Here is a 72,089-nt window from a genome sequence, read left to right as displayed (position 1 = left end):
CAACTTTTATTATATTACCTTAGAGAGACAGACTGCTCCAAAGAAAGATTAATTTTGTTTTCTTTTAAACTTCAATTTTTAAAAAATCTAAAGAGGGAGATGAAAATACCTATGTGGCTTTAAAAACATTTAGAAACACTACTAAGGAAAAAGAGAAATTAAAGTTAATGCTTTCTATAGACAACATGTACTTCATGTTGAAGACCCACATATTTTCAGTAATTTGACTTTTCTACTCATTCACAAACATGATTAGTTTGTGGATATATATTATACCTTGAGAATTATATAATTAGTTTAAAATTTTGATAAAAATAATTAATGAACATTTTATTTAAAATGAACATTTTAATATTTAATCAAATGACACTTTTAAATAATTTGTATATCTTTGATGCGAGAACTGTTTTCCATTTGTGTTTGACATACTCATGACAGGAGCACATGCATTCTAGGCACCACTGCAGACCAGTAAACCCTCAGAGTGATCTTACTAAAATCCAGTATCTTCTGATGGATCTGTAGATCATCACTGTCCAGTAGAAATACAATGCAAGACACAAAAGTGAACCACATACGTGAGTTTAAATTTTCTGATAACCACATTGAAACAATAAAAATAAACATATTAATTTTAATCATATGCTTTATTTAAACAATATGTCAAAATGTTATTCTTTTGCTATGTGTTCAATATGTAATTATAAAGACATTTTCCATTTTTTCTTACTAGGTTATGACATCCAGTGTGTATTTTATACTTGCTGGATGTTTTTGTAGAACAGAAAGAGTTTGTCCACTGGTGCTAACAGAGCCAACCCCTAAATACCAATAATTACAGTGGAGAAATATTGGTTATTTTATTGTTGAATGGAGTCACCAGGCAAATGAGAAACAAATGCTCAAAAGCCCAAATTCCCTGATGGTGTGTAGGTTACAGATTATACAGGGCAAAATCACAAGATACTGTGGATGGGTTTCAAGGTCGTGCTGGGAGCGGATTGGTTGGAGATGAGGATGGTAATAAATCATTTCTCAGATCTTGAGGACATTCTGAGGTCTTTTCTGGTGTCCCTCTGTTCAGTCTCATTTGAAAGTAGCCTAGTGATTATTTCATCTTAAGGCTTAGGAGCTGAAACAAAACTTAGGTCAAGAGATATCTTTAGATATTTAGCCTATGGGAGGTCCAGATCCTGGGACCATTGGTCAGGTCTAGGCTACTGTCTTCTGCTGACTGGAGGGGTTACTGATTATGAAGGGTGGAAAATGCTAGGTCTCTGAGGGGTGTATATGTGTGTAAGTGTGTGTGTGAGTGTGTGTGTGTGTGTGTGTGTGTGTGTGTGTGTGTGTAGAGAGAGAGAGAAGATTTCTAGAGCTAGGATTTAAAATTAACTTTAATCAAAGTCATAAGGACCCTCACTTTCAACATCTCTTATTGGACTAACTCTATGAATGCTCAAAGCTACATGTATCTAATGGTTTCCCTATATCAAACAGCATAGCTCTTCTATTTATCCCAAATTTTCAACTGCTACTGGTAAATCACATGATTAAAAATTAATAACTTTAACCCTACACAGGCCTATAAATGTAGAGAAATGGAAACACATAAATACAGGCACGTTAAAGATCTCACTTGCTAGAGTAAACAATAGGTGTCATTTTTGATAAAATTCAATAATAGTATTTTTTATTTTTAATTTATAACATTTAACTTTTGATTGATGCTGCTGTGGTTCTATACTACGATTATCTTCTTTAAGGCAGTAATTTTATTTATTTTAACAATTGTCCTTAAAGTACACTGGGTTTTTGGTATTTTCACAATAAAAATTACTACCATTCTAAAACAAAGTTCAGAACCATGTTTAAGAGATAGACTTTGTAATAGAGAAAATAATAGAGGATATAAATTTCACATTTATTGGGTCATTCTTTAATTAGGAAGCCTTAGCAATCTTAGGTAATAGTTGGAAAAAAGAAAGTGAACAAAATTATTTAGAGTAATTCAACAATCTGTGTATTAAAACTGTTTGGTTGATTCATTTGGTTGTAGCAAGACTACATGTTATATTTAGTGACTTACTGACTTCCTACAGACTACTTGATCCCTAAAAATTTTTTTTGTTATTTTACATTTCTACTGTTTTGGTGATTCTAACTAATCTTTAATATTGTTATTTAGCTTATACGTACGTAGTTGTCCCTAGAGAATGGATTAAGTAGATTTGCCCTGTATTTCACTAAGCTATGTTGTCCAATATTGTGTAATCAAGTCATTCAGTACTTTAGATATTATAGGTTTGAGATTCAATAAAATTAGGTGAATATTATAAATGCCAGTAATTGGTGATAAGGTGTTGCATGCGCGCACGCGTGCACACACACACACACACACACACACACACACACTTCAACAGTAAATGAAAGGTTAGAAAATCTGTGGTCAAGAAATGTATATCTGTGGCAGTAATGAAACTGAATGTCGTGATGTTATAACACTCTTTAGTCAAAGACAATTATTTCTACATGATTAAAATAACTGCTAAATGTATTCACATTATGCAAAAGTAAATAAAGGAAACAATCTATCATAGGTAGTGTGACTTGCCCCTTTCAATTCTCATTATCTAGATCTTTTCTTGGCCACACAAGATACAACACTTATTTTTGTCAGGTAATATCATTTTGTTTATGGTTTATTTTTTTTTTCCTAAAATGTCATTCAACTTAATAAAAGTAACATGCTTTCAATGGTTGAGATGATTGTGCTTTCAATGGTTGAGATGACAGTTTTCTATAAATTTAAACATGAGATTAATTCAAAGTCCTTCAAATGCTGTTTTTAAGATTTTTTTCTGGGTATTTCTGTTACTTTTCATGTCTTTTACTTAGGGGATTTCTATAAATTCACAGTTATTTCTCAAACACTCAAATTCAAATGTACATTTTTTTGATCTCTATCTACTCTTTCACCTTCATGTCTTTATTGTCCCTTGATCTTAATGGGCAGATTCTCATTCCTTGTATGCATATATTTCTTCTTTTGATATCCTGCGCATGGCCATGGGATGACTTTCATTGCCTTCTCCCTGTCTCTTAGTCGACATTCAAGATTTTCTTCAATGTCAATACTACAAGAAATGTTCCCTGATGCCCCACTTGAATTAGATACACACTCTCCTTACAGCTCTCAATGTAATAATCCTTGGTAGCATGAAAAACTCTTCTCTACCAGGCTGTTAGCTCCATGAAGACATGAGTTGTGGTTAAGCTATACATGCAGTCTCGGTGCTGAGACCACATTGCATTCAGTTTTTATTGGAGAAGCCAGTGAATAGGTGTGTGGGTGTTGAATAAATGAAAGTACATGTGGTATGCTTTGTTTGCTTAAACTCCATCTCACCACATTTGTATATAAGATATATTAAGATTAAAATGAAGTGGCAAGAAGAACCATATCATTTGGTCTTAATCAAAACTTTATTCTGACTTAATTATTACAGAAGTGTTTTTCTTTTTCTGAGAAACCTCTGTATATGATTCAAGTGAAGAAAAGAAAGAACAATACATCATTAATATGAGATTCAGCAATTTTCTTTTTTCTGTCATGCTATGGAACTTGGATGAACCTGAGCTCAATTTTGCTATCAGATGTATTAGGGTAAAATATGTTGATTTGCTGTTATTGATCAAGATTGCTTTAGAAGAAACACACCATTTTATTAAGAAGATTTTGGTTAGAGATATGTGCTTCTTTTGTATATGTGTTTATTTTTTCCCAATCTAAAGCCAGAATAGCTGCTTTTGTTTTTTAACGTCATTAGTTTTCTCGCAGTGCCGTTTTTTCTTTAGTAGTTGAAGAAACATTCCAAGAAGCACTAAAACTGTCTCTGTAATCATTGCATTGAGTGATTTTCAGAGCAGCACATTTGTTCAAAAATAACTAATGACGTTGGACTTCTTCCAGGCATCATACACATTTGGAATATTTATTTTTTTTCAGGCAAACAGTATAAACACATCTTTTTTCTTAAAGAAAAGTTGTTTTAGTTCACCTCACGCATGGACTTAATAAACCCTCCACAATAAAGTAGTGTTGATTATTGCTTTGCACAGTTGTAGCAGCCTCATTAGTTTCACTACATAGCTTGAAATGGTTTCATGCCAAATTAAAAATGTAGGTCATTCAAAGGACTAATGGTGCTACTTCAGCATGAAGTGATTTCAAACCTCCTCATATCCAAGTTTTTGATCTTACTCTGCTGCAAACCATTTCTCACAATGGTTCTAATTTTATATGTCATTTTAATGAAATCATATATAATTGAATTGAACATATGTTTTACATGTCCACCAGATTATGAAATTTTTAAGGCGATAATTGTCAGTGCCTGATAAAGTACTAAGAATTTTTTTTTCTTTTAATTTCATGGAAGAATTTTCATAATTTTATGTATTCCCAAAATGTATTACATAGAACACTATTCCTATTGTTTCTTAGTATGTGCTATTTGAAGAGGATACAAATGACCAAGTAAATTTGGAAAAGTATTAAACTCTTTCATATGGATTTCAATACCACAGGACAATCTAAAAGTCTGATACATGCACTGACAAATCCCACAAATGCATCAAATACAATTAAAATATTTCAAGCTTTTCATGCCTCAGTATATTAACCTTTTCATCACTATTTAGCATCATTGATTACTCATGGTATTTTTAAAAATTCAGGTTTGTTATCTAAATATTGAAGATTAGTAGTTGTATATTTCAAATGTCAAAATGTATAAAAATGTATAAAGTAAAAAGTTTACTATGCTAATCCATACTCTGGCCTTTCCCCAAATTCAGCTATTCGCTGTCATTAAATACTGTCTCTTTACATATTGACAGACATGTGTACATGTATATATGTGTATACATATTTTTTCTTTTTAACATGAAGATTAACATGTCACAATATTTAATATCTTCATTTTTAAGTTTTCAGGATATATTTAAGTTCTTTTCATGTTAGTGCATCGATAGAATTTTTGCTCTTACAAAGACATTTGTGTTCAGTATGTTAATACTATGAAATTGCAGCAACTTTGTCCATACATTGTTTCACACACGTGTAGTGTATATTGAGTTGATTTTCCCAAAGTAGTATCGCTGAGTACAAACATATTGCATTTGTAATTTTAATAGATATTACTATTTATTTATCAGGGCTACTATTATCAAATTACTATTTATCAGGGTTATGCTAAACATTAGTAAGAGAATTCTTGTTTTTACACAGACTGGCCAAGATAAAATATATTTTAAAAATACATTTTTCAATCTTTTCTCAGATTTAGATGCCTCTTCCTAATTGTATATTTATTTTTTATGTGCTGATGTGTACTGGTATTAATACTTAACATAGGATTTTTGAACTGAAAGCTTTAAGCAGTTTCTTCGTAGTTTTATTTTGTTATACAATTTTGACTACATGTTGGTATTAATGTTATTGTTATATTTGCTTCACAAAATTTAGATATTTAAATTCAAATTTAAATACTGAAATGATTTTAAATAGTATTAAAAATCTTTCTTATTTGTTAGCTCTGCTTTTGTAGATATTTATTTGTTCTATTTCCTTTTTTTAGGATACTTTCTCTTAAGGTAACTTGTGAGATGAATGTTTTAATCACTTATTTTGATTAACAAAAGCATTTTTAACTATAAATTTTTCTACCAACATTGATTTACCTGCATATATAAGTTTCCAAATAAAATATTTCTTTTAACATTGTTTACTACATAACTGAAATCTTTTATTTACATTTTATTTGTGCCAAGAGTTTTTGGAAATTAATTTTTTAGTTTCCTGGTGGCAGAATCTTTTCGTTTTCTGATATTATTACTAATTTCTAGTAATTTATTAAGGTCAGAAGATGCAGATTATACATGTTGCCCTTTTATACTATTGAGGATGGATTGTGTTTGGAATATATGTTCTCAGTTCTGTATAGTCATTGGCATTAAAAAAATTTTTTTAACTATTTAGAATGCAGGGGGGTGTATATATGTGTGTACATATGTGTATGTGTATGTGTGTGATTATTAAGGGTTAACATTTTTTGTTCTGGGAAATTCTTTTATAATTATATTTATATTAATATGTTCATCTTATATTATATTAGACAATATTTATTACATGCCCATTATGAATAACAAGTAATGCAACATCATCTTTGCAAATAGTGTTACCCACTACTTACAGGAAAGAATACTTACCAATTTTAGCACCAATCCAGAGCCCTCCTTTGAGTTCTGAGATATGTATATCTTTTTGGAAATTCCAAATGAATTTATATTAAACATATTCAAAACCGACCTCATAATCTTCTCTTTTGCTTACAGACATTTCCCCCCCCCCCCCAGATCTATTGAATACACCTCACCATTTCTGTCCAAATCTGGAAGGCAAAGATCTTAGACATCATTGTTTTCTTACTCTACTTTCCATATTTAATCCATCATTCTGATTATCCAACAAAGGAGTTTTTTTACCACTATTTTTACCACTTTTTTGCCACTCAATTTTTACCACTATTATTCTGGGACAATTTCATGACATTTGTTATTATCATCTCTGTAGTTATCTTCAAACTGGTTTATACGCGTAAGTTCTGGGTCTGTTCTGGGTCTCTTCCAATATTTCCTTAGCACTCACTATAATTTTTTTAATAAATCTTATTTTTAGATCAGTTTTAGATTCATAGAAATATTAATGGGAAGGTACAGGCATGTCCCATACACTCTCTAACCTCACACATGAATAGCTTCCTCCACTATCCACATCCCCCACTATACTAGTATATTAGTTCTAGTTGAATGTGCACTTACACATAATTAGCACTCAAAGTTTGAAGTTGACATTTGTGTCTATTCTTGGTGTTCCCAGGGTATTTTATGAAATGCAAATATTTTATTTCATAGTCCTCCAAACAACTTCCTTTCTTAGTTAAAGGTACATTTTTTTGATTGGCTTATAAGGCTTTGCACACCTGATTTTACATAATTGTCCTATCTGGGGGATTTATTTTGCACCAGAAGTACAGGTATTATTTAAGTTTTTCATACATTGTTATCTTCTCTGTTGATACAGGATGTTTTTATTGCCTTTCCCTTTCTTTCTAGCTAACTCCTGCACATTTATCAGATCTCATTTCAATAGTCACTTCCTGAAGAAAGACTGTAGACTTTCCATATTAGGTCAGAGCCTTCTATTCAAATCTCATACTATAAAATACCATTCATTGAATGGTATACAACTGCTATTTTAAGTATTTATGTTACTATATTAATATCTGTATACTTAACAAGACATAGACTCTGACTTCTCAAGGTAATCTTAAGTCATATCATTATAAAGGATTGTATGAGTATACATTGAATGAATGAGATATGGCAGTTCCCAAGTGAATTTGATCATAAAACTGTTTTTGAGGAGGAATGTCTTGAAAGACTAATATTCTTACATACATTGAGAAATGTTGTAAAGAATAACAAAGTAGAATGAAATTTTAAGTATCAATTTTAGTTCTTCATTGTACAGATGACAGACCTGATGCCCAGATGATGGTGACTCAGTCAAATCCACACAACTGGATAGAAGACCTGAAATTAGAATGAGGAATTCTTCACTCCTAGTCCGTCTTTCTTTCTTTTCTTTCTTTCTTTCTTCTTCCTTCCTTCCTTCCTTCCTTCCTTCCTTCCTTCCTTCCTTCCTTCCTTCCTTCTCTCTCTCTCTCTCTCTCTCTCTCTCTCTCTCTTTCTTTCTTTCTTTCTTTCTTTCTTTCTTTCTTTCCTTCTTTATTTATTACGGTGCTGCATAATTTTAAAAGCTGCCATTTTGTTTATGTTTATGATTAATTTTTTCATACATATTGAAACTGTTTTATGAATAACTGGAAGTAGATGAGACCTACTTGATCATAATTTTTAAAAAATTATGAAAGATAGCTGAGTACCAAATGTTTAGGGTATTGAAGAAATTGGCATTTAAATGCACATCACATGGAAATTCAAATGAATTCTGTGCAGGGGGTGAGAGACACAGGAAAGGAACACTTTTTTCTCTCTTTCTGAAGATTTGCATTCTATTCTAATCACTACTACAGCCTCGTAGAAGGGGTAAAAAAACCACTTATTTTTATTAAAATTATTAGGGTGACACTGGTTAATATAATCAAATATTTCAAGTGTATAATTCAACAATATGTCATGTATATGATATATATATGACACACACACACACACACACACACACACATGATTGTGAGTTCACCACCCAAAGTTAGATTTTCTTCTGTTACCAAATATTTAACTCCTTTTACTCCTATTGACTTCCCCCATCCCCCTTCCCCTCTGCTAACCACTAATCCACTGTCTGTCTCCAGGAGTCTGTCATGTTTATTTTGTTGCTTTCGGTTTTATATCCCATGTATGAGTAAAATAAAATGGTTTTTCAATTTTTTTTTATCTGACTTATTTCGCTTAGAATGATTATCTCAAGATCCATTCATGTTGTCACAAATAACAGTATTTCATCATTTCTTTAAGACTGAGTAATGTTCCATTGTATTTATGTACCACATCTTCTTTATCCACTCATCTATCATAGAACACTTTGGTTGCTTCCATGCCCTGGCCACCAAGAATAATGCTGCTATAAACATTGGGGTGCATATATCTTTGTGGATAAATGTTTTCAGGTTTTTAAGAAAAATATCTAGAAGAGATATTGCTGGGTCATATGATAATTCTATTCTTAATTTTTTGAGGAAGTTCCACACTGTTTTCCATAGTGGCTGAATCAATTTACATTCCCACCAACAGTGTATGAAGATTCTTTTTCCAACAACTTCTCCAACACTTGTTATTACTTGTCCTGTTGATGATAGCCATTCTAATAAGTGTGAGATACTATCTCATTGTGGCTTTGATTTGCATTTCCCTGATAGCTAGTGAAGTTGAGCCTCTTTTCATGTATTTATCAGCTGTTTTTATGTCTTCTTGGGAGAAGTATCTGTTCAGGTCCTCTGCCCATTTTTTAATTGGATTTTAAAAAAATTGTTGAGTTGTATATGTTATGTATTTTGAATATTTTTCTCATTTATTTTTATATTTCACCATGATGAATTAGTCTTGGTTTGTAGAGCTTTTCACAATATCTTCAAAATACGTCAGAAAATATACTTGAGATTCCCACATAGTTCAGGGGATATTTTATACCATATAATGACAATCAAGATGAAATAATTTTTTTTCCTTAGGGGTATAGTAATTTCAGGTTCATAAAGTCAAATATGTTTAATGAAATACAGAAGTCATCTTTTATATCCTGAAAGATGTTCAGTGGCCATATGTTAAAAATCCCTTCTTGAATTGAGTGATTAGCAAAAGATATTTAGATAACTGTGCCATCAGATGCTTCACTTGGTGTGCTGAACTGTCATGAATTCTAGAAACTAACTTGTTTCATCAATTTTTTTTGATTCATGCAAAGTTCATTATAGGTTTGGGAACAGATGGCTACCTGTAATATTCAAAGATACCTGATCCTCAGGCTACCATCGCTTTCAAATCCTATAATTTTCTTTTAATTAAGCAGAGGAAGAATAATTATGTAAAATAAATGTTCTTTATCTTTAATTAAGTAGACATTATGTGACAAGCACTACTTTTTATTAAGTTTTTGCTAGTGATATTTTAATCTTTGTATGAATATAGACATTGTCTCCAGTTGATATTCATCATAAAATAACAGGTAAAGATCTTTTCTACTAGATATGCTGTATGGTCCATATTCACCAAGAATTTTCAGATTATGTTAGTTACTTTAGAGCTAGGTCTTGAAAGTATGAGTGTGTTGTGTAATTTTTTCTTTTAAATTCAACTAATAATGTCATTGGTATAAAGAAATGGTATAATATTTATTATTATTTGGGCCTGATGACAGGAATGATGAAATAAGCCAATTAACTTAATTTTATTTCTAATGCAATGCTGCATAACTGAAAATATTTCATATGTATGGTATAATTGCTTGAAAGGAGAAAACAACTTTGAGTTACCTGCTGTCTGGGGTTGGTATGATTTCCCTCAAAAAGATATACAATTTTCCTTATGCATGTACTTGCATTAAATCAATTTCAAAGTATACCTCTGTTAGCAAAGGTGGTTTGAGCAGTATTCTCTTAGTCTTAATTTATACTGAATCTAAACCTTTTTTGTAAATTGGTTGAGTAATTTACATTTACTTAATCATGTGTTACTTAAAATAGTGCTATTTATATATGTGTCACTAAGATTCATCAGTGATAAAAATAAGTTATCCAAAAAGGAACAAACATGTGTTTTTTGTTCGTTTGTTTTTTATTCAGCTGATGTTGATGTAGACTGAAACATATAAAGAACCATATCTTCAGTATAGAGCAGTTAGCAAATTGTGCTTTTGGTACCCTATTTTTTTTCTCAATACATAAATCTAATTCGCAGAGGTTAGGGCAATATGAAGAAATATATATATAGTTTGTTTGCTTGTTTGTTTGGTTTTTACACCTACAGCACCTGGTCTTCCTAGGCATTCACAAATATCAATCCTACTCTTCTAATTTATGCAATGTGTCTCCATTAAAATTATAACTTGTTTTTAAGGAACATGAAATTAACTAGAATAATAAGATGGATACATGTGTAATGTTGGGAATAGGGTACATGCTTGTCAGTTCTCTGCCTGAATTTTGTTAAATCTGTTCTAAAGTCTACAAACTTCAAGATATATATGACATTCTTCTTTTCATGACTGATGTTCAGCTTCTGTAACTTTCATTTTAGTTTCCAAAAATGGCAGAATAAAATACCTATTATATTACTACTCATATTTGTCAATGGAAACATTTGAAATCACTTCCTCCTTGAACACAGTTTAACAGATCTTTGCTTTTTGACTAGAATGTCAATAATTTTAAGAGTTTGTCTATGGCCTTGCCACTCTGAACAGGCCCAATCCCATCAAGACCAGGTGCTGTAGGCGCAGAAATAAATAAATAAATAGATAGATAGATAGATAGATAGATAGATAGATAGATAAAAAGAAAAGAAAAGTAAGGGATTGTAAGGTAACAAGGTCCTTGCAATCTGTGAGGTCAACCAAGGGTTGCCTTGCCTAAAAAAAAAAAAATTATGTTTTCCACCTTAGACATCTGCACAAATGAATGTCTCTAAAATGTTCTCTATAAAGTTGAGAATTGCCAAATGCAACTCATTGGAGAGGACATCCTTTTCATTTCAGATCTTTGCAAAATTCTATTTATGTGCAACAGCTGAAAGTGCAGATGTCCATTTCATTGAACACATTAGAGAAAGTGCACCTGCCTTACCATAGGCACTGCTTCTTTGAGAATAATAGCATTCTGCATATCTAACATAAAATATGCACAGAACTCTCAGAGATAAGTCTTGGTATTATAGATGATGGAAACTCTGACATTCGGAAGAGCTTGAATTTAGTCACAGCTCTGCCATGTATTAACTATTTTCTGCACTTTTTTTTCCCCTACATGAGTGTAATTTCCTAATATTCAAAATAGAGGTAATGTTCTCTGGGTTGCCTTCCTCCTGGGCACCTGCTGTCCTGTTCTTTGGAAGCAAAGTCAAGGCAAGTAATCCTTATTGGCTGTATGAGGTAAAAAACTAATGATGGTGAGTGGTTTAATTTCAAATACATTTTTATCTAGAGATCCTAAATTAACTATTTTTTTCTCAATACATAAATCTAATTCGCAGAGGTTAGGGCAATATGAAGAAATATATATATATCTATATCTATATATCTATATATATATATAGTACTCATATACCTTTGAAAGACAGCAACCTGTAGAAGTTTCATATGGAGACTCTGGAGCTAAGCTGCTTGAAAGAGAGCCCTGGTATGTTACTCAACATCTTTGTAATTTAAGGAGATAATTAGCCACTTGTGCCTCAGTTTTTTCATCTGTAAAACAAGTATAATAATGTCACCTACTTTATGGGGTTATTACAGATGATTAAATGAGTATTAAACTGTTTGATGTATGGTAAGCACTCTATTATAATAATTATTATTACTTAGCTATACATTTATAAATTTGTAAAGCTCTTTACTCAGCAGTTTGGAGTGGTGTGGTTCTTTGAGATATGGCTAGTCTGTTTAGAAATAGACTATAGTGAGAAAAATGTGGACAAGGATAGAAGTCTAAAATAATATGTCTAAAGAAATGATGTCTTACTACATTCAATTATCAATTTATTATGCCATGAACACACTTAAACTCACATGAGAATTACAAAGCTTATTCATTTCTTTATTCATTCTTTTATTCAAATTTGTTTGAAAGAAGGAGATGCAATATATTATACTAGTCAAAGAAATTAGGTTTGTTATTCCAACTCTACTGGTTATGGCATCTTGGTCAAATACCTAAACTTTTCTGAGTCTCAATCTTCACATTTGAAAAAGGAGTCTATCGTGGGGATTTAATGAAACAGCTGATTTTTCTTAGAAAGGTTTTTTGGACATAAGCCTTATTTTAAAAAATCATAATGAAGAGGAGAAGGAAAACAGTATTATTAATTATTAGTATTATTGTTATTAATTTAACAGAAATTGGGGTTAAAGAGTTTATTTTCTTAAATATTTTAAACATTGAATCAGAAGTGTCCCTGGTACATCGTGGCTGCTTAATACAAACTGAGTGAAGAACTGAATGAATGAAAGAGATCCTTGTGATACTGCAGAATGAAAGAACATAAGAACATGATTTATCTCTGCAAGTGGATGAGGCTTTTTCGAATCTGCCCTTGTTTTCTGATGGCATTTTGACTATACGTTAAAAAATCAGTTAAGCAGAATATTGTAAACTCACCTATCGAAAGTTTAAATATTTTGATTTAACAAATGAAATATTTTGCCCCATTAAAAAGACTACCATACTTTCTGATGCAATGTGTGCAATTATTAGAATTGTCAGAACTCAAATATGAAATGCTCATTGATACTGATACACTAAACTTTCCACTTACTCATTCTATAGTTGTAACAATGGTATTATCTTTAAAATAGATGAACACAAATTTTGAACCATCGTTTTTTGATATTTTAACTCTTAATTTTGTAGCTAAATCATCTAACTACGTTGTCCAAATCATTTTATTGTTGTAATCATTTTGTTAAATATCTGTAACAACTTGATGCTAATTTCTTTCAATGTGAAGATTTTCGTTTCTTTTTTACACTTTCTTTCCATTGGAGAATATATGAAAATATGTAAAACGTAATGTACAGGTTAATTATGTACAACCATGCAACTCTAACTCAACACAACCAAAAGAATTATACTAACCCTACCATATCTGCCTTAGTGTAAGTGGGTTCATCATAAGTTTCATATCTTATCAAGTCACTTAGCTTTCTATTTCTTCAAGAGAGTATTGTGAAAAGCTTGTATAAGAATATCTAAAGAGGTGAAAGGGTAATGGTGAACTTTAAAAGAAAGATCCTCGGTCAATTGAGTGAGAAAAACAACCTAACAAACAACATAAATAACAAAGAAGAAACAACAAAAAATACCTTGAATTCTCCCTCATACCAAATACAAAATTTATTTGAGCAGAATCATTTTCTTAAAGGTGACACATGAAACAAAAAAACTTCTAGAGTAGATTTCCATGATTTAGGATAGTAAAAGAGGTCTTATACATGACACAAAAAGTGCTAATCATCAGAAAAGGTTGATAAATTAGACTTTATTAAAATTAAGAATTTCTGTTTATCAACTAAATACTACTAAGAGAGAAAAAGGCAAACTCTAAGTAAGAAGATAGTTGCACAAGTATTCATATCCTGAATATAAAAAGGAAAGTTCAAACTAATTATAAAATAACAATTTTAAAAATGGGGGAAACAAGATTTAAAATGGGGGAAACAATAGTATTACTTGAAAATTTCAAAAATTCCAAAATGAAGTAATAACACCTCTAGCTGAACATAGTTCACAGAGAAAGATTATGTATTTCACAGCAAGGAAAGGATTTTCAGACACATTATGTAAAGAATGTCAACTGTTCAGCTGACTATTCTCTAAGTAAGTTCATATAATCAAAGTGGAGTTCACGATTCTGCTCAGCAAGGGAGAGAGAATTATTTAGATAAGACTGTATCACTCTGTGGGGAATGGTGGCTACTGCTTCTGTTTGGAGTGAAAAATTTTACAGCAATAAAACAAATTTAATGGACTAGTTCACTCTCTTTCAATCATGCTGTTAAAGTTTACTATTGAAATACTTGCTCTAGGGAATTACCATTCATACAGTTTATTTGCAGCTTCTGTCCAGGACAAGAGCAGGACTTTTTTTTTTTTTCCCTCAGAAAGATGAAATTACCACAGCACAGTGTGTCTCAAATAACACAAGCAATTGTACTTTTAAAAATGTTTTAATACTTTCTACCACAAATAACAGTTTTAAAACAGATTTATTTATTTAATCCACCCTGGAATTAAAGGGATCCTGAAGGTAAATAGTGAAGCTATATAAGGAACAAATTGCATAGAAATGGCTAGCATCACAGAAATATCCCTCGTTTACTGCTTTTTATGGCTCTCATCTATTCATTGAAAATCAAAAAACCAAATCAATTATTCTTTATTTTCCTATTTATTGGTGTTCTATAACTAACAGAACTTTCAACCAATGGCTTTCAACTTTCAAATCATTATTCTGTTTCCAAATTCACAAACAAGGAGTCACTGACTGTTATTGACATAGGTTTTAATAAACCTAGAACTTCTGAGTTGATTCACATGAGGAGTAATTCCTTTATGTTCTTACCTCTTTTATGTCTTTCATCTTTCCTTTTGTTCCCTTTTCTATGAATTCTTCTCCTGTTGTTAAGGTGTTACCACTGCAACTAAAACTTATCGTTGAAACTGACATGACCCCAATAGAAAATGGTCGAAATCCTTTAGCTGGCACTTCAAAAATTGGGATATAAATGTGGTTAATAAGTGCATTAAAAGACATCTGAATCATGTAGTTTTTAATATTAAACTTTATTAATTTTATCTACAATGTGCACATGAAGTTTTTTTTTCTTTTTAATGAGAAACAGATTAGATATTATTGACATAATAATGTTAGCCACCTTTTTATTGATGCTTACCTCTGGGCTGGTATAGCGAAAGCCAGGTGGAAAAAATTACCTATAGTGGCCAGACCTTTCGTAGACAAGGGATAAAAACTGGATTTTCTCCTCTATATACAGGAAAAAGTGGCAGCTGCTCCCTCTTCCTCCTGAAAAGAGAGATACAAGGTTTACTTCTTGGTAATGAAATGGAAAGGATTCTGGTTTTTCGCATCAACCTTTTGAAATAAAACTGCATCTCTTTAAAAGTCAAATGGTCTGGTATATCTAGATTTTTGAGGAACCTCCATATTGTTTTCCTTCATGGCTGTACCAATTTGCAGTGTATGAGGGTTCCTTTTTCTTTATATACTCTCTAACATTTGTTATTACTTGTCTTTTTGATTATAGCTATTCTAAGATGTAACTGTTATTTGTCTGGAATTGATTTTATTATGTGATGTGTCCCAAATGTCAATATTATTTTTTATATGAGGGTATTCAGTTAATCTGGCTTACTTGAGGAATGGCTGGTGATGGTTGTGTAGTTGCGTAAATCTACTAATAACTACTGAATTGTACAAATTTGAACAGATAAAATTTTATGGGTTTGTATTATATCTAAATATGCTGTTATTTAAAAAATTAATTAGTGTGCATAATATGATCTTTCACATTTTTGATTCATAAACATCTTTATTTAGAAAAGGACAATCAATTTTTATTGGATTATTTTTTTTTGTTATTAAGTTGTATGAATTTCTTATATATTTTGGCTATCAAACCTTGTTTCAGATACATAACTTGAGAATATATGCTCCTATTCAGTAGATTGTGTTTTTGTTTTGTTTCAGTCAGAATGGTTATTATCAAAAAGTCAACAAACAACATGCATCAGCCAAGACATGCAGAAAAAAGAACATTTGTACACCATTAATGGTACTGTAAATTGGTGTAGCCACTACGGAAAATAGTGTAGAGATGACTCAAAAACCTAAAAACCATTGACTCACCAATTCCACTTCTGGATATTTATCTGAAGAAAACAAAAAACATTAATTTGAAAAGATCTATGCACTCCTGTGTTAACTGCAGCATTATTTACGATAGCCAGGATATGGAAACAACCCAGATGTTCATTAGTAGATGAATGGATCAAGAAGATGTGGTATATATGTATATGATGGAATATTATGCAACAATAAAAAGAAGAGAATCTTACCATTTGTGACAACATGGATGAATCTAGACAGTATTATGCTAAGTTAAATATATCAGACAGAGAAAGACAAATGCCATATGATTCACTTACATGTGAAATCTAAAAATATAAATTAACAATCAAAACAAAACAAAAACAGGTTCATAGAAACAGAGACCAAAGAGTTGCTTGCCAGCAGGGGGGAGGAGAGAGGGATGGAGAAAAAGGTGAAGGGGAATATAGTCAATAATACTGTGATAAGGTTGAACAGTGACCGATGATTACTAGAATTAGTAAGATGATCACATTATAAGGTATAAAAATGTCGAATCACTAGATTGTGCACCTGAAACTAATATAACTATTATAATACTGTATACTAAATATACTTACATTTAAAAGAAGTATGGTCATGTGGATGGATATATACTGAAATTGATTTTCTATAGTAAATATTCAATAATTTTATACTCAGAAAAATATTACTTTACATGCTATAGTCATATTTATATAATCTGAGAAAATATGAATATATACATTAAAATAACTGAAAAAAGATATGCAAAGACATTTTAAGGTTAATATTTATGCAAATAGAAAAGTATGCAAACTATAAACATATAGATCAATTAATTTTTGCAAAATGAGATCACCTATGTAACTATTATTTTTTTATTTTTTAAAAAATTATTTATTCATTTTTTATGGTAACATTGGTTAATGAAATCCAATAAGTTTCATCTGTACACTTTAACAGTAAGGCATATATATTTACACTGTGTGTTCACCTCCCATAGTTAGATTTCTTTCCAACCACATACTTCACCCCCTTTACCATGACTATCTCCTCCCTCTTCCCCTACCTCCTACCTTCTGGTAACCACTAGTCTATACTCCATGTCTATGAGCCTCTGTTTGTCCTGTTCATTTGTTGCTTTTAGGTTTATATCCCACATATAAGTGATATCATGTGTTTTTCAATTTTTTCTGTCTGGATTATTTTGCTTAGGATTATCTGGAGGTCCATTTGTGTTGTCGCAAATGGTAATATTTCATCTCTTCTTATGTCTGTGTAATATTCCATTGTATATATGTACGACAACTTTTTTAGCCAATCATTTATCATAGGACACTTCAGCTGCTTCCATGTCCTGGCCACTGTGAACAACCCAGACGCTGCTATGAACATTGGTGTGCAAATATCTTTTCTGATATGGGTTTTCAAGTCTTTGAGATAGATAGCCAGAAGAAGGATTGCTGGATCATATGGTAGATCAATTCTTAGTTTTTTGAGGAACCTCCATATTGTTTTCCTTCATGGCTGTACCAATTTGCAGTGTATGAGGGTTCCTTTTTCTCCACATCCTCTCTGATATTTGTTATTACTTGTCTTTTTGATTATAGCTATTGTAATATGTAACTGTTATTTGTCTGGAATTGATTTTATTATGTGATGTAGCCCAAATGTTAACATTAATTTTTATATGTGGGTATTCCGTTAACCTGGCTGACTTGAGGAATGATTGGTTATTGGGTGATTTGGGATACTTCTTCTCTCAAACTCTCCTGTTCCAAGAGATGTCTGCAAAGAGTGGTCCAGATGTTAAATTCAGTTTTTCGGACTTGAAATGTAGATGCTGGATGGGTAATGTGTGTAATCAGAGATGGCAGCAGTCTACAAAGTATTTGGTGATTGTGAAGTTTTCTGACAGCACTGGAGAAGTCTTTTGTGCCCTGGTCAAAGAAATTACCAAGTATTTGTGAGACCAGTTCAAGAATGCCAAACCTGAGAATATAATCCTGGAAGGTGATCTGAGTGGATTGTTTTGATGTGTTCCCTGGCCCTCTGGGTTAATTGAGGCATCCTGCAGTAGCTTCTGTATCCAGTTGTGTTCTTTCAAGAGTCACCAGTCTTTATATAATCCTCGTGTGGTGTTCGGTCATACTCGCTAGTCCATTTATTGAAAATACTGCACTTTTTCCATGGAATTATGTAGAGCCTTAGTTTTAAATCAAATGATCATCATGTAAGTGGTTCTGTTTCTGGCATCTATTATGTTCCATTGGTCCATTTGTTCGATGTACCAAATCACGCTGTCTCAAATTATACCTCCAAGCTGGGATACCTCGAGGTAAAAGTTCTTTTTTTTTTCTTCTTCAGGTTGGACTTAATCTGGATATTCTAGGTTATTTGTATTACATACCCATTTTAGAATCAACTTCGATTTTCACAAAACATCTTTGGGATTTCATTGGCTAAATACATCATTTTGTGTTGAATATTATTTTCTTTAGGACTTTAAATGTGTTATTTAAATGTTTTCTGATTTATTAGTTTCATATTAAGAAGCTCTGTCCAATGTGGAATTCACTTAATATTTATTGTGGGTGAATCTTTTTCATCATTTTGGGAATATTTCCAATTCTTGTCTCTTTTAGTATTGATTCTCTGACTCAACTCTTTCTGAAACCAAAGTTATCCATGTATCACACCATTTTACTATGATGTTTATTCTTTGTTCAGTACTTCGGCTTGTATGTTTTCTACTGATCTGACGATCTGATTTTCTACTGACATTTTACTTCTTTGTCTTGAAGTATTAAATTTATTTATCGACTGTTTAATTTGGGTTTTGAATTTATAAGTCTACATCAGCCATTTGATTCTTTTAAAGAATTTTATTCTCTGGTGAAATTTTCTGTCTTTTTGAAATTTTTTCCTGCACCTTTACCTCTATTTTTTTGAACATGTTGATATTAGTAATTTAAAGGAGTTTATATCTGTTGTCTATTTGTCTTGTGTTTCTGTTATATATACATGCCTATAGATATGTCTGGACATTTTTACCTGAATCCTAGACATTTGGTATGATATTTTTAAATCCTCCATTTTTGAGAATTTCCTGTATTACATTTTAGGTAGACACATTAGGGACCAATCATGTTAATCTAACTAGGAATTTAAGATTGAGTTGAACTTTCCATAAAATTCTGTCAACATTTTGTTTGCTTCAGATTCTGGGGCGTAACCCTATGGTAATTTTTTTAAAGCACAATGGAATTATCGAATACTCTGATCTGCTCATTGTAATATTTATGCAATTTTTTAACTTTCTAAACCATATGGCCTCCATTAAAGGGAAAAATGATAGTGTGTCAGGCTCAGTTTTTCACTTTTAGCTTGTAAGTAGTTAGTATCTAGCCCTTTAAGTTTCTAAATTTTTCTTTCCAATCCCATGAGACTACCAGCAGCTCTCTATCTTCAGCAGTATCCCTGTGAACTAACAAAGCCTGGATTCAAAGTCTCTTGCCCTGTACCTAGAATATTGTGATTATTGACTGTAAATTGACATCTCTATATTTTCCCTTCCTGAGGACTCTTAGATCTCCTAGTGAGGTTGCTTCAGCATCATTTTGACATTGACCAAAAAAAAAAAGTTTGTGTCTGTATTCCATTTATTTGTCTAGTGTTCAGGTGTTTTCTCTAGAAATATTGGTCTTCAAACTATTTTCATACTGTTTAAAATACTGTATCATCTTCATAAACAAGAGTAACACTAAGATATTTTTAATTGTTTTTTTTTAAAGTGAGCAGAAACTAACCTCTTATCATATTTCAAATATGTTATATAATCATTATTTAATTTTGTGTATAAAAATAAATTGAAAGTATCTGGGGGATAAGGATTATATTATGTGAAGCATTTGTTCTTGATTTTCTTCAAACCCCTGAATGTGGAAGAGAATTGCATGAGAGTTAAAATGTATCAGTTAGTATTCACTAATTTGGTGAACAATAATTGAACATTTCCAAAGATTAGACAAATAGTTATGTGCCCTGGAACTTATGGAGCTTATTCATCCAATGCAAGACAACTTTATATTGTAATTACCTCATGTAATATTACATTAAGTATATCACATTATACAAATATATGGTATAGAGTAAAAATCTGAAAAAAAAATTAACTGGGTTAGCGACGGCTGATTTAATGTATCTTTATATGAATATGTATTTTATTTATATTACAATTATGTATTTGTCCTTCAACTGATGGTTTGGGTTGCTATTATTATGTTCCACATGTACAACTGTGATAAAATACACAATGACCAGCTGCCCTTTCTGTTCCGAAAATCTTGTGAGCCATTTGACAAATTATTATTTTAGACTCTGCCAATAGAGCCTCTCTCTGTCTCCAGAAGTGCTGCTTCTTACCCTAGCAGGCACACCGTGTTTTCCTTCAGTCATGCTGCTGTTGATTGCTTTATTCCATTCCAGTCTGAAGCTGTTTTTCTCTGCCAGTGACATTTATGCCACATTGCTTTATATTATGCTCTGTGCATTCCTGAAGAATTAATCCTGCCTCCCTTTTATATAATTCTCCTTTTTTTTTTAGGTCATTCTACTTTCTTAAATTTAACATTCAGGTAAGATTATTTAGAGAATGAAAAATCCAGTATGGGTGAATTATGATGAGCCCTGTTTCTCCCTCCTCAGTGACTTACTGGAGACTGACTATTTTTCCGTCCTCAAATATAGTTTGTGTGAGAAGAAAATAAAACCCTTCCTCAGAATATATGAAGAGATGGATTGAGTCACAAACTCAGGTACAGATAAAATAAGTATTTTCAAGTAAATAGTTATATATGCTTTTTTATCATCTAAGTAAAATATTTACAACTCTGATTCACAAGTCATAACCTTAACTTTGAAGAAATGTCAAAGTAACTATATTTTGGATTTATGTGCACTTTATCTACTCAACAAATAGTCACAAAACATTTTCCCATTGAAGGGTTATCAAGTTTACCCATCCAATTGATCAAATTCTCATTATGATAGATTAAATTATAGCACACAAAAACAAAAATATTTATTGACTCAGTACTCTGAAAAAGATGATACTAGAATTTACCCAGATTTATTTAGCATAGGGGATACAGAGAAGAAAAGAATATGGCATATTTTGGGCATTAGAAGGTCAAGAAAAGTAGTTTTTCAATACATAATCTCTATTAGTCAATTTCTATGGATAGTGGTTTAGCTCTCTCATACCTATCATGTTCTTCAAATACTGGCTTCCTGCTTTAGATGTTGACCTGAGAAATTACCTAATTACTCCATTTTTTTTTCTTAATGCCCTTTGTCCTTGTTTTTGTTTTTGCTTTTTTAAATCTTTTTTTCCCTCCTCTATCTCCTTTACCATATTCAGTGTTCTTTAAAGAGGGAGGGACTTATGATAGTTTTATATTTAATTCTTTGAAGACTCTAGAAACTGTTTCCATAGCTGCAGGATCACTATACATTCTCACTAATGATACAAGGGTTCCAATTTGTCCAGCTACCCACTTCTGGGAATATATCCAAAAGAATTGAAATTAGGATCTAGAAGAGATATGTGCACTCCCATGTTTATTGCAGCATTTTAAACAATAGTCAAGATATGGAAGCAACTAAAGGTTTCATCAACAAATGACTGGATAAAGGAAATGTGGTGTGTGTATATATGTATATAATGAAATACTTCTCATCTTTAAAAAGGAAGGAAATTTGGCCATTTGTATATGGATGAACCTTGATGACATCGTGCTAAGTGAAATAAGTCATATAAGAAAGACAAATACCCTATGATCTCACATATAGGTTTCAAGAGCACAACTCTATAATACATCATATGTATATCGTACTAGTGTTCACCACCTAAAGTCAAACCTCTTTCCATTACTATATATTTGACCCCCTTTACTCTCAAGTTTAGTGTATCATTTGATCATATGATGTATGTAGTGATTGCCAAATAATCAAAGTTCATATTTTTAATGATTTTTCTAATTATTTTCCCCTCTGTTATTCTTCGTGCTCATTAATTGAAACATATTTTTCTTATATATATTATTATTATTATTATTTATGCCTACAGCACCTGGTCTTCAAGGTGGTCTCCCATCCAAGTACTAACCAGGCCCGACCCTGCTTAGCTTCTGAGATCAGACATCGAGCTTGTTCAGTGTGGCATGGCTGTATACCATGGATCATGGCTCCACTGGAGGCGAGCCCAGGACCTTCTGCGTGTAAAGCAGATGTGCTAACTGCTACATTATGGAACCACGTCCTGAAACACATTTTTTTGGATGCTTTATTTCTTTTGCATGAAAACTTAAAATACTTAAGGGCGAAGTGTCCAAGTCAGAACTATTTTTAAATACAAAATAGTACCTGAAATAGATAGGCAAATAGCAGCTTTAATAAATCCTTCTTAGGTGGAAAGCATTTCTGGTTCTTCTTTTTTTTTTTTTTTTTTTAAGTGTTATTACTGTTGTCTAAACATTTTTACAGATATCTTTAGAACATTTTCAGAGAGGCAATAGTAACAGATAAGACTACACAGGGAGTCTAGGAGTCTAGTTTCATTCAATAATATTTGCATAATTAAACTTGATAGAGCAGCAAAGGAAGCAAACACATTTTACTTGAAGTGAAGACTTGTGCTGTTGTAGAATTCTAATAAGTAAAGCTCGTATTTGCTGGCCCATAGAGAATAAAAAAATTATGCTCTGTGAATGTCCAACCAAGCTAAACATCTCTAGAAAAATAACTTTTCTGTCATATCCCATTATATGAGTGAATAGTCACACAGGTAAGAGAGCAAAAAGCTCACATATTTTAGAATTTTATACTCAAGATCTCTTTCCTCACACACACAGACACACAAAATGAAAATCTAAGGTGAATAATTGAAAAATTTAGGGAACTGTTGAGCATATTTGTCATTGCTATATTTACTGCTCACTTTTTCTCACATTTTTACGTTTCCTCAGTTACCTATTCAATGAAGTAATGAAGTAGGACTACTTCAATTTATATCATTACAGCTATCTTATATTTAGATTTGTTCATTTCCTAGTATAAGCACAATGATGATCTATTTTGCATATGGAGTCTGAATTATTTAGAGAACATTAGTGATTTTCATTTTTCTTTGAACTTGGGAAATCATTTTCTGTCCTGTTATGGAAAGACAGATCGTGTTGATGAAATACTACTTAACATTTCTGGGCTATTCAAAGCACCTAATTTTCTAGGGGGGGAAAAAAAGCATTGCAAGTATTTTAAAGTTAGAAATACTTTAGATTCAAATGAAATGTTTTAATTTCTGTTAAGACGTCTTTTTTGTGCTTTGTTGAGGGGAAGGGGTATAAAGAAGCTGAGAGGGACTTTGACTGCCTTTTAAGATAGCAGATATAGAACTCTTTTATATTACAGCTACCATGTTGTAAACGTCTTCTTCCAGTGTTCATGTATCTACATAATATATACAACCATCCCAAAAAGTAATTTTAGTATTCATGGTATGATTGACAAATGATTAAATTGTTTTCAACATTTTATATATGATTGAGAGCTCTAAAAAGCCACTTTTTAAACTGACAAGCATATATGGCCAGGTAAAGAAACATGTACATAAAGACCATTTGAGCATGTTTCTTTTTACTCAAGGAAAGGAAATTTAGAGAATTCCTGTTTAGTTCATTGGACTCAATCAACATCTACCAGATGCATCGCTTTATCTTCTCTTTCTTATTGTCTGGTTTACTCTTTTCTTCGATGACTTAGTTTTCCCTTCCCTCCAGTTTAGTTTATGGAAGTATTTGTCTTTTGTGTGTCTGTATGAAGATAGAGAACATACTTTCCTCTGTCTCTTTTTTCTTATACCTTACCCTCTGTGTTATTTTCTATCAGGGATCGAAAGTGTGTCCTTCTGAAATATCACTAGCAACTATGAAATTAGTATGGGAAGAGAGAAAAATGTTCATTGAATCTTGAAAGCTTTATTCCAGAGTTTTTACATGTTATTTATACTCACATCTCATTAACTATTAGAGTGAAATGTGTTCTACTTTGTGACTGGAAGGAGGAGAAGCAGAAATGCTATAGATCAGTACTAAAGACTACTACAAGCAATTAATTTAACCTTGTAATAGTCTACAATTTATCTTTAATGAGAACACTAAGTGAAATTGTTCAATTTTAACAAATTTGTAATTAAAAATACTAAGCCATGATTTAGTTTACTACTAAAAGTAACTCATATTGTATCTTATATAGTATCTGCTAATTGTCACAATAATTTGACTACAGGTGACAGAAACAAAATGTGCATAGACCATATTATCTGAGAGTTGGGAAGGCATTTCAGGATGGATTACCTATCTTGTCTCTTACTTTGAAACTGGTGTTGGGCAAGAATAATATATGTTGATATAATTATTCTTTATTCCTCATGAATTATTTTCACTGGCAGATGTGGGCTCAGAAATGTAAATTATTTTTGCCTCTTGATGTCAAAGTCAAAGTTGGATTTCTCATTTTTCAAGCAATAATTGGGCTATAGTTAACCTGTACTGAGTATGGTAAGCAGAATTCCAAATAAGAGTTGAAGCATATTTATGTTTTCCTGTGTTTGCATAATTCAGGTGTTAGCAATAAACTCAGAAAGAGTTTATATAGAATTTGGGCTCTACTTCTTTGGCCCTCTTCTTTCTGAGTTAACTCCTTAATTTCCAGCAGATGTGGTTATGGTTTTCCTGGGTCTTGTCCTTTGATTCTTTAAGCCATAAATGTATTTATTAGTGTTTTAATCATCTGTATGGTTCAATATGGGTCATTATATAGGGTCAGAGCCGTAAAAATAAGTTGTTCAATCAATATTGTTCCCATGTTTCAATTCTGACTTCCCTCTGCTGTCTATGTACTTTTCTAAACTCTCTGATGCCTCTGGTGTATATATTTGCTATCTACATGAGTTTTGGTACAATAGGAGCTATACAGCCATACCTGAAACATAATTCTTAAATACTAACTTTTAGGATTACTCTCAAAGAACATTTGAAGAGTAATAGAAGTTAATATATCCGAGTCTCCTGATACAATAGAAGTTAATATATCTGAGTCTCCTGATACATTCTACAAAAACTTACAGTTTAACAATAAAAAACAAAATATGAGAGAGTGAGCTGTTGTGAAGAGTAAGGGGCACAGGCAAAGTAAAGAAATTGTTCCGGGAGAGGAGTGGCCTGGCCTGAGACATGAGAGGCTAAACAACCAGAATAACATCCATTCATGGGGGCAGCCCAATTACCATCTAAAGGGAAAAATTGATTGTCATAGCATATTGTAATTTAAACAGAATTGAGTGTATTTAAGTGCAAGATGTGCAAACGACCAACAGACATATCAAAAGATGCTCAATTTCACTAGCTATTAGGGAAATGCCAATCAAAACCATGAGGAGATATTACTACACTCCTGTTGGGATTATTATAAGCTATTACCAACAAGATAAATAATAACAAATGTTAAAGAGGTTGTGGGGAAAAGAAACCCTTATACGCTGCTGGTGGGAATGTAAATTAGTACAGCCACTATGGAAAACAGTATGGATCTCCCTCAAAGATTAAGAATATAATTACCATATGACACAGTAATCCTTCTTCTGGGTATCTACCCCCATAATTTGAAAACATTTATCTGTAAAGATATATATATATATATATCTCCTAATGTTCACTGCAGCATTATTCACAGTGCCCAAGACATGGAAACAAGTGCACTTTGATAGATAATTGGATAAAGAAGGTGTGGTGAATATATATGACAGAATATTACTCAGCCATAACAAAAGATGAAATACTAACATTTGCAACAACATGCATTGATCTTGAGATTATCATGCTAAACGAGATAAGTCAGACAGAAAAAGTTAAGGATCATATGATTTCACTCATATGTGGGATATAAAATTGAAAGCAATGAACGAATAGGACAAACAAACAAAACTCATAGATACAGACAACAGTTTAGTGATTACCAGAGGGAAATGGGAGAAAGGGGGAGGTAAGTAAGGGAAAGAGGGTCAAATATATGGTGATGGAAGATTTAACTTTGGTGTTAAACATGCAATGCAATATACAGATGATGTATTATCAAATTGTACACTTGAAACCTCTATAATTTTATTAACCAATGTCACCCCAATACATTTAATTTAAATATATTTAGACACAACAAAAATCGGAATCAAAGCAAAGAGAGGAAGTTGTCCTAATGGCAAAAGATATAGTAGCAGAAGTGAGAGATCTATTACATGAGGATGAAATGAAGTGATGTAATAATATACATGTTAAAAATCATTGGAGCCCTATTTCTCACTTTCTCAGTAGTAACAAACCCAAAAAACAGGATCATGAGGCAATGAATTCTCAAATTACTTTCAAGTAATTCAATAGAAAGTTATTTGTATTTATTTTATTTCCACAGTTTATAAATATTTTTAAATCTAAAATATATATTTAAAAATAATTTAAAATACATTGCTGTACTGTTTTAGATCTGACATGAAAAGAGCCCAGAACGTATCACTCCCATCATAAAAATAAGAAAAAACTTAAACAGAAAATCATTGATGTTTCATGGACCCATCAGAGAACTGAGTTTGCAGGGCAAACCACCACCTAGAAATCTCAAAAATCCTGAGAGTCACAGCACAGGTAGACTATTTAGAACAGAAACTACTGGTAGGAATACTTGCATGTAAATGTGATGAATTGTTGGAAGCTGAGTGTACAATATCTGAGCAACTCCTGAAGCTTCAGTTTTATAGAGAAACATCATAATTTTGTAGATTTACCTCTCAGTACCCTGACACATTCTCATGATAAAAATTCAAGACTCTCCCCTTGCTTTGGAAAAAGGAAAGAAAGAATAATCATTTTGAAATACGCCTTGAACATTCTATATAACAAAGTCCTACTCTCAATGGGTAAAGACAAATGTCTTTGAAAAATGTCTGATTCTAATTCTGTGTAGTAAATAAGCAAGATGAACCTATAGTGCCAGAACGTAAGGTAAGCTAAAAAAACGATTTACTATTATGAATGTATGTCAAAGCGGTAAAGAAGCCAACTGAAAAGGCTCTCAATGGCCAAAGATAGAACAATTTAGCAGGAAAATACTAAAGTAGTAGTGTACTCGAATGTATAAAATAAATATCCATGTGTTTATATTAATATGATAAATGTTTAAATTAATATATAGAGTAGGAGAAACACATTTATCATGCAAAATATTCCAAATAATTTATGTAGATATTTGCCTTCAAGGACATGGAGAATAACCTTCCGCTCCTAAAATGAGGCTGCGTCTAGTGATTTCCTTCTCAAAATTACAGTATGGAGAAGGAGTTATGGGTGGATCAGAGTGACTTTACAGCAGAGAAATCTGAAATCAGATGATCAAGGTCAACATCAGCAGTAATAAATCACGTTGATAGCATGTACTCTTGATAGATGTAATAAAAATGGTACTTTATCTCTTTCATCTCCTTCCCTACAATCTTAGTCTAATCATAACTAAATTATCAGACAAATTCCAATAAAGCCGCATTCCACAAAGCACTTGATCAATGTTTCTCAAAATTGTCAAGGTAATCAAAACCAATGAAAGTCTAAGAAACATAAACTCCAAAAGATGCTTAGAGATAGGACTACTAATTGTAATTTTGCATTCTAGATGGAGTCCTAGAATAGAAAAAAAAAAAATGATGCTAAGTAAAAAACCTAAGGATCTAAATAAAGTATCGATTTTAGTTTATATTAATTATTAACATTGGCTCCTTGATTGTAACAGAGAAACCATTAATGAAAAAAGTTAATAATAGGAGAAACTGTTGGATGTAGAGATTCTCTGTACCATTGTCAAAACTTTTGTTAATCTAATTCTATTCTAAAAAAAAAAGTTGGTTCAAAATATGTTGATGAAATTATTTTACAATGATGAAAATATTTTACTTATAAAACAATAATTTCACCAAGAAATTAATAATCCTATTAAGCAACTCTTAGGACAAACTGAAAAATCAAAATTTGGGAATTTCTAAAGCATGCTAATAATGAAGATACTGAATATTTAATGTTTGTGGATTTCAATTAAAGCTCTGACCATAGGAATAGGAAAAATTTTAATACTTTTGTCTTAAAGTATAAGTTTACAAAGAGGATTTTATGAACTTGACCTCAAAGGCAAGGAAAGTAAAAGCTAAAATAAATGAATGGGACTACATCAAACTAAAAAGCTTCTGCTTAGCAAAAGAAATTGTCAACAAAGTAAAGGGACAACCATCCAAATGGGAAAATATATTTGCAAGCAATGCCTCTGATAAGGGCCTAATATCCAAAATAAACAAAGAACTCATATGACTCAATAACAACAACAAAAAAAAACCAAACAATCCAATCAAAAAATGGGCAGAGGACCTGAACAGACACTTCTCACTAGAGGACATATAAATTCCCAACAGATATATGAAAAGATGCTCAACATCACTAGCTATTAGGAAATGCAAATCTAAACCACAGTGAGATCTATCTCACACCTAGCAGAATAGCTGTAATCAACAGGACAAGTAATAAATTTTAGAGAGGATATGGAGAAAAATGAACCCTCATACACTACTGGTAGGACTGCAAATTGCTACAGCTACTATGGAAAACCATATGAAGGTTCCTCAAAAAAATAAGAATGATCTACCACATGATCCAGCAATCCCTCTCCTGGGTATTTACCCCTAAGACTTGAAAACCCATATCTGAAAAGATATTTGCATACTGATGTTCATAGCAGCATTATTCACGGTGGCCAAGACATGAAAGCAACCTAAGTGTCCTATTATAGATGGTTGGATAAAGAAGCTGTGGTACATATATACAATGAAATGTTATTCAGTCATAAGAAGAGATGAAATACTGCCATTTGCGACAATATAATGGACCTCCAGATAATCATGCTAAGCAAAATAATTCAGACAGAAATAGTAGAAAACCATATGATATCACTTATATGTGGGATATAAACCTGAAAGTAACAAAAATAGAACAGGACAAACAAACAGAGAGTCATGAACATGTACCATAGACTAGTGATTACCAGAGGGAAGTGGGTGGAGGAGGAAGGGATAGGTAGACAGGGTAAAGGGGGTCTAATATGTGGTGACAGAAAAAAATCTAACTATGGGAGGTGAGCACACAGTGTAAATATATATACGCCTTATTGTTAAAGTGTACAGATGAAACTTATTGGATTTCATTAACCAATGCCAACATTAAAATAAATAAATAAATAAATAAAAATAAAAATATAGTTAAAATAAAATTACAATATATGTCTAAAGATGATAAAACTAAATTCTCGGTATGAAAACATAAAAAATATAACACAAGAAACAAAGAAAGCAGAAAAATTGCAGATAAAACAAAAATTAATTAATGGAAAATAATAAAAACAATTAATTTTAAATGTTTTTTCTGAAAAAGTAATTTATCCAAATATGAAAATTGTGAACCTAATTCATAAAAAAGAAAAAAATTCAAAAAATACCAAATTAGACATGACGAGGAGGAATTAGCTAGTGAGAAATGAGCTCTTTAAAAAAATTTATTGGACAACTCTGTAAAACTCTATATATGTATTTTTAAACAAGCTTGATTAATTGATTCTTTTCATAAAAAAATTTAATTTGCAGAAATTGACTTCCCAAAATATCACCTATTAAGTAATCTTGCCATAAATGAACCTGAATTTTATCAAACCTCTAACCCTAACTCTCCATTTACAGAGAATATAGCCAAAAGTTAAAGGAAAACATGAAGAGATATCTAAAAAAGCACAGTATGTATGTCATTTTACAAAAATTTTTTAGTCTTTTAAAAAATATATATAACTAATAAAATTAGCAATGACCAAAAACAAAACAAAACAAAACAAAACAAATTCAAGAGAATTGTCTGGATGAAGAGACTAGAGACGTAAAGAATTAAAGAATTTAAAAAGTAAATAAATAAATAAGGAGAAAAAAATAAAGGGATCTAACAACCGAATGTAATATTTAAATCTTGATTGGTTCCTGGAGAAATATAATTGTATTAATATTAGATTGATAGATAATGGATGTATTGATAGATAGATGGATGTATAGATAGATGATAGATGATAGCTAGGTAGACAGATGATAGGTAAACAGATTGTGCGTACGTGCATGCATGTGTATAAAATGGATAACTGACAATAACGTGGTCAATTTTTTACTCCTTTCAGCACTTATTTGCATATGGCAAGAATTTAATAAATTATGCTGAAATCATTTGACTATAAGTAAAGCAGATTGTACTTCTTTATTATTTAGTTTGTGATCTTTCAATGGAAGCTGAAAGAAAAGTATATATGATACAATGCTTCTTAAAAAGCAAATTAAAATATTTTTTCAATAATCAACAAAATTTTCATTAAATATTAGTTGCCTTTTAGAAATCTACACATATTGACTTAAAATTATTATCAAAAGTTTAGTTATTTATTTTTAAAAAGACTTATTTAGTACTTCATGAGCTCTGTTTATCCTTAAAAAGATACCACTTTGACATAGAATGTATTTAAAACTATAACAAACTTGGGTTTGATTGTCCAAAAATAACAAATAATGCCTGAACATGTCCGAATTTTCCCCGCATCAAACATATTTATAACAAAGATTTTAAAAAAACTATATTCTTTTCTTTTTTCACTTTGTATATTATTCCTCAATTTAAAATATGAAGGAAAGTCTAATGACACAGCACCACAGAAAAGCCTTTATTAGCCAAGAGTTGTTTAGAAAGATTCCTTCCTCCATGTCAGCAAACTATGGCCCATGGATTAAAGCTGGCAAACCATTTTTTTTTTGTTATGGTTATTACATTTTTAAAATGGATGTACAAAAATAAAAAAAAGATAATATTTTGTGACACGTGAAAATTTTATGAAATTCAATTTCATTGTCCATAAATAAAGTTAAGTAGTTGTGTCAAAGACCACAAAGCTGAAAATATTTACTATCTATCCTGTTAAAGAAATTTTGCCGACCCCTGCACTAGGACACTGTATAGTCCTGTTTGAGCATCAAATCACCAGCAACGACTTGATGTTGATCACAGGCCTCTGCAGACCAGTCTCCCCTTGGTGTCACTAGCTTTGCCATGGCTTGGGGTTATGACCTATTTCACGTGGAAAGAGGATAGTGCAGAGTGAAGGCTTCTCTACTTTCAAAATATATAGGAAACATGAAACATGAAAATGATACTACTTCCAATAACCATGTAAAGGTCCTAATGTGTGCAATTGAACCATGTATTTAAGAAAAAGCCAGATGAAATAATCACTCTGAAAAACTATCAATATTTATTAAACTTATACCAACAAAATATCTCCTAAAAGCGATTCCACTCCTGGGTGTGTGCACAAGATTAATAAATGCATATTTAATAAAGGCATATATAATAAAGTTTATAGAAGCTTTATTTATTAGCTGACAAATGGAATAACCCAAATGCCCATCAATAATAGAATGGATAAAGAAATTGTTTGATATTGATGCAATGTAATACTACAAGGGTATATGGAATAAAAAAAAAAAAAAAAAAGACTGCTACACTCAATACCATAATTAATGAAAAAAGCCAGACAAAATATGTCTGTATGATGCCATTTGTATGAAATGTAGAGCAGACAAAATTAATCTATGGTGCTAGGACACCAAACAGCAGTTACTTATAAGGGAGTATGACTAGGGTTGGTGTTGAAAATGTTCCATATGTTGATATGATTAATGCTTTTACAGAAACATACCATATATTCATCACTATTTCTACCTCTATTTCTGTTGCTATGTACAGATACAGTCATAAATATACATACATATGTAAATATTTGTCAGGATATATACTTGATATTTGTGTATTTTACTGATTGTTGTCTCACAATTTAAAAATGAAGAAAAGTCAAATGTCACAGTACAACTGAGAAGCCTTTGGTAGCCTAGAGTTGTTTGAAAAGATTATATGGAAAAAAAAAAAAACACTAAGCAAAAACACAAACAAACAAACAAACAAAAATTCTTAGTCATTTAGTTTAAGTTTCCCAGAAAACATGTTTCAATATTGATTCATTTTGTTTCACAGCCTTTTACAGATGCAATGGCAAACAGAGTAAGTTTACTCATCAAGCAAATCTGAGAACATGTACTACAAAAAATGAATTTAGATAGTATACTATAGTATAGAATAGTGTGTGTAAAAGATGAGTTGTTGAAGATATGAATGAATTATATGAATTACATAGTTCTTTCATCTCCCAAAACTATGCAATAATTTGACATTGAGACCAGGATATAAATGCAAACATATTTAGGAAAATGGTTTCAGGAAATATTTGAAGATCTATATGAAGCTCTTTTTTGAATTCTCTTTAATTTCAATTTTCTTAGCTTCAAACATATAATATTATAATAAATAAAATAAATATAACGTATCTAGTATGAAACCTGTGCTTGGTGTCCTAGAACTCCTTATGCTCTAATTTAGCTTAATGGAGACTTAGAGCAGCTGAAATACATATTTTCATATACCACAGTAAAGTTTCTGTACTACTCATTATCAAGTTTTGAAGAGGTTTCCTTTACAGTAAAGACAATGAAATGGTGTGGAACCCAGGCTAATTAATGAAATCAACAAAGTAAACTCTAAGAAACCTATACGTTATAAATAGTTCTTTCTGAATTGCTCTTGTGAATTAAGAACAAAAGGATAAAAATAAAACTGTATCAGAAACAATTTTTAACAGGTCTTATTGTCAAAACAAATACTTTGCATAAAATATCATTAAGAAAACATCTTAGGGGATATTATTATAAAATTATTTTAGTGCTTTATTTTTCTTGACTTGGTTTTATTAAGAAAATCAGCTTTTTTCCTCTAAGAGTTCACAAAGAACAAAAACACTGTAGCAATGTTTTTTTCATTTTTCTTTTCTTAAAATCTAGTTTTTCTGCTAGAGGCAAAACTGCTTCTGGAGGAAGGTATTAAATCATGCTTCTAGCTCTGCCCCATTATTTTATACACTTCAGGATGGAACTAGAAATACCTTCAAATAGAAATTTATATGGTAGCATTAAATAACTTCAAACTCAATGTGCTTCTTCAAGGATGAACTAAGTGTTCATAGGCAGCTCGTACTTAATAGTCAAGCAGAAGCACACCGAAAATCTTTAAAGGGTAGGAAAGGACTGAGATTTTCTACAGTTTTCAACACTTAAAAGTTTTAGTGATGACAAAATCATTCTTAATAACTGTTGCTTTTTATGGCCTATCTTTTTCTAGGACTTCCATTGATCAAAATTATTTCGATAGTTAAAACTGAGCAGAAAGATATCAATAATAAACTGTATAGTTGAATGAAAAACAAGACAAAGAGGCCCTGTGCAAACACATAAAATGCAGTATTATATAATATTAAATCTACTGCAGCTAGCCAGTAGCATACATTCAAAATTAAAATTAACAGGCTGATGTTCCGGGCTGGGAAACATTGATTTAGTTCCTACTAATGATCCCCTAATAGAAAGCTTAAATGCGTGATGGGATGCATTTTCATATAACGTTATTTTGCCACAAGCTGACTTTCTTCAGTTTTTATAAGGAATGAAAATGCTTAAAGAGAGTATTTTAGAGGAAATGTAACTTTGTGCAGAGACATCTGAAAAATACCATTACAAACTAGCACGTTCTTTCAGAATGATCTGCATATGTAAAATGGAATCATCTACTGACTACAAACTGAAAAATAAATGACTAAAAGATTATGAATGGATGCTGGAACTTGGTGAATTCTCTAATTCTTTTCTCAGGGTAGAAGTCAGTAGTGCCAGTGAAAGTTCTGAAAGTAAACACTCCTTCCTGTAGGCGGTACAAGAGCAGTTTAGATAACCTCATGCCGGTACATGGAATTTTGAAGCTACTTGGTTGTGCTGACAGGGGAGATCATCATAACAGAGACTTGAGGGCAGGACGTTGACACTGTACCTAAATGGCAGTAAGGACTATTTATAATATACTTTCCTTTAAAGATCATTTTGAGTATCTGGAAATAAAATTTCAACTATATTTCCTTTTGCAGACTTTAACATTAATAGAGTGCTAGCATCTTCGAGAACACAGAATGAGGCCAACCTGGAAAGTTGGTTTTATGGACACTTACCTGAAACTTAATAATAATATCCAACCTTTGGATTATATTCATAGATCGAAATTTTATGTGGCCTTTGTAAGCTCCTATAAGATTAAATTAAAATAATAAATGAGACTGTTGAGCAATGCTAGGAGTATTTACTAATAGTTGTTAAATCGCTAATCATGGCTATTTGCATCCTATTGGTTAGACTTTTAAATTGAACATACAGACAAAAAGCTATTATATCAGAATGTTCCATAAAGTTAGGTGTATTTTATGTATGCATTTATGAATAATTTAAATATCATGTACATTTATTGTAGAGTAGCCATTTTTCTTTGAGTTTCTAAAATTTTAATGGATTCTTTAAGATGAAATTTCTGGCACTTACATAGTATGAAATTTCCACTCTACAGAATTTGCAATAATTTTATTTAGACTATTCTATTCATAAAATAATAACTAATAAAGTGAAACATGCAGAAAAGTACAATATTCCTGTGTGATACATGAAAGATAACAGATTATTTTCAGGATTTAGCACAAATTTTGACTGTATAGAAACTCTAAAGTGATTATTTTTTGTTTGCAAGTGAATCTCTACTATTTATTTCTCGGGTAATAATGACTATTTTTTCCAGATTCTTGAAAGAAAGAAAATGAACTTTAAAAAATTAATTCAGATTGCTCTTAGAATTATTAAGATTTTGTTTTACATAAGGAACTATTAATAATTGTCTGGACTCAAATCCTATGCTAAAGTAGGTGAACTCATAGAAGTAGAAGGTAAAATAGAGTTTGTCAGTAACTGGGGGGAGAGGAAAATGGTGAGTTGCTATTCAGTGGGTATAAAGATAAATAAATTCACACTAGATGAATAAATTCTACAGATCTGTTGTACAACATTCAACTTATACTTAACATTACTGTACACTTAAAAATGTTTTAAGAATGTAGGTCTCATGTTATATATTTTGTACCATAATGAAAAAAAGAAAGCAAGGACATTAAATGTGTTGGAGAGTCACATACCTTGCAAAGGTATCCACCCTAAATACCAATAATGACAACATTACAAAACATTGTGCAGTCACAGATATAATATAATCATATAGAAGATAATAATAGTATATATTTTTAGAATAAGTTAATGTAATGTGATGGAGAAATCAATGATGACTTTATTTTTTTTTTATATGTACATTTCCAATGTTGGTACAATGTCTAGCTTATACTCAGGTTTTAATAATTATTATTTCATATGAGTAACTTAAAGGTTAAAAAATACATGAAGGATAATGAAAAGACTGGAGGATCATTTGAAAAATATGATGTAAATGAAGCTCTGTTCTTTAAGTATATGACTATGGAAAAGGTCACTGATGGAGACAAGAGAATATTTTCAGCTTTTAAAGAATTAAAATGCTGAATAGGGAAAGAATAAGGTTGGACATCAAAGAAAAGAGAGGGAAAAAAACAGAAAGGAGAACATATTCTAACAGTTTGGTAAGGCTAAAGAACCCATGTGCTTCCATTTAAACGATAGGTTATGTCAAGTGTTTCCAAGGAGCTAATGATTATGCAAGATTCGAAAGGGTCTACTTGATTAATTGATTATAAAATGCTTTGCACAGAGTAAATATTCCAAAAATTTTGTTAAATGAGTTTCATTGGTGAACTCGAAGTTGACATATTTACAACAGTAAAAGCTTGAGTATAAAGTGAAAGATTACAGCAGAAAGCTTTTCAAGAAATTTTGTTAGGAATAAATTGAAACAATGGGTGGTGACTTAAAGTGAGAGGGCATGAGGTAATAAATTTTTATTTACTAAGGTTTGGGACTGAAGTTAAAAATCTTCAGTCAACAAGTGTTCATAGAGTACTTACCCGTTCTAGGCTCCATGCAGGACTGTGTATCACAGGCATATTTATAATGCAGAAGCACACACATACACAGAAACATACACGTCAGAGTTCAACAGAATTACCTTCTCATTTATCTTTCAAATCCAGAAGGCATCATGTTGAAAACTATCTGCTATAGCTCTATGAATATTGCATCACTTTTGGCAATCTAATGTGCTCCCCCAGAAATTTCACCTGCCTTCTAGCGTTAGTGTTTCCAGGATTGATAAAAAAGAAAAATATACCGCCTGTTTTATATTTTTCATTTTGTCATTTATGGGCCCCCCTATAGTCTGAAAATATATGTCAGATAATTTTAGGTCGACTAACTTATCTCTTAGTGGATATGATGAGGACTAAAACTATAAAAATCATTTTTTGGTTCCCATGATCATACTTCCAACCCTAATCATTTATGAGACTTTGATGTTGCATTGCTCTATGAGACCCTCTGTAGAACATATCTATTAAACACTCATAAATAATACAACATCATCACAATGAAAAATTCAATAAATATTCATGGTTTCATGCCCTACACCAAGTGCTATATATAAAGATGGAGTAAACAGAGTTGGTTTCAGCTGTCATGGAGCTTGTAGTTTGATCACTAAAGAACTGTACAACAGCAAGATTCAGTTCATGAAGCCTTACTAAATTTCTACAAATGGAAATAATCTTTCTTAAGGTTTGTAGCTCTTCATGTATACCTCTATTAAAATATTTAATGATCTGACTTGTTGATGCATTTATATGTCAACTGTCCCTTGTGGACTATATACTATTGAATAGCTGTATGTGGACATAAAAAACATTGATAAATGTTATTTTAAATTCAATAAAATTTATTTTTTACTGTATAAAATAAACTACATTGTACTTGTAAATCACTAAGAGACTAATAAGTTTGTGTGTCGGAAATATTCTACATCCTAATAAAAGCAGCTTCATAGGTATGCAGGCAATAAATTGGTGGTTCAATGTTGTTTTCTAGATTACAATTTTAACCACAAAGGGACATAGGTAAAGATCTTAATAATACCCTTATCTTAGATTGAGCTAATCATAAACAAGAATTCTCATAACATAGTTGTCAGGAAAATCGTCTCAAAAACTTGAAGAAAGTGCTTTGTGAGTGGCTTATATTTAAGGATCTGACTCATTTATAGTGATAAATTTTACCCATTAAGCAGTGATTATCAAACAATATATTCTTACTGTTGGAGACTCTAGTGATAGAATCTTGCCACATACAAATCACAACTCTTTTCTGAGAGTATATACCTAGTCTCTAATAATTCAACTCTGTCCTACAAAGTTGTCTGAAAATAAGTTTATATATTGGGTTGTAAGATTACGTTTGTAGTGCAAGGTTTGAATAACTATTTTATCTATGGTTCTTTTGCAGAATTTTTAGTTCCAACAACTTAGTCACAGGAAAATGGTATCATAATCATTTGATTATGTGAATTTAACGTTTTGTTGAGTGTAATTCTTATTTTCTCAGTGTTGATAGAGGCTTCAAAATGGATAATGGAGTAACAGATTGCAAGGAATTCCACATTATAAATTGAGATGGGGTCCATCTTCTCCTTTAAAGACATGTAAAGGAGACGAATAAAATCGGTTCTACTAGGATTAGTTAATTGCCCCTTTCAGTTTATATAAAAGGCTGAAGAGGCCAAGAAGGTATTCTTTGGAGAGAATTGTTAATGTGCTAGATTTTTTTTTCTCCAAGGGGCAAGGAAATGGTGGCTCCTCCCTTCTAGATTCAGAAAAATGTTTCAAGGGAAATACTCATAAAGTTTGATATGTTTATTCTGGAATTTGAGAAACAAAGGTTTCGTGTGTTATTTAAATATGAAATATTAAGAAGCCAAATCTGTGCCTGGACCTACCTCTGCCTGCAGGTAGAGCAAAAGGAAGTTTCTGCAAGTTGCCTTTTAGTCATTGGGCAAGGCACATGTCTCTGGACACTCGACTCAGACAGAGACAGCATTTGCTCATCACAGCAGGATAGTGTCCAAGGGATAGACAAAGTTTTCCTAGGAATGGTGGATGACTGGAAGCTGAGAGGCTAAGAAAAGAATCTTAACTGGCTAGGGTAGAGGGCAAAGAGGACTTAGCTGCTCCAAAGCAAATACATTTAGATATTTTCGTCTGGGGTAGAAGAGGAGGAATCTCCAAATGTGACCCACTAACCTCTCTTACATCTTTTACCAGATGCTGGAAGAGTCAGAAAGAGCAGTCGGTGAATTAGGCATTAAGTATAATGAGAAGAGAGAGGAGGCCAGCCAATGTTCTTGCTACAGTTTCGCAAGAAAGTGTCTTAACTGTACGGAGAGAAAAGATGTAAAATGGAAAAGAGTTGGAAGTTTTGACATTAATGACTTCTATTAATTACTGATAAATTAGTATGTATAGGACTTAAAAAAATAAACTAGAAAGGTTACATAGCATTTTGTCCTTTAATCCAAAAATAAGAAAGGAGGAATCTGGAGCAAAGATTAAATGATCATTGGTAGAGAAGAAAGGGAGTTATCTTTGCTCCCTGCTGAATCCGATTTATGCAAGAAAGCTGCTATACAACTGAGGGCCTCAAAGTGATCACTTTTTCAGAAGATACAATTCACAATAGTTATCAGAATCTGAATGTTTATAATCACATAGATATTATTTTTCTCAGTCTTTTTAGATTAAGCCTTTATAACCAAAATAAAGAATAGAGTTGAGCATTTGACATATTTGACTAAACCATACATTTTTAAAAACTACATAGGCAAAAAAGGCCATGAGTTTAACTTGAATTATCATAAATTCTGAAATTTTGTAAATCATATAGTTTAAAATTTTTTGATATATTTATTTAACATATTTGAAAATATAGAAGTTGAAAAATCAAAGTATTTATTGATTTTTATATTAAATTATAATGTCTTTATCAAAATTATGCCTTATTATGTGTAATGACATGGAAAAATTATACAATATACACAATATATTGTTAAGCATAAAATCTGGAAACCAACTGCATTAGGGTTCGATCAGGAGACAGGGACAACACAGTAATTTCAATAAAAAAATACATATAATGAGATTTTTTAATAAGAGAAAAGGGATTAACTGCACAGAGCCCAGAAAGAATACATAAATATAGGCAATGGCCACTATCTATAAGGCTGAGGCAAAGCCCCCAAAGAAGGAACAAATTTGAAAAATACTCTCCCCACAGCTGCCAACCAGGCCTCACTGCAGAGCATGCAGCTCAGGCCCTGGGAGGTGAAAAGTTTGCTGAGATGACCAGGCAGAAGCTGGCAAGTGGGCGTGCCCTCTGAGGCACCTGCCAGACCTACTGGGAAGTTGTGCATAAAGGTGCAGCTGCTAGAATATGCTGGGGTGAGTGAGCTGGCTGCCTCATTAGCAGCTGGTATATGTTGGGAGAAGAAAGAGAACAGAAGTGCTACAGAATCAAGAAAATGCCTTTCTCCTCCAATGTCCCTCTGGCACCATCTACTGACAAAGCTTAAATGTTGTTCCAGCTGGCTAAGGAGAAATATTTGCAGAGTTCAGAAAGGCAACGAAAATTGGATTTGCAGCTGAGAAGCAATAAAGTGATAAATGGCATGCCAATTTTATTATGGCAAGTGTATAAAATCTGGAAGGATTACAAATAGATGGATGAATAGATAGACACTAGAGATATAAAATATTTTGGCCTATAGGAATCTGAAAAAATTACATAATATTATAAATGATATTTAGTATAGACAATTAATAAGACAGTATCAATGTTAATTTTATTTTGACAATTTAAAAAGAAATGAGAACATGAGTAATACTAGCACATCAGTTAGGTTTTCTATGAAATTAAATTAAGATGAACATCAGTAAGAAAAATAGAATGTACTAGGCTATATATGTGACTGAGAAAATAACATTCTTTCAGACTGTGTCAGGATTCTCCACCTCTGACTCATTAAATTAATGAAAATTAATATTGCCAACCCATTATTTTCTCCACCTAAATTGCTTTTTCTAAAAGGTTGCTTTTGAAAACTTAGATCCAGTGTAATTAATTTTCTGAAATTACATCTCTTTTAAACAGATGTTGTTAAATTATAAAAGTTGCCTAGAATATGAGGATTTTGCGTTATTTTCCTGTATAGTCATATCTATCCTATTAATGCAGTAATTCTCAAAGTGTGGTCCCTGGACCAGCAACATCAGCATCACCTGGGAACTTTCTAGAAAACAAGTCTTTAAGCTTTACCCCAGTCCTCATGAATAAGAAATTGACCCTTAAGCCCAGTAATCCCTATTTCTAGATTATCTCTAGGTGATTCCGATGCATGCTAATGTTTGAGGACCACTGATAGGTTTTGTCAACCTAAGTTTTCCTCGTAGTTGCTCCAGACTTGTAGAACATTTAGTGAACATCTCTTTATCGAGGTCACTTGAATCTGTTTTATTCTGAGGGCTTCTTCTTCTGGTAGAGCTTCACATTTATTTTTGTCATATTCATTGACTGGACAGATTGTAAATATTGCCATCTGGAAATTATTGTATATAGAAAAAACAATAAAATAATGTCTTTCAAAAAATTGTGCATTTCAAATATTTGGCATTCCAAATATTTTAACTTTTGCCAGTTGGAACATTAGAGCAAGTGTCAGGATTAAACAACTAATATAATGCGATCTGTTAAAACTGAGCATTCATGTCAATTCAGATTTTTGGTTTTTTGAAAAAAAATTCTTATTACTTTTAGAGATTTCTCTATATTCTAGAATTATCATCCTACTAAATAGCATTTATTTTTAGTTGATAATCAAATAGTTTTAAAATTCTGTAAGGTAATGCTTCCAAGTTACTTAAAAGTAAATATTCCTGAAATGGATTTTTTATTCTAAACGCTTTTCTTTTTCTCCTACATCAAATTTTAATTTAAAGCATTTAAACAGTTTGCTAAGAAACCACAAGCTTGCAGATAATGTTGCTATTCACCCATTGTATATATCTCAGGTATTGTATTACAAGCAAAGCTAGTGTCATGCTAACATGTTCAAGAATCTTCCTATCGATCTAGTACCTGGTTACAGGCAAAGTGCTATTCTCTCTGGGCAGATTTCATTCCCCATTTTTAGGATTGTGGGCGGGGAAACAGACCAAGTTGACCTCATAGTATGAAATGATATATCTTTTTTGGTTGCTGTAATTTCTATCCAAATTGCCTGCCCAGATTCTGCACTGGACAATGTCCACACATACTCAGTAGACCATTTGTTCTCTGTCTCTCATCAGCTTCTCAAAGTAAAGTTTCAAGTCTCATCCACATGTCCACAGACACTACCTAAGCTATCATTGACTTACATAATTGCAAAGTGAATGTTTCATTTTATGTTACTTTTCATAAAAAGAAGTATTCATGGTATCTGGCTCAGAACGAGGCTTTTGGACAGCATTACCAATTACAAGGTGTTGAAACTCAGTAAAAAGACACATAACTCCTCTTAACTATTGGATATGAAGAAAGAGTTATATTTTAGACTTTAATTCCATTTATGCAGCATTGTCTCAATGCAGCTAGTGTGGCCACAAAGTCAGATTTCCAACGTGCAACTTCCTCTTTTGGTATTTTGTAACCATTTATAAAAATTCTATCCTCTTTTGGTATTTTGTAACCATTTATAAAAATTCTATTCTTCCTCCGACACAGGTTTTGAAGACTATAACAGAAATTTTTTGAGAGATTCTTTAACTCATTTGTAGACAGATAAAGACAGTACACATTTTAGAAGAATTTGCAATTTAGCTGGATGAATTCCCTCCTACTGTTCTTAGTACAAGGACGATCTTTTTTCCCTCCAACCAGTTCTCATTTCACTATGTGAATTCCAAAATTCTGTTCTCTCCCAAAGGCATACATTTCTGCTTAAAGTGTTTCCCTTTCATATATATGCCAGAACTACAAACGTTCTATTTTTTTAAATTAAATTCTGTACCCAACTGCCTTTAAAAAAATTCCCTATATTTTTATTGAAAATGTCATGCACTTTTTTCTCCATGTTAATGAGATATGATTGACAAACAGAAAGTGTATTTATTTAAGTTGTACAAGGTACAGTTTTTAGGGTATATGGGTATGATGGTTATGATGATTTAACATGTGTATATACTGTATAATAATTTCTGCAGTTGTCCATCAAGTTTATTAACACTTCCATTACCTCACATAGTTATCTTTTTTTTCTTGATATTGTTAAGAACACTTAAGATCTATTTTCTTAGCCAATTTCAAGTATAAAATACAACATTATTAACTCTAACCACTTTTTGTACATTAGATCCTTGGAACTTATTCATCTTATAACTGAAAATTTATACCCTGTGACCAACCCCTCCCCATTTTCTCTACCTCCCTGGCCCTGGCAACCACTAGTCTACTATTTGCTTCTGAGTTCAACTTTTTGAGGTGTCACAAATGAATGAGATTATACAGTATTTGTCTTACCGTGCCTGGTTTATTTCATTTAGTATAATGTCATCTGGTGCATCCATGTTGTCTCAAATGACAGCATTTTCTTCTTTTTATGGATGAATAATATTCTATTGTAAGCCTGCGTTTGTTCTTGTATTCCCAGACATATCTCATTATCTCATTTTTTCTCATGCCCTCTCTTGATATTTTCTTATACTATGCTGCAAGATTATAGATACCTGGTAAATTAAATCCGGAACTAAAGAAAGTAATCTTGCTTAAGTAGGGATTGTAATAGAATGTTTATATTTGTACTAGTAGAAAGCATTAAATGAAAATTCAGAGAGCTTCATTTGATATAACTATTTTATTGAGTAAGAAACAAACTGCTCATGATCAGGGATACTTCAACCTGAAGCTGGTATGAAAGAGGCATAATGTTTCGGGTTGGCTTATAAAGTGAAAATAAGGAAGTTGTTAAATGTTTACAATAATTGGTTATAACAATGGGGATTTCTGGACAGCAGAAAATTGGTTAAAAGTGATTATTTTATACTATTTCTGGAAGATGACTAGTTTTGTTTATGATTATCAGAGGTATTTTCAAGAAATAACCTATGTGAAGGTTCATTATGTTCATAAAAAAAAACTAGACTAAATTTTGCTTATGTGGCTTAAATGATTTTGTCTGCTCGAAGGATCTTCAAACCTGGTCTTCATTTATTTGTTTTAACAAAGTATTATTCTTCTGATATTTTTCAAGTAAATCTTAGTACCTTAAGATTTTCTAAACTCGGTGAGCATGAAGATCCCTATTTACAGCATGTGCACTTTATTAGGATTTCAACTTCAAAAGGCATAACTGGTAGACTCTGAGATATGAGGGCAGAATCACAAAGAATAATGTTATCAATCTTTGTCACATTATCACCTGTATAAGGAAACCAATTTAATGATTACATCAACAAATAGCTCAATCAAGGATTTATTTTATTCTACAACTCTCTTTCTTTTTATGTATATAACATAAATACCTTGTGCCAAGAGCTATGATCTATGTTTTAGAAGTATTGTCTTTAAAAAAAAAATTCAGCTATTAAATATTTTATGAGGAAGATAGAAATTACCTAATTTGTTCAAGGTCACACAGCTACCAAGGAGAGAGATGGGATTTGAACCTCGACCATAGGATTTAAAGCTCATACAAGTTTTATAACAGCTTTTTTTTTTTAATGTATAATTGACATACAAAAACAAAACAAAAACTGCACATGTTTAATGTATACAAGTTGATGAGTTTGGACACATGCATATACCTATGATACTATTATCACAATTAAAGTAATAAACACATCCATCATTTCCAAAGGTTCTTTGTGTGCCCTTCTCTTTTTCTGGTAAGAAGGCTTAACATGAGATTTCCATTCTCAACATTTTGAATGCACGATATCTTGTTAGCTACAGGCACTACGTTGTACGGTGGCTCTCTAGAACTTATTCATTTTGCGTAACTTAAATTCTGTAATATTGAACAACTCACATTTACTCCTTTCCTCAGCCCTGGCCATCACCATTTTGCTCTCTGCTTCTATGAGACTGAGTACCTCATATAAGTGAAATGACACACTATTTATCTTTCCGAGACTGGCTTATTTCTCTTAGCACAATGTATTCCTCCAGGTTCATGCATGTTGTCATTAATGGCTGGATCTCCTTCTGTCCTAAAACTGAATAACATTCCATTGACATACTGCCTTTTTGACAATGAAAAAGTTGAAGAGGCAAACTTTTCCAGTAATAAAATTGTCATAATCGCTGGCAGAACTCAAATCATCTGATAGGTATCATTGTATATAAATTACTGCCATGAAATTCTTTCATAGAACATCTAGATTTGAGTGGGATGTTAATATGCCTGGTGTCCATACTTATGTTTTTCTTTTTTCTTTTGTATTTTTCCATCTTGGTCTTGAATTTTCATTCTAATTTTTACTTCTTCCTCTATCTATGTGACCAGATTTGTGAGAAGTTCCCTTTGTTTGGTGAAATGTGTTGCCGACTACCTTAATGTCTGTTTTGAAGATTTGTAAACTATTTTGGACTGGAAGGTCATTTTGAGATGTTACATGAGTCTCCATGGAGAGGAACAGAGGGATACAAACATCTATACTAACTTGTTAATGGCATAGTTATCTATAACTTGCCCTTTAAAAGGTACTTGTATTATTTAAAAGAGAGGAACTGATTAGTTTACTGTCCATATATTGTTAAACCATATGTCTGTATAAAAGAATAAAGTTCTTTATGTGTTAATAAGATTTCCAATAAATATTTTTATGTGAAACAAGAAAGGTGCACAAATTTACCACGTGCGTTACTATGTCCCATATAAAGGATATAATATTTGTGATTGTTGGCACATTTTAATAACCATGGTTACCTATTAGAATGACAACAACGTTGATAAGGAACACAGTTTGGAGAAAAACTTAACTATGTACTTATCTGATTTTTTTGTTGCTTGATTTGTAAATTTTTAGACATTTAAAATACAATTAAAAAAACATATATGGAGGAACAGTTCCAAGGAAACTATCAATTCAATAAAAATTGTAAGGGAAGAGTTTGCTTTTTAAATACAGCTTACTACAAAATTATAGCAATAAAATAAACATGGTACCAGAGCAGAAAAAAGGTACAGTTTAATAAAATATTGAATACAGAAACAGATCAAGTGTAGCTGGACAAATTTTTGCAAAGCGAGCATACCTCTGTTACTCTCACACTTATCAAATTATAGAATATTGTCAGCATCCAAAAATCTCTTCATCACTTCTGTTCATTACTCACCAGAAGATAACCGCTATTCTGACTTCTATCGTCAAAAATTAGTTTGCCTGGTTTTGAACATTCTATAAATCAAGTCATGTAGTTTGCTCTGTTTTGTACCTTGCTTCTTTCACTTAAATTACGTCTTTGTGTAGAGGTAGTTTGGTCTTTCTCAATACTATGGAGTATTCAGTTGTTTGGTGATAGACTAATTTATCCTAGTTCTGCTGAGAGACATTTGAGATGCTTCAGTTTTTTGCTTTTGTAAATAATGCTGCTAAAACTTTTATTTTGTATCTTTCTGTATATTCCTGATATACTTCTGAGCTTATTTGCCTAGGAGAACAATTGCTGTTCATGAGATTTGCATTTGCTCAGCTTTAGCAAATACTGCTAATGTTCCAAGCTGGTTTTACAATTTATATTTCTACCAACCCCTGCTATTTTATCATTGTTGCATTTTCCTGCATCATTGTCGACTAGTTTATTTTCAAAATTTATGAATCACTTTGTCTTAGGTGTATCATTTTATAGTAATGTGAATCTTCTTTTATGTGTTATTTAAAGATATTTGTGATTTTCTGTTTATATTTTGTGCTAAATGGTGTCTTAGGTTTATAATCTCTTATTAATAAAAATATATGTACTTTGTTTCAATTCTGTCATATCCTTTGATGAATTTTAAGTACGCATAATTGTTTTGACTGTGTTTTATTTACTTAGCTTTTCTTTCTATTTTATTTTGATTTATTCTTTTACTAAACACCATAAATTTTATAACCATCTATAGTAAATTTACTTTTTTATTTTTTAGATAGTACTCAATAATTGTCTTATGAACGTAAGAAAAATAATATATATTTTTTTCTTTCCCTCTTCTTTCCACTACCACTGCTTTTTAATAATTCTATTAATAAGTAGTTTATCTTTGTAAAGTGAATGTGCATACAGTTCCATTACTTGATTTATATCTTTTGAATGATCCTCTTACATTTATTATAAATGAAATCAACCTTCTTACGTTTGCTCCATATACTTTGCCTTTTCCCCTAGCAATTATTGGTGTCTGTAATTGCTAGGTCATTGAAACAGATTAGTCTTTTAAATTCCCACATTTGCTTTAGTCTCAAGTCTAATACCATATTGCTAATTCTTTTGTCATATTATCTGCAATTATAAATTGGTTAACACAAAGTTTTATAAAAATATTCTGAGTTCTTCCACATTCAAAAGTATGGCACAAAGTCTTTATGTATAAAGGAAAGTTTGGCTAGATATAAAATCCTTAGGTTATACTTTCATATATCAAGTATTTCGTACTTGCTGCTCCACTGTTTTGTTGGTTGGTATTAAAGATAGCTGTGGAAATTGCTTAAGCCATCCTGTTTTTTTTCCTCCTTTGAATAAATGTTTTAAAACTTTTCTTAACAAGGCAAAGGCATTTTTCTTTCTCTTTGAAGCCCAAATTTACTAGGCCATTTTTCAATGTAGGTGATTCTAGATGAATATCTGCTGGCTATAGTAGGCCTCTTAATATGTAGATTCGATCTTTGTTTTTATAGGAAATTGTTTTTTAATACATTTGTATTTGTTTTCTCTGCAACATCATTTTACTTTCTTTTTTAAAGTCTTCAATTACGTATACAGAATAGCTAAAGCTATTCTGAGGAGATTAGTATGCAAGATACTTCCTAGAGAGAGTCCTTGGGATAAATATCCATGAAAATTAGAGGAAAGAAGCATGATAGGGAAGAGGAAAATGTTTAACTGTAATACTGTCCCCAGATAGGACTTTGCTAATTCAGTGAGGATTGGAGCTAAATGAACCTTAATATCCGTTTAGAGTTGGGAGAAAAAAGGCTGGGTACTTATTTCTCCTTACTGTTAAATAATTGGATATGAGCTACCCGTGGAAGGAGGTAAAACTTAAGGTAAAGAAGTTTTCTTTAGCCAATGCAGTCACCAGAGAAGTCTAAGAGTGTGAGGCATCTCCCAGCAGTGCTCCCAGTGCTTAGCAGAATAAGCCATTCATTGTTGAAGAGAGAGAAATTTGTGTGGCACACACGACATCCACCACAGACCATTCTTTGGAAGTGCTTGGTTTTATTTCTTTGCATGTGTTCTGTAATGAGATCCTCAGGAATTCCTGGGGAAATCTTAGAAAATAATGATTAGTGATATATAGTATAATTTTCAGTGATGCGATTGGTTTTGGGGCCATACTTGCTATTTCTAGTTTCCTCTTCTACTTTATATTCTAGTTTTCCCTCACCCTCACTAGCTATTCTGATATCGGGGACTTATTTGTTGGCACTACCCAGACTTTCAAAACCTTTCTCAAACTCAGACTACTGCACTTGAAAATTTCACCAACACCGTTGTACCCACGTGTATCTCCTGGGTGCCAAACATAGTCCTTTAGGGTTCCATTATATATGAAAACTCTCATTTCCTCTTGATAAGTAGAGACAGTTATTGCTGCCAAGATGATGACTCCTCATCTTCTTGTCTGCTAGTTCCTGGAAGAGTCTGAAGTGTCCAGATGGCAGCCATAGCTTATAGCTCAATGCTGTTACCCCCTGATGGGAGCAAATCCCTTTTGGATACCAGAGCTTCTTAACACATATAAACTAGAGCTGTAGCATCAGGGAACACAAATTGTGTTTATGAGAATATGTATGTATACCAAATTGGAATTTTTCCTTCTCTTTTACCTGTTTATATAGGATGTCCTCAAGGGGCCGTAAATGCATGGAAGGAGGGCCTCTTTTTCAATATTGAATGACCTGGGTATCTGGGTTACCTGCTCTTGTAACTTGTTTGTGTTCTTCAGTCCTGTTCATATTTGATCCCAGATATACATTTTTGTGAGTGTACACACAAATGTGTGTGTGTGTGTGTGTGTGTGTGTGTGTGTGTGGCAAAGTGATTTTCTTTACTTTACAGGGTGAAAGGGCTCCAGTGTAGTCAGTATTCTACCAGTTGTCCAGACAAGTCTTTAAGGAATAGTACAATATTTTGAATCAGCATAGACTACTGTTGCTGGCAAGTTGTACATTTGATAGTAGCAGTTAGGAAACAAGGCAAGTTTCCCATGTACAGCCTCCATCCCTGCCATCATGACTACTTCCTTCATGCACCTGTTGTATCAACGTTGGAGGGGTGGGGGTAGAGATCAATTGGCTAATCTATTTTGTCTACTTGGTTGCTATGTATCTGTTCTATGGTAGATACACCGTGGTGGCTGTTAATATGCAATCTGAAGCTTTCCACTCTGTGTTTTATTCCCACATGCCCACCACATGCCTCAATTCAGTCCTCCTTCTCCTAGCTCTGTCATTCTTCTCCTGCCAGGCCTTTTACTACATGGCCAATGAACTGGCTAATGTTCATAATTAAGTATATAATAAAAGTATTAGCTACTCCTTTCATTCAAATATGTAATCAGGGACACTGTACACATTTCTATTCACTGGGAAGATTTTCTTTACTGCTATCTATATAGGCCACTACCAAGTGAGGCTTTAGAGCAACTTTGCTGTGGTGACTTATTCATGAACCAAGTTGGAATTTTTCCTTCTCTGCTACCTGGTTATAAGGAATGTCCTCAAGAGGCCATAACTGCACTGAAGGGGGGCCTCTTGGTGAATGACCTACATAGCTGAGCTACCTGCTCTTGCAGCTTGTTTGTGTTGTTCAGTCCTGTTTATATTTGATCACAGATATACACTCCCAACTTATGATGGATAATTGTTGAGTCTGTCCATGTTTATGACTCAGTGAGTCTGAGGAAACCCAGTTCATGATGAGTAGTACTTCCCATATCATCCATTGGTGTTCCATGTCCAGAACTCTGTTTCTGTCATATCCAATAACTTGCCAGTAACTATTTTTCAAAAAGTGCCTAATTCTCAACTGCAAATGACATGGCCTGGTCTACAAATCTAGTGGTCTGCATTGTATTTCTACTTACTGTTTCTCCCAGCCAGTTCATTTCTTTCTAAGGGTTTAAAATCCCAGTTTACACAGATAAATGTTTGAGAAATTGTCCCATTGTCTCATACCAGAGCTATCTATGCTCCATCTACCACAGGTAATGAAGTCATTACTTGCCCTTCGGGGAAGATGATCCAAGCACAAAATCCAATATTAGCATTTATTTTCTTGAATCATTCCATTTCTGGTAACAGGTGCCAAAATTTGAATGTCCCAGAAGTAGAAATGATTAATGTAAAAGATTTTTATTAGGGGGTGTTCAGTATTGACACCTATGGGAGGGAGATGGAAGATGGAGGTTTGGACAGAAGGGGACATGTTACTAAACAGTCCCAAAGAGGGGCTTGTAATCTGATGAGGAGCTCTGGAACTGGAAGGGCCTTTCAAAGTTATTGAGTTGGGGCACAGGGGCCATGCCTTCATGTTCTTACCTTGATCTGCCATTGGCTATTGGCTTCTTCTGGAAATATCATAGTTTTGAGAAAATCAGTTATTTTTTAACTGAGGAAATCTCAAAAGGGACTGACAGCTGAGGGTTATCTTCTGGTGGCAACCCCAGTAGCTGGAGGCAATAAGTCATTCATAAAGGGATATATGGAAAGCTCATCACAATGTGTCTATTATAAATATGTTGGATTTTCTTTGCCTGTAATTACACACACACGCGCGAAAACAGTATGGCAACATTTTACATATCGTTATTTTTTATCAAATAATTTACTTTGCTAATATTTTAATATTTTTTCTCTGTAGTATGTTTTTCCAGATACTATGCTAGTTGTTTCCTTTTTTATTTCTTGATGAAAGAGTTTGTTTTTCCTTATTCAGTGAGTGGTTTACTAGGTTTCTCTTGCTGTTAGGGTTCAGTAATATCAGTGCTTCTGGATAGCTTATATTCACAATATAAAAGTCTTCTCTTATTCGGTAACCACAAATGTATACTGCTCCCTGCAAATATTACTTGTTTGTATAATTGTAGTGCAATCTTATTGATTTTCTTTGAAATTAGCTGGGTTGGAATGGCTTCTACCAACATTCAACTAATTTTATGTTTTCTTACATCTTTGTGCTTTCTGCTCATAGCATGTATTTTGCCCTCAGAAAGTATATTTTGTAATCTGTTGTATCTGAGTTTAGCACTGGAAATCTATCTTGAATTTCTGTCTTCTTCCTTATATGAATACTTTGAATAAAAAAATATTGCTTTTGACAGTCTTTATTAATATTACTGTTTTTATCAAATAATTTTGAGTTTTATTCTTATAGTTTTTGAGTGATTTCTAAGAGGAGGAAGGTTATGAGTTCAATTTTTCTATGCATATAAGTTCTGGAAGCTGACCAGTACAAAATTAGGATAAGCTCCTTAAAAGTCCTTTTACAAATGTAATGAAACTTACAGAAGATTTTAAAAATAGGTTAGGAAAAATTGGCAGCCTTACAAATAGTAAGGAGTCTAATCTATTAAACCAACATTTCTCCTAGTGTTTCTGTATATCTTTTGAGAATCATACTTAATACCTCAAAGTGTATATTACTATTGTGGATAAGATTTCGCTTTCTATTACTTTTTCTAGGTGATTATTACTGACATATGGCAATATTATTGATTTTTTTAGCTAAACTTGTATCTGGCAACCTATTGGTTATAGGTTGCTGTCGATATCTTGATTTTTCTATGCAGCATTTTTTCTTTAGAATCATGCCTTACTTTCTCTCTTTTTTCTCTGAAATTATGTGGAATGATTGTAGTGAATCTTATCGGTATTGAACAAAAGTAGGCATGCTAGTGTTTTCCTAATTTTTAAAGGGATTTTATATACATTTATTTATGTTAATTCTTATATGATGTCGGTATACAAGCGATATTAGATAAGGAAAATTTTAACTTATTGTAATTTAAGCATTATTAAACATTTTGGGGTGTTGAACATTCTCGAATAATTTTTTCACATTGACTTACAATTTCTACTTTAATTCATTAATGATAAGACATTGTGACAAAAGTTTCTTTTATTAAAATCCCTTTTAAATTTCTGGGACAAAACATATACGCATTTTAAAGATAGAGTCAATTACATAATGTAATCATTTAGAATCATGGCATTTTCAATCACAAGAGAAATTACTTTTATTGTAACTCTTTACTAATTCTGGAATTAAGTTTATTTGATAAGTAAGATATTTCTCTCATGTTTTGCTTATCTATTAAAACTTGTATAGAATAGAGAGTTCTTTAGTAATTAAGTAGGCTATTTATATAAAATAATCTTATAAAGGCATACAGATTATGCAGGAGGTAAGAGTGCAGGCGTGGGGGATATGCTTGTTTATGTGTGTATATGCTTTGCCAATTTGCCATTTCATTTTTTTATAGAAAAGTGCATTCATTTCATCTAGGTTTACAAATATATAGGTACATACTTTTGTGAGTATACATACAAATGTGTATATATGCACACATTAATATATGCATATATTTATTTGTACATTGTATATGTATCTATGTATCATATTTTGTCTAAATTAAGTTTATTTTAAATTCTATATTTTGTTTACTATTACCTTCTTTTGTAAAATAGTAACTATTGCTGAAGTTGTGTTTGCATCACAAGTCTTCTCCAAAGAAACATTCTTTAACTTTGTTTTGTTATTAATGATGCTAATCAAATTTTCTACACTGTAAATGGTTTTTGAGAAGTAGAGTGTTATTTTATGCATCTTTCAACTTCTATTTGGTTTCTTTTATGTCTAAGTTACTGGATGCAAGAGAGAGAAGTAAGAGTTCAATATCTTTTCAAGAATTAGCATCTTTTTAGGAGTCAATGCCAGGAAAAGTTTCAAAGGTATTGACAGAGACAAGTAGGATAGCTATTATGTTGTGTGCTTTTAGGTATTCGTTAAAGACACTAAACAAATAATATCTTTGTAATTGAGGCTGAATCTTCTCTGTTCATAAAAAGTTGGAGGACAGATTTTGTTCATAGACTTAATGGTTAAGAGTTGTCAGAACTCTGGGCCATCCTCTTGCATTCCCTTAATTTTTATTGCTGTAGCATTTACATGAAATACCCATTTAGCACTTACTGTGTGCCAGGCTTGTCTGTTTATCTGTTTGTTTGTTTGTTTCACCAAAAAACTATGTGGTAGATCTTATTACTTCGCCCTCGGATGACTTTACAAGAAATGAAAATCAAAATTTTCTAGTGAACTTCACTTTATTTCTCACTGGCCAACACTACAAAGGGCACTTCAGTAGCTTCCATGTCTTGGGCACTGTGAACAATGCTGCTATGAACATCGGGATGCATATATCTTTTCAGATATATATTTTCAAGTCTATAGGGTAAACACTCAGTGGAGGGATTGCTGGATCATATGGTAGATCAATTTTTAGTTTTTTGATGAAATTCCATACTGTTTTCTACAGTGGCTGAACCAATTTACGTTCTTACCAACAGTGTATAAACGTGTTTTTTTCCCCCCCACAACCTCTCCAACACTTGTTATTACTTGTCCTGTTGGTGATAAGTGTTCTAACAGGTATGAGGTGGAATCTCATTGTGGTTTTGATTTGCATTTCCCTAATAGCTAGTGAAGTTGAACATCTTTTCATATGTTTGTTGGCCGTTTTTATGTCTTCATGGGAGAAGTGTCTGTTCAGGTCCTCTATTCATTTTTTAATCGGATTGTTTGGTTTTTGCTGTTGAGTTGTATAAATTCTTTATATATTTTGGATATTAGGCCCTTATCAGAGGTGTTGCTTGCAAATATATTCTCCCATTCAGTTGGTTGCCTCTTTGTTTGGTTGATGGTTTCTTTTGCTGTGTAGAAACTTTTGAGTTTGATGTAGTCCTTTTTAAAAAAATTTTTGCTTTTATTTCCCTTGCCTTTGAGGTCAAAATCGTAAAATCCTCTCTAAAACCAAGGTCCATGAGTTTAGTACCTATGTTTTCTTACAAGTATTATTGTTTTCAATCTTATAGTTAAGCCTTTGATCGATTGTGAGTTATAGTTGGTGTACGGTAACAAATAGGAGTCTAGTTTCATTCTTTTTCATGTGGCTTCCCAATTTTCCCAGTACCATTTATTGGAGAGGCTTTTTTTTTTTCTCCATTGTAAGGTTTTCACTTCTTTGTAGAAAATGATTTGCCATATATATGTGGGTTTATTTCCTGGCTCTCAATTTTGTTTCATTGGTTTGTGTGTTTGTTTTTCTGCCAGTACCATGCTGTTTCGATTGTCACTTTTTAGTATAATATGAAATCAAATAGTGTGATACTTCTAGCCCTTGCTCTTTTTCCTCAGAATTGCATTGACTATTTGGAGTCTTTTGTGATTCCATACAAATCTTATGAGTTTTTGTTCTACTTCTTTAAAAATGCCATAGATCTTTTCATGGGGATTGCCTTAAGTCTATATATTGCTTTGGGGAATGTGGTCATTTTAACTATGTTGATTTTTCCAATCCAATAACACAAGACATATTTCCATTTCTTTGTATATTCTTCAATTTCTTTTAATAATATCTCAGTTTTTCATGTATAGGTCCTTCACAGTTTTTGTTAAGTTTATGCGTAGATATTTTATTCTTATTATTGAAATCAAAAAAGAAAAAATGAAAAAATACTGTTTTCTTGTTATATATTTCTAGATATAAAGTGGAGGAATCAAATTATAAGAAAAAAGTTTATATTTTTGCTAAATTGTCACTCAAATACCAACTGATTCTCCCAAAAACATTGCTCAGGAGTGCCACAATATAAATGATTATTAATTACCCATAATTTACATCAGCTTTATTTTTTCTTGCTATATTGAATTGAAAAGTTAAGAATATTGTAGGTTGAATATTCTCTATTTAGTGTATTTAGACTATATTAAAAATCTATAAACTATGGCCATATTTTCTTTTTGGCTGCTTAAGCGATTCTATTTAATTTCTTTTTTATAAAAATTCAGGGTTTAATGAATAAATGAACCATGAAATAATGTTCCCAAAAGGATGGATAGTATGTACATGATTCATCACCTATAACTTAAGTTTTATAGAAAAAGATAATGCTATCCTAGAATTGCATGTATGACAGGTTGATTTATAATTGTGTTGTTTGTGTTTTGATGCACAGATTTTTTAATGGCAATTCATTTATTAATTTGACAAGGCATACCTCCTTGGTACCATGGTAATGCTAGGGGATATATAAATGAATAAAATAAAGACTCTGCCCTCAAGGATTTTAAAAACTATTAGGGAAAGACATGAAAATAAATAACCATGACACAGGATGAAATGCTGAGTGCCCCAGAGAAGTGTGAAGGCAGACTCCAGGATAATGCTGATGGATGCAATCACTTCTGTCTAAGGGAACCAGGTAAGCTGACATTGGTGAGGACTTTAAATACTGAGTGGAGTTTCACTCTTCTTCAAAAAGGTTATTCTTCTTGCAATTCTAAAAATAATAAATATATTATAGTAATTTCATAAATAAATAACATTAATTAAATACTAATAGAGTTTTTAAAATGTCAATGCTGTCAGGAAACTAAAAAAAATCACTTAATTCCATATATTATCAAGATATGAATAAAATATTTGGGACATTGAAGCAACTGTACAACCAAACCTTATCAACCCATACAATGTAATAGTTCTTTGAGAGTTCTACCCATGATTCCTAAATTATTTATTCTGGGAAGAGACCTGGCTCTTTAAGACTTTCTGAAGGAGAGAAATCTTTAGTAAAAGTACTTTGGTGTGTTGATTTGGGTAAAGCAAGAGGAAATTGAGACCAGGTAATAAGAATCAATATCCTCGGCATATAGTTCTGCCAGAGAATTCTATCCCTCACGAATGTAGCAGTTTCTCTCACTATTTATAATTAGTATTTAAATCAAAATGCATTTCTTAAGAGAGTAGATCTTAAAAGTCCTCATCACACACACACACAAATTTTGTAACTATGTATGTGACAGATATTAACTAGACTTATTTTGGTGATCATTTTGCAATATATACAAATATTGAATCATTACATTTTACACCTGAAACTAATATAACTTTACATGTCAATTATACTGCAATTAAAAATACATTTTTTAGATTGATTTTTTTTTTTTATTGGAGAGTGTTTGCAATTGAGAAGCAGACGTTTGGGGATTAGATTTTATTCTAACAATGTAAACAATGTAAACTATTAATGGCATGGACTTGGTAAATTCCTTTGACCTTTCTTGACATGGTTTTTGTTATTGGTTAAGACAGGAAAATTCTTGTGATTTCCAAATCCTTTTCAACTTTGTCTACAGTTTTCTTTGCCTTTTTTCTTTGTTAAATCCTAAATGAAATATAAATTTTATTATTGATTTTACTAGACAGAAAGGCCATGGAGTTGGCTGCCGGAAACTCTCATTCTCAGTTGTAATAGCATCAACTGTTAATTGCCTCAATGACAGTGCATTGTTTTGAGAATTTTTCTTCCCTCTCCCAGAGATAAAACTTTCATTCTACAAGTAAAATTTATTGTCCTCTATTTCTATTTGATGTATGGTTAAAATTCAAGCCCAATTTTCACCGTTACTGCAAATTATTCTTGAAAGTTATAATTACATACTTTCTTTGCTTTTTAAATACATCTACATAATTACTATAGAGACTTACTCATGTTGAATGCAGGTGGGATGCAATATAAAATGTACCTTTTCTGAACAAAGAGAGAAAATCATAGCTGTAATTGCTAAGTGCAGGTGTATAGAAAAAAAAATAATTTTCTAGGTACTGTATTCATTCATCTTATTTTGAGTAGCAAAATATAGTTTTTCTAATTGTAAAAAAATGTTTTCACTTTAATTTGCTAAGCATTTTATTGATTCAATAATATCACACATTTCCACTTTTGTATGGGATGGCTTGATTTGGGGTTGCTTTCTAGAAAATGTAGAGGGATTTTTGTTTGCTTGTTTTGTTGTTATTATTGTTGTTTTTAAATCCATGGTATATTTTTCTTTCCAAATGGTCAGCTCAATGCTGAAATCTTGTCTGAAAATGAGAAATGGATGACTGTGTCTGCAGGTCTAGAACTCTCACCTCTGCAGCTTTCTCAAGAACTCTGACTGAATCAAATTATATGAAGTCATGAAAAGGCTGCTCTTAGCAAAGTGTATCACACTGAAGACCCATCATTATGAACTATACACATACATCCAATAGTGCCAAGAGAATTCAAGATGACCAGTAGACTCACACTCTAACTTTTTCCTACTAGATGCCTGCCAATTCATGGGAATCTGGCATTTTGTTAAAAACTAACTTTTTTTTTTTTTTTTAACATATTCTGGTACCTTTATTTAACTTTGAAAGAGTTTGTTTCTTTTTTGGAAAAAATCTTTTCACTTTAACTATCTTCCACATTTAAAAATTATTTCCTTGGAAAAATTACATCTATACATTTATTTCAAATATTCAAATTTTATAAATGTACTTTTTTCACTATAAATAGAATACTCTTCAATTCGACTAGAAATTTTTCTTTTCTATTAAGTTTTTGTAACTATTTTGCCTATATAATTTGTGCAGGAAGCCAATAAATAAAAATTTGACTCATGTGTAGTCTACCTTATTATATTTGTACATAATCAGTACCAAGAATTAGCTCCAAATTAATTGGAGCTAAATAGGATGATCCTGCTTGGTATGTCTATCTATACAAAACACAGTTACGATTTGTATGTTACCCTTATTGGAAGATACCAAGGAGGAGAAAGTAAATATTAAAGCAAAACTCTGAAATATAAATATTAAAATGCAGACTATATTATGATAAGTAGGCAGTTCTTGATATACTACTTACATAGCTTCTTTACCAGCCTAATTAGTAATTGGCTTCTGATATAGAGCTTAGTTTTACTGTTCCTAAACCAAAGAAACAGAACAGAAAAAAAAAAATCAAACATACAAAAAACCTTCCTCAAATCTTACGAGAATTGGTTAGGTAATACTTATCAATTATCTACAATAAGCTTAGAGAATTTGGTAAAATTTATGTTTAGAAAAAAAATGTGCCAATTGATCAGACATTTATATTAGTGTGTGTATGGTCTAAAACCAATTAAATCATAATTCTGGGAACTTAAAGGACTCTTGAATAATTCTTAAAATATAGATGGTATTACTAGTTAATATTTTGATATGTTGACAATTACAAGGCCCAGCATCTAGGCTAATTCAATAAGATAATTACAGATATAATGTGTTTAATTGAGATCCATGGATAATTATGCCTAAGTACAGCAATCTCAAAATGAAGAGTGAGTCTACTCAGTTGTTGAAAATGTGGCCTTCCCAATAAAAACATAAACTATTCTGTTATTTTAATCCGGGATTAATTTGTTCAACTGTTTCCACTAGCTATAATTTTAATGTTATCAATTCTTCAGCACATTAACAATGCTTTTTTTGTATGTAATTATTAGTGATTAGAGTTGACATTCATCATGATAAAGTGGTTATTAACATAAATATATCTTACCAAAGATGTGAAATTTAACATTTTCAATTAATTTGTTAATCATGCATTCATAGTCTCTACATGTAATCATCAAGACAAAGACATAGGTTTTAGAAGAGAGATGATTGCACTACTATTCTTTTTTGTGTATTTAGTTTAAAATAGTACCAGAGGAAATTTAGATATAATTAAATCAAAGTGAATTTTTTCTTTTTATTTATTGATTTTTAATTTTTAATTAAGTTTATCAGGGTAACATTGGTTAATACAATTATATAATTTTTAGGTGTACATAATCTGTATATTCTATTGTGTGTTTACCACTTAAAGTCCAATTTCCTTCAGCTACCATATATTTGATCCTCTTTACCCACTTCACCCTTTCCCTAAACCCTATATTTGGCCCCTTTTACCTTATATACCCTATATCACCCACCCTACTAGTAACCACTAGTGTATAGTCCTCTGGTAACCACTAGTCTATATTCCATGTCCATGAGTCTCTGTTTGTTTGTCCTGCTCATTTGTTGCTTTTAGGTTTATATCCCACATATAAGTGTTATCGTGTGATTTTCGACTTTTTCAGTCAGGCTAATTTCATTTAACATGATTATCTTAAAGTCCATACATGTAGTCACAAGTGGCAGTATTTCATCTCTTCTTATGGCTGAGTAATATTCCATTGTATATTTGTACCACAGCTTCTTTATCCAATCATCTATCATTGGACATTTTGGTTGTTTCCATCTCCTGGCCACTGTGAATAATGTTTCTATGAAAATAAGTGTGAAAATATCTTTTTGGATAAGAGTTTTTAAGTCTTTGTGGTAAAACCGAGTAGCGATGATTGCTGGATCATATGGTAGATCAATTTTTAGTTTTTTGAGGAACCTCCATACTGTTTTCCATAGTGGCTGTACCAATGTACAGTCCCACCAGCAGTGTATAAGGGTTTCTTTTTCTCCACATCTTCTCCAACATTTGTTATTACTTGTCCTGTATATAACCATTCTATCAGTTGTGAGTTTTAATTTGCGTTTCCCTTAAAACTAGCAAGCATCTTTTCATATATTTATTGGTCATCTGTATGTCCTCTAGTGAGAAGTGTCTGTTCAAGTCCTCTGCCCATTTTTTGATTGGATCATTTGTTTTCATTGTTATTGTTGTTGTTGTCATTGTTGTTGTTATTGAGTTGTATGAGTTTTTGTATATTTTGGATATTAGGCCTTTATCAGAGGTGTTGCTTGCAAATATATTTTCCCATTTAGACGGTCCTCTCTTTACTTCGTTGAGGGTTTTGTTTGCTGAGCAGAGCTTTTTAGTTTGATGTAGTCCCATTCATTTATTTCAGCTTTTACATCTCTTGCTTCTGAGTTCAAATTCATAAAATCTTTTTTAAGTCCAAGATCCTTGTGTTTAGGTCCTATGTTTGCTTCTATGCATTTTACTGTTTCAGGTCTTATATTTAGATCCTTAATCCATTTTGAGTTAATCTTTGTATGTGGTGATAGACAAGAGTCTAGTTTCATTCTTTTGCAGGTGGCTTTCCAGTTTTCCCAGCACCATTTATTGAAGAGGCTTTCTTTTCTCCACTGTATGTTTTAGATTTTATGTCAAAAATTATTTGCCTGTATAAATATGGGTTTAATTCTGTACTCTTGAATCTGTTCCCTTGGTTCGTGTGTCTGTTTTGCTGCCAATACATTGCCGTTTTGATTAATGTCACTTTATAGTATAATTTGAAGTTGGGCAGAGTGATGCCTCCAGCCTTGTTCTTTTTTCTCAGGATGGCTTTGGCAATTCAGGGTCTTTTGTGCTTCCATACAGATCAAATGATTTTTTGCTCTTTTTCTTTAAAAATGCCAATGGGATTTTAATGGGGATTGCATTAAATCTGTATAATGCTTTAGGTAATGTGGTCATTCTATGTTGATTCTTCCAATCCAAAAACATGGAATATCTTTCCATTTTTTTGTATCTTCTTCAAATTATTTTAATAGGGTCTGATAGTTTTCATTATATAGGTCCTTCACTTGTTTTGATAAATTTATTCCTAGGTATTTTATTCTTTTTGTTGCAATTGCAAAATATTTTTTCCACTTCTTTTCTGAAACTTCATTATTAAAGTATAGGAATGCTATGGATTTCTGAGGGTTGATTTTGTATCCAGAGACATTACTGCATTTGCTTATTGTTTCTAGTAGTGTTCTTGTGGAGTCTTTAGGGTTTTCTACATAGAGAATCATGTCATCCACAAATAGTGACAGTTTGACTTCTTTGTTTTCTACGTGGATGCCTTTATATCTTTCTCTTGTCTGATTGCACTCGCTAGGATCTCCAAAGTTATATTGAATAAGAGTGGTGATAGTGAACAGCCTTGTCCTAATTCTGATCTCGAAAGGTTTTTAGTTTTTCACCATTAAGTATAATGTTGGCTGAGGGTTTGTCATATATGGCCTTTATTATGTTAAGGCACTTTCACCAATTTTGTTAAGTGTTTTGATCATAAATGTATGCTGTATCTTATCAAAGGCTTTTTCTGTATCTATTTATATGATAATATGATTATTATTTTTTAATTTGTATATGTGATATAGAACATTAGTTGATTTGTGTATGTTGAAGCATCCTTGTGCCTCTGGGATGAATCCCACTTGACTGTGATGAATAATCTTCAATATGTTGCTGTATTTGGTTAGCTAGTACCTTCTTTAGGATTTTTGCATCTGGGTTCATGAGAGATATTGGTGTGTAGTTTTTTTGTGTGTGTTATCTTTACCAGGTTTTGGTATCAGAGTAATATTGGCCTCATAAAATGTATTGCCTCCTCTTCGATTTTTTAGAAGAGTTTGAGAATAGGTATTACATCTTCGAATATTTGGTAGAATTCACTGGTGAAGCCATCTGGTCCTGGACTTTTACTTTTTGGTAGGTTTTTGATGATTGTTTCAGTTCAGATACTGCTGATCGGTCTATTTAGATTTTCCAGATCTTCTTGATTCAGCCTAGGAAGGTTGCGTTTTTCTAAGTACTGGTCCATTTCTTCTAGGTTATTAAATTTGATGTTATATACTTTTTCATAGTATTCTTATATGATCCTTTGTATTTCTGTGATGTCAATCATAATTTCCCCTCTTTCATTCCTGATTTTGTTTATTTGTGTCCTTTCTCTTTTTTTCTTTAGTGAGTCTAGCTAGGGGTTTGTCAATTTTATTAAACTTCTCAAAGATCCAACTCTTTGTTGCATTTATTTTTTTATTTATTTTTTTGGTTTTCAATTTCATTTATTTCTTTTCTGATTGTGATTATTTCTTTCCTTCTGCTGGATTTAGGCCTCATTTGTTCTTCTTTTCCTAGTTTTTTAAGATGAAGCATTAGGTTGTTTATTTGGGCTCATTCTTGTTTTTTTGGAGGTAGGCCTATAATGATATGAAATTTTCTCTTTTGACCATTTTTGCCATGTCCCAAAAGTCTTGATATGTTGTACTATCATTATCATTTGTTTCTATGTATCTCTTGATCTCTATTTTTATTTCTTCTCTGACCCAGTTATTCTTCAGTAGCATGTTGTTTAATCTCCATGTATTTGTGGTTCTTCCTGATTTCTTTCTGCAGTTGATCTCTAGTTTCAAAGCATTATGATCAGAGACTATGGTTGGTATGATTTTAACTGTCTTATATTTGTCAAGGCTATCTCTGTGTCTCAGTATGTGGTTGAAACTTGAGAATGTTGTATGTGCACTAGAGAAAAATGTATAAGGCTCTGTAAATGTCAATTATGTCCAGTTGGTGCAATGTGTCATTTAAGGATGTTATTTCTTTATTGATTTTCTGTTTGGATGATTTATCCATATCCAACAGTGAGGTATTCAGGTCCCCTACCACAATAATGTTTTGGTTTCTTTCTCCTTAAGTTCTATGAGTAATTGCTTTACATATTTCGTGGCTCCCCTATTGGGAGCACAGATATTAATAAGTGTTACGTCTTGTTGGTGCATGATTCCATTTATCATTATGAAGTGTCCCTCAGTATATTTCTTTACCTTTTTTATTTTAAAGTGTATTTCATCTAATATTAATACTGCTACTCCCACTTTTCTCTGAATGCCATTTGCTGGAAATATCTTTTACCACCCTTTCACTGTGAGTCTATGTTTGTCTTTGCAGTGAGATGTGTCTCCTGAAGGCAGCATATGGCTGGGTTTTGTTTTTTGATCCATTCTGCAACTCTGTGCTTTTTTATCGGTGAGTTCAATCCATTTACATTTAAGGTAATTATTGAAATATGAGGTCTTCTTAGAGCCATTTTATCTTTTGCTTTCTGGTAGCTTGGTCTTTCCATTGATTCTTTATTCTTTTGCTTCTATTTTCTTTATTTTCATTGGCTTTTATGGGGTTTCCCTCTGGTCTTCCTTGTTTCGTGTTATATATGACAGTTCTGAATCTTTGGCATGAGGATACCATTATGAATATGTAAAGAATAGTTACACACACACACACACATACAAATAATCGTCCATTTTCTTCTACATGTGCCTTATCTCCATTCCCCTTTGTGAATTTGGATCTTTTGAATCATCCCATTTTCAGTCATTGTTATCTCAATTTGTTCCTATGTATGCTGAACATTCATTACTATCTCGTTATAACAATTCTCTTATTATTTAAGCTTATAATGCCCTGTTCTTAGTAAAGTTTGCACTCCTCTGCTTCTCTTTGCCCAATAGTCAATTTAGTTCTAGTTATGTATTTTTCATCATTTTATTTTAGGTGAACTGACCCCTTTCAGTATTTCCTGTAGTGCAGGCCTCATAGTTGAGAATTCCCTCAATTTTTGTATGTCTGGAAAAGTCAACTTCTCCCTCATACCTAAAGGAGAGCTTAGCTGGATACATTATTCTAGGTTGGTATTTCCTTTCACTTAATAGTTTAAATATTTGATTCCATTCCTTTCTGGCTTATAAAGTTTGCACTGAGAAGTCCAAGGATAATCTAATGGGTTTATCTTTATAAGTTACCATTTTATTCTTCCTGGCTGCCTTGAGAATTCTGTCATTGTTGTTGATCTTTGATAACTTTAATACAATGTGTCTTGGTAAAGGCCTTTTTGGGTTGAAATAATTGGGTGTTCTATTAACTTCTTGAATTTTAAGCTCCAGCTCATTCCTTAGATTTGGAAAATTCTCTTCAACTCTTTGTCTGAAAATGCTTTCTAATCCCTGCTTCTTTTCCTTCCCTTCCTTAATACTCATTATTATGTTTCTTCTCCTGATGATATCAACTAGTTCTTGAATTTCTCTTTCATTATTTTTCATTCTTCGCTTTCTCTCTTCTTCTTTCTGATTCATTTCTAGATTTCTGTCTCCGATATCACTGATCCTTTCTGCCATTTGGTTGACTCTATTTCCCAAGCTTGCTATTTCATTTTTTAACTCTTGCAGTGTGTTCTTCATCTCCAGAAGTTATATTTTGTTATTTTTGAGAGTTTCAATCTCCTTGCTCTGCTCATTTAGTTGTTTTTTCAATTCCTGAAATTGTTGATTTGAGTTATTTTGGATCTCATTGAGTTTTCAAAAGTACCATCCTGAATTCTCTGTCATTTAAGTTGCATATTTCTATGTCTATAAGCTTATTTCTGAAAATTTTTCTCTTTCTTTCTGAGATGCCTAATCACTTTGGTTTTCATTGTGTTTAATGGACTATTTCTCCTCCTGGGCATTAATGGAAATGTATTCTGCTGTTTTTAATTTTCTTGTAGATATTTAATCATGCTCGCTACCCTCAGTTTCAGTCCCTGTCAGTGTCAGCAACAGTCTTGGCAGTGTTTGTTCAGGTTCCCCTGGGGCTCCATGGTGATCGGTCTTGGAAGGTATGGAGGGAGGTGCCCTCTGGGTTGGAGGTTGGGGACTGCAGCTCAGCACTAGTTTTGCAACTGCAGCCAGCAAAAATCAGCTGTTGTTCCTCTATGGTCCTGTCCCATTTCTCTGCTTTCTGCACTGATGACTGGGTCCTGCAGCCACAGGGAGCTCATGGTTATCTTAGGCAGGCAACTTGCCACTTCTCATCTCTTTTCTCCTACAGGATGCTCTGGCTGCTGGGAGAGGCAGCTTCTTTATTTCTCCCAGTCTACCGCCTGACACCCAGGGTTCTAACCTGTGATAGCTTTTATGCACAGATCCCATGCTCAAACATGCTGGTGTGCAGTTTGAGTGTTTTTTGTTGAGTTTTAGATGTTCAGCTTATTGTTTTTTCAAGGAGAGAAATCTGGAGACATCTCTCAATCCACCATATTTCCCGAGATCCTACCGAGAATTGGGGGCAAAAGAAGGCCAAAGTGACATATTTATATAGTTGTATTATCTCTTCAGTGACTTTTGCTTATATATTCCACTGTGTTACAGACAATACTCAGAATTTTATTTCCTCTTCATTGAAACATTGGCTAGCAATTTCAAACATGTTTTCTGCACCTCACAGTTTTCTATGCCATACTCGAAATCTCACTAATTTACTATAAGAGAAGTTTATTTCATTTTCACTTTGTAAATAAATATTGAATTATTATTACTGGTTGCACTTCTAGACACAATGGAATAACTGTGTTGTGCTAACCCTCTCATTGTAAACAACTAGAAAACTGGACACAACATAAAATATGACACTTTTTGGGCATTGTACAATAGGTTGCACAGGTTTTAGAATCTTGAGAGAACAGAAACACATGAACCTGGGCTTTCATCCTATAGTATTTTCTGATTACAGAGCAGGGGTATGGATGCCAAGAGAATTGCTATCTTGTTGAGATGAGGGCATAGAATTAAATTTGAGAGTGCTAAATTCATTAAGATTTGTGGTTGAATCTATTGGAAACAAGAAATTTGCACAGAGGGAGGTACCTAGAGTTTGTATGATGTTCCTCTCCAAGTTATAGCTAACAGCTGGACTATCCATAAACAGAGTGAGATACTATGAGGCTTAAAACATAACAGTTGTTAAAGGGCTGAGTGCTAAATAAACATCCTAGGGATTGCACAGTGCTAGGAATTCTGGTCTTCCCAGAGTAGACCTCTAAGATATTTGGCATTCATTTGAGAAAACAGAAAGTTTATGCTTTAGGAGTAAAGACTGTGTCCTAATGCAGGGTTGACAAAGCTTTTGTGTAAAGGGCTAGTTAGTAGATATTTTAGGATTTCATGGCTGTATATTCTCTATAGCAACTACTTGACTTTGTCATCTCCGTGTAAAAAGGCTAAAGACAATATATTAAGCAGATGTGGGTATTTAAAACATCTTTTAAAAAACATACCAAAATATACAAACAAATAAAAACAGATCATAGACTGAGTTTGGCAAGTAAACTGTAATTTGTGAACCACTGCCCTAGAGTATATGCTATGTAGTAGTACTGAGCACACATGCTATATAGACCCTTTCAACAGAGCACAAAAACAAATCTGTTATGATTAATTGCTAACTCACTATTGGTTGGTCATATATGTATCAAAGATAACAAACTAGAGCAGCACACAGGCTTCCTCATTTTCTCTCACCTCCTCATACACTATCCAGTCGTTTCTCTTATCTACATTTTAAATTGGCTGGACACACACACACACACACACACACACACACACACCTGCATGCATATATATGTATATTCAAAGACCAAATTACATATGTTCACAGATCAGTATATCCAGTTGTGCAAATCTGATGGTGTTTTATAAAGTTCTGGACCTGAATGAACCGACTGATCATGTTTACAGATGATCTAGTATAGTCTCTTTAAATTCTTCCTGTCCAGGTAGTGTCCAGCATAGAATTGCTTGCTAGCACAATATAACTGTGCTGCTTTACCTTTCAATTAGATAAAGTTTTTATATTTTAGAAAAAGTGTGATACTTTAACAAGAGATAAGAATCTGCATTGTAATCTTGATTAAACTTTTTATTAGTATTATATTTTCAAATGCTACAGGATTTTTTTTTCTGTTTCCATACCAATAGTATTCAGTTGTCTGACTGCTTACTTTTTCCAAAAATGTAGACTTTTGCAAATATAGCTAAAGGGTAATTTCAAAATGATTTACAGAATTTATATAGCCATCAAAGTACAACATGTCTTGTTAACTATATATTTTTTAGTACCAAGTGAAAATTCTAAAATCTTCTCATAGAAGAGATGTTGTGAAGTTGTTTAACTATTGGGGTATGCCTAGAGATACTCAAGTCATTAATTATTTATCAAAATTCTACTCTGAAACTAATATAATTTTTAGTACTAAAAATGTAAAAACAAGTTTCTAATTTTTCAGCAAATACATTATACTTGAACAATCAAGATGTTTCCACATTAAATAGATATAGATCAATATAATTTAACGTATACTCTAAAAAGTTAATAAGTTTTAGAAAAAATGTGATTACTTTAACAAGAGGTAGGAATTTACATGAAATTAAATTTATTTGAATCTGACTGCTTTAAGCTAGAAACAAGGATAGTTTTCTATTGATTGTAGTTACAGTTTTCTTAATGTCTTCTTTTAAATAAACAATTAAACCACAAAAAAAATCTTTATAGGCTTAATTTTATATTAACTTACCATTTGATATAATTTCAGTTAGGGAAATTATCTTATTTCACACATAAAAAGACTTGAGAGATGAAACACAATTACATGTTCAAGCTAGAATAAAAATGACTGACGGCTGATGATATCTATATTTTTAGAGCTGTGAAACCATAGGTACAAACAGAGGGACAGTCAAGGAGGTAGGGGACCAAAAATTGAACTACTTTTCTTCCATTATATTGCTTAAGGCCAACCTGAGAAGAATCATAGTTCAGTCTGCAGTTTTTGTCTCAGTCTCTGGGAGTCAGCTGTAAGACACTAGTAAATATTAAAACATTACAACATGTCTATATTTTTATTTACAAAAGAAACACTAGACTATGCATGGATAAATGATAATTTTGGGCCTGGTGTCTTTGCCAAGTGTGCCAACATTTGCCAGTTTCCCAAGGATTAATTTCCACTTGGAGAATTTAAGCTTGGTAACTAAATGTTACTTAGATGGTTTTTGCATATTTAGACCAAGCTTCAGCAAAATTAATTGTTAGCACACAGAAAAGAGTGGCTGCGGAGTATTCCTTTGCGGGCTGAGTAACTGCATGGAAATCATTTTGGAAGATAATATTAAAATATGCAGTAAAATCACAATGAATCTAAAAAGAGAAGGAAGAAAAAAACTGTTATGGCAAATCTTTGAAAAATGTGAATTTTTCATCATTTCTCTAAATGTTTTTTTTGTTTTGTTTTGTTTTCAGTTTAGCATGATATTTCTCTTGTGAATGACTAAATTGGAGGAACTCAATAAAATAGTAAAATGATGGTAAAAGTTATTTTATACTGAACCACTGATATAGAATATTATAACAATTAAAATCATAGGGTCTTAGTCTTAGACATTTATGATTCTAGTAACAAGTGTCTAATGTCTTTTTTGTATATATGTAGTGTGTATATGATACACTGTCAGTTTTGCTAAGAATGTTTTAAAGTGGCTGATTGATTTATTTGTTCATTAAGTCATTCATTCTTTGTATTCCTCAATCCCATCCTATTTTCCTCTACTCCCCAGGTAACAATTTTAATGCATTTATCTGCTTATTTTTAATTTGTGTCTGTTCTTGAAATGTGTGTGCTCTTATTTTGAGTATGCAATATTTTAATTTTCATAAAATAGATTATATGATAACCCCCATCATATTTCTTATCCTTTCATGTTTTCGGAACTGCATTTTTTTCAAGTGATATTCGTGTTGCTGTAATTATTGCTTAGCCTTCCCTTTTAAATTCTATGCAGCTCTCCATGGTAGTTTGCGTGAATGAGATTTAAGTATCCAGTAGAAGCTAAAACTCAGGTTATCTCCAAGCCTGCCCCTCGTCTCATCATTGGTTTCTTTACAATATACCTGCAAGAAGAATTTCTGCTCTATAAGGAATAAAACAATAAATTTTATTTTTACTTTGTAAGGGTAGGCTGCTCTCCGAATGTTTGCACAAATAGAAACTTCTATCAGCTATGCACAGGATTTCTATATTCTCGCTTTTATGTTTATCAATACTTGGTATTAAACAATTGCCTCATAATTTTGTTTGATAAATGTAAAGAAATTTATTTTATTGCTTTAATTTAAATTTCTCTGACTATTAATGGATTTCAGGTTCTCACCCTATGATTGCTATTCTTTTGAGTTTCTACTTTTTAAGTTGTCTCACCATGTGCTATGCTTATCTTTTGTGCTTTTTCTTAGAGTTTTGTTGGAAGTCCTAATATAATCTAGAAACTAATTCAGGTGTTGCAAATATGTTCTCTCATTTAATTTTTCTGTTTTCTTCATTGAGTACAGTTTGTTAATTTTGAAGTAATCAAATCTATCATTTTCTTTACCTTACAATTTACAGTTTTGAAGTTTTGAGGGTTTTTTTTTTTCCTGTCTCTACAGTATAAAGATATTCTTGTATTTGTTTTCTCCACTAACTTTGTTATTTTACTCCTTACATTCAGGTCTTAATAAACAGGATATCTCTGTGTTCTGTATTCTGGTGGACTTGTCTGTTTGTCTGTCCTGCACCAGTACACAAACTTATTACTTTGGTTTTAGGGACGAATATGCTATATTGAAATTGATTTTACTCACTCTACATTATTAATTTAAAAATCTTTGTTTTTTAATAAAATCAAACAGCACATTTTAGCTTTATTAATTTCATTAGTATTTCATGAGATTAAAAAATCTCACCCTTGTTAGTTCATCATATTTTCTTATAAAAATGGATTTTGCAAAGGTCTCTAGATACAGAGGCTAAAGTACCTCAGTTGAAATCGCATTATTCATTCATGAACTGGATTAATTTAAAAAGAAAGAAGCAAACTTTTTTTCACTTTAAATAGTATATTAACAATTTTATACTTGTTTGTCAGAATCTCTCAAAATTTCTCAAAAATCTCGGAACAATCTGATCATACTTAGAGTCTAAACACCACTACCAACAAAAATAACTGATTAGCTTTGAATATAATAATAATTAAAAGGAAGCCCATTATCTACCAACAAAATCATCTCAAGCAATTACAATCAATTTGTTCTATATGATTTTGAATGATTGGCTCTATCCTTTACATTTCATGGATAGATTATTTTAAGTGTTAAAAACTTTCGAATGAAAAGTTAATATTTTTGTTACTTCTCATTTATCATGTTAGAATTTGAATTAAATAACATTAATAAGTGTTGCTGATTATTTTTCTATCATCATTATCATCATTATCATCTATCATATGATAGGTGGACATTGATCATTGAGTTGCATATTTCCTATTATAAAAAATTACCACAAAATTACTGGCTTAAAATTTATTTCCTTACAGTTCTGGAGGTCAGCAATCTGAAAGCAGTTTCACTGGACTAAAATCAAAATGTCTGCAAACCAATACTTCCTCTGGGGACATGGGAGAAATCTGTTTCTTGCCTTTTCCAGCTTCTAGAGGCCACTTTTATTACTTGGTTTATCTTCCTCTCTATTTAAAACATACAATGTAGCATTTTCTCTCCTCTGGCCACTTTTTTCTCCCCTATATTTTCTCTTTCTGATTCAAATACTCCTGTTTTCTTTCTCCTTTAAAGACCATTCTGATTATTTTGGACACACAAGATATTTCAGGACAATCTACTTATCTCAAGACCCTTAATATAATCACATATGCAAAGTCCCCTTTATCATTTAAGGTAAAATATTCCCAGGTTCAACGGATCAATAAATGAACATCTTTGGGGGTCCTTATTCATCATACTACGTGTCACATAATCTGTAGGTTATTGGTGATCTAATGAAAGATTGGAATAGGGGGTGATAGAGAAAACTGCCTGGTTGGAGGGCAGATTAAGAAAAGGAGGAGAAGAATTATAACTATTGAATAACACTTTTGAGGAATTTGGAATGGGGGGAGGGGTAAAGAAATTGAGCACTCATTGCCAGAAATGTCATTAAAATTTTTTTTAGAATTTAAGATGTGAAGAATTATAGCTATTTTATTAATAGGTGTAGGTGTGAGTAATAGAGAATGAAAATACTGCTGTAGAAGGGAAGGAGTTTCCAGAAGGATTCCACTGAGTATAAATAAGATGACAAATATTTCATTTGTGAAAAAGAAAGGAAGGTAGACTATTAGGAGTAGGTAAGTAGATGTGAGGTGAACATCTGAGAATCCTCTTTGATTGCTCAATTCTCTCAGTGAGGTAGGATCTGAGTATTGCTGAATGTTAATGTGACAGGGGAGGGTTTTAAGAAGAAGGTACAAAATATTTTTCCTAGTAGACTGGAATAGTCAATAAAATAAATAGTATATTATAATTGATGAGCCACACTGAAGTTCCTCTTGAGTGTTATGGTTGTAAATGTAAGCTGTGTCCATTTAAAGGGGTGCTAAATTTTTCTTCATCCACATTTAATTGTATTGGGGTTAAAGAGAGAAATAGAGAGATGATTTATTTTGTTCTGTGTGTGTGCATTTTGTTTTGTTTTGTTTTTTCACCATTGTTGTGACTTGACTAAATAGAACTGTGATGCTAGAAGGGACAAAGTTGTTTAGGTGAGTGATTATAAGGACTGACAGTGAAATGATAGTTTGAAAAAAGTAGAGTGGATTGTTGGTACCATTGGATTGGGTAATTATTGGAGAACAGGTAATAGAGAAGGAATTAGATGAAAAGATAATGACGAAGGGAGCGGATTATATAAAATTGAGTTTACAGAAGGACAACAATTATTATAAAGCAAATTAAGGGAATAAGAATTTTTTAATTATTATTTCCAGTTGAGAAGGAAGACATTTATACAGGATAGGGAATGGTGAGTTTATCAAGATGATAGAGCAGAAAGGCCTGAGGAATATAAATCCTAGTGTCTTCACCCCTGAAGACAGATTTAAAAAAATGGAAAATTGTGGTATCAGACCTAATATTTGTATTCACTCTTGATCCATATTGAGCAACAGTGGTAAGAGATCAGTTCATGCCACTTATGAGCTGATTTAAAATCTATTGATGAAATGTCGACTTCTAGGAGGATGTGTACTACTTACTTATGCAGACTCTCCCTTAACATTTATAATAGAGTGTACTAATTAGTATTCCTATATTAAGCGATCTTGGACTCTACTCTCTTATGCTACCGATCACTATGTCTAATGTGTGTGAGTTACAAGAAAAAATTTCTGGAAGAGCTGAGTTAAATGATTGAAGCAAATCATCATAGTATGATTGAAATAACATGGGTTTTTTGGTTTGGGTCTTTGGGAAATCACCTAGTATAAAGAACATCTGTTTCATCAATGGTAACATCATAATAATAATATGATTATTATTATTAATAATAATTTCTATTAGAATTTATTGTGCTAATGTGATAACACAACTATCACACACTTGTGCACATAAAGCATAATATAAAGAACTATAATAATTTGATATTTTGTCCTTGTTCCTAGTTTTAAAATTAAGTTTGTTTTTATTACTTCTCTGATGGTGGAAAAAACTTGGTTAGGAAAATATATATGAATGAATTCCCTTTTCTAGATTAAGCATAGCATTTGTATAACTAACTTTATGTAGATCCTTGACCAGGTTGTAATATGAGTTTTTTACGCTATATCTTGGGGAGTTCTTGTTTGTTCATGTTAAAATCTTCATTAATGATTTAGTCATCTGGTCTATCTCACTTATGGCAGTATTTTTATCAATCAAAAAAATAATAATTTGCACGATAAATAACCTGTGTAATAAAGTATATATGTAATATGATACATATA

The sequence above is a fragment of the Rousettus aegyptiacus genome, unplaced genomic scaffold (assembly GCF_014176215.1).
Source record: "Rousettus aegyptiacus isolate mRouAeg1 unplaced genomic scaffold, mRouAeg1.p scaffold_m13_p_13, whole genome shotgun sequence".
Taxonomy (NCBI): Eukaryota; Metazoa; Chordata; class Mammalia; order Chiroptera; family Pteropodidae; genus Rousettus; species Rousettus aegyptiacus.
Note: the sequence above shows the minus strand (reverse complement) of the source record.